Genomic DNA, 72,089 nt, shown 5'->3' with positions numbered 1-72,089 from the left:
CCATTCATCGGCCCTCGTTTTTTACTTGTGCAATGGTCTTGGCCGGTAAATGACTGTCAAAATGATGACTTTTCATTTCAAAATTAATTCTGACCAACACCAATTTGCCCTTAGCCTCCAAGTGTCTTTAATTTAGGATCAAGAGCTCAAAATTTCATAGTCACTTGGCTTTGTATACCAAAACGGTTTCCGAGCAACATTGCATGCAACTTACGACACGCTGACGAGGGGGTTATGCAGGTTTTACAAACATCTCTTGCTGACATGGTAGTATCAAAAAAAGTTTACCAAAATGTTTCTTTAATAGCACACATATTGCTGAAAGGATCAATATGCTTCAAAACTTAGAAATATGTCTAGACATTTAGAAAGCATTTCACTCCTTATCTTGACAACTGAAGAGAGAATTGGACAAGCTTTGTTTCTGAATTGGTTTAAACACATTAATGTTTTTATTTTATCAAGTAACATTTAAAAGAGATTTACATAACATACAGGAATTTCATACAATATTAAGCGGATTGTAACTAATTGTAATTCTCTCATTTCTGACTTAAATGTTCTAACTTCTATTTTATGAAGCTGATTACGGTTGACACACATTGAAAGCGTATTTTAAATGGACTCAACTGGTGTTATTTTAATATGTCGGGACTGGAAATATTTTCTTGAGATCAATGTTTCATTTGATGTAGGTATAGACCAATTTATAATACTTTTGTGCAAAATTTCAAATCATTCGCTTACTCCGTTTTTCCAGTATAATTATATTTATTGTAAAAAAAAAATACCCGAAATAGAAAACCGTTGTAATTGTTGCCTAAAATCGACTAGGAATAGCATAAAAATACGATTTTCAATATATTTCTGAATACATCTCTTAATCATCTTTTGCATATTTGTCTGTTTGAGTGCCCCAGCTGATCTATGTAAAGAATTCAAAATTTATGTTTTCTTAGGCTTTTTAATCTCAATGGAGTTCCGTTAATGCTTAAGACAGACTTCTTTTGGAAGCTGATTAATCTTAATATAAGGCAATTAATGATGTTTAGCATTTTCCCTCCACAATATGCATTAAGTCAAAAGGTTTCATCTGCCGTCTAAGATCTGTAACTCCTTTTTTATCAATAAATAGATTGATTGATACGAATATTCATTGCTTTGTCGTTCATTTTGAAGTCGTGCATATCATTGAAGTACATTACAATGCTCTTCTTTAGTCAATATAATGCTTTCATGTTGTCATTTAACGATCTAATTTTGTCAGGAAAATATAATAATGAGCATGTTGATTAAATAAAAGTGAATACTGCTTAAGCCAGTACTAGCGGACATGGACGGTAACTTGAACTTTCCGTTTCTGTCCATAAACAGGCTTAACTAAACTGAGACTGTAACAGTTTTGTCGTTTTGTGCAATCTTTAGGGATTCTTTATTTTTCTCTGTTTAAACTTCGACCTAGGTCAATCTTCCTCACTTCCAAGAGTAACTAGAGACCTACGGTTTTAGGACGGATTAAATCTAAATAATGGAAGATGTAAGATATTTAGCTTTATATTTGTAAATAATTGATTTTATATTATTTTTTGCTATTTTACTTTATACTTGATATTTTACTGCGAAATACATGTATTAAAAATGTTTTAATCGAACCCTCTGCGGTCTTATGTCAATAAACGTCCATAAACGCCATTTATAGTGCATGCGAATTGAAAGACAAATATATATGATACTGAACATTGCTATATGTGAGTTAATTATTGATATAATTTCAATTTTCAATATCTGTAGAGACAATCTCTTGAAATAATCCCCAAGTGGTTTGCATATTGATAAAAAATAATATTTTCTTTAGAATGAAAGCATCCTCAAATGCTCTTAACAAGCCGTTAATAGCATCAAAACATGAGTAGTTTCATAATACTTCTTCATAATTTCACGTTTTTATTTAAATTATTTTTCAAAATCAAGAAAGCGATGCGTTCTTATATTATATTAGAATGATTAGCTTAAGTGTGTTAAGTAACATAATGTAACATAAATGTATTCACTCATAGTAAAGGGCTTTATGTTTTATTATTGTTACTCCACTCATAAAAAAATTATTTAAAAGAATATTGAATTAATTTAGTAGGCTATAACACATGTTGAACGAATGTGCCAAATCATAGTGGTTGCCGCATCACGTTATTCGATATTATTTACTCGCAAATATTCGACAGGGTAGTAATAAATGATGTTTGCATACTTAGTATACCGCATTACTCCTAACACCGCAAGTGCTAAGAATGGAATTTTTACTCTTTTACTTAATATGCAGGTAACTGGGTTAAGGTCGCCTTTGCTAACCACTGTTTTTCACAGGGAAATCAGTCAAAACAAATCAAGTGTTTTGACTGATTTCCCATATTTGCTAGGTATATACATTTGTTCGTCTTCTACATTGAGCCGTAGCTTAGGCTCTCTTCGACGAAAAACAAGGTAATCAATGCTTAAAATAGCTTTTTACATTTCTACCTATACAGCATTTACTGACGAATCCCTAATATAGTTTGTAGGAATATACCTAATGTAGTCATCTACCATTGCGTGAAGTTTTCGAACAATGGAGATATGGCAAAGGTCACCTGTGCAAACAAAAAAAATTACACATTTGCTCAGCCTTCATTTTTTGGCTGACTTTTTTTTATTTTTAGTGGGTAAATAGTTTGAGTGGTCGTTTTAATTTGTCACTTTTATCAAGGTCAAACATGCTGGAGCTCAAAATAAATTTTTACACTGGGTGAAGTCGTGGGTCACTGTGGTCATGGTCACCTGTGCTGGAAAAAAAAACAGATGAAATATTTACACTGTTGCTTATACATTGTACAGACTTTATTTTTGACAGATGTATTTCATATTTGGCTGGGACATATAAAAAGATTTCTACATTTACTTCCATGTTTTGAATTGTAGCATATTAACTAAAGCGCAGTTTCGGGGATCATCCATCGCTCTAAGCAATATGTCTTGTACGTGTCGAATTTTGAGCTTTCTATTTTAAGCGTATGCTACATTTAAACAATCTGTTATATCGAATCTGGTTGGACTTTAAGAATATTTGAAGGCTGACTTGGCTATATAAATTTGAAAACACGTTCAGAAACCTGCCTGTCATATATTTTTGACGCCGATTATCATAATTTCGTCATATCTCGGAGATCGGTCTTCTTAACCGGCTTTCCTGGATAACTGACCTGTAATTATTGATTCATCTGGAAGTTACCGACGACTTACTTATCAAACACGATTTCAGAATGGGCGATAAGTGCAATATGACTATTAGACCCAATGTCCTAGATCAATTATCACATGTTAAATATGTCAAAAGTCGTAACAAAATTACTTACACTTTTCTCAGCTAACAGTAAAAACTGATTTACTAAGACGACCTGCTTTACAGAAGAATCCTCATGCGAATACGAGATATTTTCCTAATTGAATCTGCTTGTAAAATGCATTATTGTGTTGATGAGTTGATTAGTCCATCAACGTTCGAGAACAGTTCATAATGGAGATAGTCACGTGTTAAAAGTAGAGAATAAAGTAATGTATAAATGACTTCTACTTTGAAAGAAGGAATGTTATTACGCGATTTATATCGGAAAATTCAAGCTCCTCGCAGCGGTTACTTCCCCTGATCTGTACAGTAACCACTGCCACCACAAGTAAATTCGGTCGAATATAGCCGGATATATTTTTTTCACTTTTAATTTTGAAATAGAATACTTTATATCATATTAGTTTTCTTTCGTTACATAAATGACTCGAAAGAGAATGTAAATACTATTGAAAATTATTGTACTAACTCGAAATATTGTTAACACATGCATGTATCATCAGTCATATTTTTCATTAGACATGTAGGTAAAGTTATAATATCTTTTTTTCCCCAGTAACGTTATTAACAAAACTGTTCGTTTAAAGTGTATGAAATCTTAATTGATGGAATTTGTTTTAACTTTGCATGACTCGCTCCTTTGTGCTGAGTCGTTGATTTTCTAGAGTCTTGAGCATAGTCCCCGTTATCATGCGTGAGTAGAGGCGACTTAATGGTTCAAATTACTAGTAAAGAGTCTATGCATTTCTTGCTCCAGCAGGTGAGTTGATTTGAGGCCCTGGTGTTCATGTTACGTTTGCAGCACTGAGTTACGAACATCATCAGTTGATTTCTAGTTGGTCGGCTGGTTAATATTGTTAGAACGACGTAAACAACAGCTAATTGACCATTTTGTCGACAATATTAAGACAACTAACAATTGTTAATGAAACGATATGTTTCAGTTCAAATCAATATTTTTTTATTGTTCTTTACATGTATGTACTTGAACATTTGATGACAATTTAAATTATTTATTAACGTAACACTGATTTATTTTAAATTATGCAAAACTATTCGTTTAACAGAATGGACAGTTCTTCAAAATAGCACTAGCGGAAGTCGCTTCGTATTTTACTTTTGCATAAACGCTTTCTGAGGTGAGATGTTAGCAGGCTCAATATATTAGGAATGTTTGAATATAACATTAGTCCAAATAAACCATTCTAACATTACAATTGTCATTAATGCACAATTTTATTGCAATACACCATTATAGAAATTCACCAGAACAAGAATGATCATGAAGTTGTATGTATTACTGAATACAGAAACAGTCACACCTATCTTTTTAGAATAGTAGAAACATCATATTTTTAACAAAAATAATCATTTCTAATGTAATATGATAAAAGAAAAAATAATATTATTTTCACCTACAGTCTAATCCTTTGCATATATTTGTAAATATGTCGTTTGCTTTTACCATGGAATAAAAACTGATGAATTATCTATTAAAGTTAAATACCAACTTTGGTTACAATATCACTCTAATATGTCTTGTTGTCGACCGGAAAACACTTGCACGACAGCGACCGAATGCACGCAGTCCGTCATTTGCTAATCAAGCGTAATGAAAGGATGTTTTAAGGACCAAGGTGAGACAAATTGATTATTATTGAACTTCAAAAAATACATCTATTTTTGAATTCAAAGCATCAAGAGTTCGTATTAGTTTTAATATTATATGGAGATGAGATGAATTGTTTGTTTACAAGAACATGGTGAAATCAATACACACAGAGTCTCGTTTAATGAGCACAAATATGTATACTGTTAACATCTCGGAAATAAATGCCAATGTCACACTTAAAATCCATATACCAATGTATATAAACAAGGCAATAGAATATATATTCTCTTGAGTTTTTTCTTAATAATAATTGTATGATTGATATCTTACAGGTCAGTAAACGGTCAAGGGTATTTGTTGAAGTATCAAAAACATCCGCCATCTTAAAATCTATTATTTTTCATTTAAATCTTCATTACAAATTGTTTTAGTTATTTATTTATATAAACTCGTATATGCATTTATTAATAAAATAATGCATTAATTGATATCTAAACACTTTAAGAATAATCAAAATTGGTAATTAGAACTTTTACTTAGTTGACTTAAGTTGCCGAGTTTCAAACAAAAGCATTGCATAACCTTATGACTAAATGTCGGGATGCATGAATTAATAGAAAATATTTGTTTGTTTTTGTGCAAGGTTGAAAAAAGTAATGTCACAGTGGCGTATGCTTGATTACGAGTTTAAATCACTTTTTTTCATTATAACCATAGTAATAATACCGGATTAGGAACTGAAAATCATATAATTTAGAAACTTAAAATTGCAAACTAAGCTTTACTTGAGAAACTGCAATGTATTTGTTTATTGTTATTTTAACGTGATCTCTATTTCCCCGGGAAATATATAGAGGATATTCAAGTTTTTTCTATAAATACATTATTTATTTTCATCGAGTGGTATGAAAATAAATATTTCATGAGTGGCGGTAGCCACGAGTGAAATATGGTAATTTTCATGCCACAAGATGAAAATAAATCACGTATTTATAGAAAAAACTTGAATTTTCTGTTTATTATATACATTTTTCTCTTTTTTGACATTAAAGTTTAATAGACTTTCCCTTAAATTTTGTGTACTGGCAGAATTTAAAAGAAAGTAGTCCGGCAAGACACCAGTGAAAATACGGAAAATATGTTTCACTGCAGTGAAAAATAAATTTTTACAGTGAAAATACGGAAAATGAAAATACACATTTTATTTCATCAATATTTCTCAATATTTCATTTATAAGTATATAATAAATGTTTTTATCACATAAACCGCGGCGCAGGAGTGTAATAAAGCCATTTAATAAAAACGATATTACACTAGTGTAATAACACTTTGACGTGACGTCATTTGCGCTATATATAAACATAGCGTTAAAGCGCGCTAATGTTAGTGTTACACTATAGGCGCGTCATTGAAAAATTACTCCTTTTAACAGTTTACTGTTCTTATTTTATATATGTGATAAATAGAATATTATATTCGTGTAGATTCAATACTAAATTTATTGAACTCGTTGAATAAAACAATATTATGCTCGCCAGAGGCTCGCATAATATGATTTTATTCAACTCGTTCAATAAATTTAGTATTAAACTACACTCATTTAATATCCTCTATATATCATAAATATAATGCTCAAAAGTCATATTTTTCAATGAGAAATGAATGCATATATTTTAATGATTACATATAATGTGGACAAATATTTGCAGTACATATTTTACATATTCTTCGGTGTTTAAAAATTGTTTTAGAAGCATAATTGTATACATATATAAATTTCACTTAAGTGTGATAACAACCTTAATTACAACATACAGGATCTTTAAGATTCTTAAATGATACGCGCAGAAGTATCAGGCAATATGAAAATGATTATCAATTTAGAATAAATTTAATCTTCTATGATATTTTCTAATCCTTAAATATGTATCTATACGAGAGTGGATTAAAAATAGAAAGACTGCCTTTATTTATAACCTAAAATTTAGTTAAATACTTACTACTGGACGTAAATCAATCAAATTTTGCACACGTATTAAAGCAGCACTCCTCCAGATCCATGCTAATTTTCATGAAAAATTTAAAGATGTATTTAAAAGTAAAATATTGAAAAGTAAACAAAGAAAATAATTTGCGTATTGTAAACAGCACACGCACTCCATATAAATTACCAAAAAGAGGATTAAATAAGCAAAAATAACCCTTACTGCGTTAGTAACGCAGTAGAAATATGGTAATAAATACTGCAAAATCAGTTCTTAATCACACATAACATGTAAATTATTCCTTGAATCTTAAGTCCTTTTATATTTCTTAGAATCTTATAATAGTTGTCTCATATTTAATGTTCTTGAAATATTTTAGCTCATCTGGAGGCATGTAGATTTGAAACAATTAAATGTTTCAGTCATACGGTTTACATAACATTGATGTGCCTTATTTGTGTTTCTTTTTTTTAACAAATAAAGTTTTTATAGTCCTTGGTAGGTACCCTCATCGCAAACCTATTTTTGGACAGCGCTGCGTAGTGCTAATATCTCTGTCGGCTCCCTAAATTGGCGCCAAACGTCGTCTGCTTATGTGTTGACGTCATGTAACATCGTTGCTTTAAACGCCATCCGTAAGGAACTTTAGAATATACTTTACAGCTATAAAAAAAAACCCATTTCAACCTTATTATTGACTTTAAATAAAAATGAAAAACATGCCTAGTGATATTGACTCCAGGGTTATGATGACATTAATTAAGATAAGTTTACTGTTATATTTAATATTTGGGGGAAAAAAAAAACGAAATAAAGCGTAGAACCACCTACGCGGCAATCATACAATATACCGGCTGCACTGTCGAAAGATAATAAAGTTTGTGTGGACCTAGGGGAAACACATACAGAGTGAATAAAATGATGAAGGATGCTAATCGATCTTCAAATGTAAGCAGATCTCTTATTTAGATGGAAGTTAATGCTTGAAAAAAGTACTAATAACTTTCTGTATCTTCACTAAAACTACTCCATCTGTCTTTTAAATGTATACATCAAAGAACTTATTAGCATTGCGAATCTCCAATTTCAGATTATCTTAGATCTGGCAATTGCCACGTACTATACAATTTATCAATTTATGTTCTTTTTAATTCAATATAGATATTTTATATTATGATATTCAAATGCCGATAGGGTCTTTACTCAATTAGTATTGTATTGATATTGCGTTCACACTTATCAGTATTGCTTTTATAAATTTATTACGTGGATTCTGAGAATAATAGTTTTTGCTTTTTATATTATATGTATCCATTGCTTATAAAGACTTGATATGTGTCCTTGTATAAATCATTGTTTGTTTATATAATTTTCTAATTATATTCGTTTAAATAACTTTTTTTCATAATCAATAATATATCTCCTAAAAGATATACTATGCTCAAATTTGATATTTGAAATTATTGATATCTAATTGCTACACAGGCATTTTGTAAATATAGACAAAATAAGACCACCGGCAAACAAAAACAGTGTAAGGCATCGAGAGAAGATAGTATTTCTGCAAAGACATCTGCACATATAGCGCCATAGATAGCAATAGAAATGCCAATTAACATAGAAGTAAATTTCAATTCGGTCGATTTTATTTTAATTCTATCAAAGTCAGTAGTGAATATATATATGATATCTTAACAAAATTATGGAAGCTGTAGAAAGCTGTAGGAAATTTCGCTGGAAGGATATTTAATAAGACGATGACTCTTCGCGGCTGTCAAATTAATGGCGATCAAAAGTTCACCAAATGTATAATTTGAATGCTTTTGTTGAAAATCAGAGTATTTAAGGATATTGACCTTTGGAAATATACAAGACATTTTGTTCGTTCGTGATAAGCGAGATAAACACATGTTTATATCTATGATTAACTTTATGAAATATTTTTAACATTTTAAAACATACTTAATTTTCTTCTAATTCAGATATATGCATCGCTATGTTGGTAGATGTGAAAATAGACACTTTTATTGAAAAAATGAGAACAAAGATCAAAAAATGCAAATACGACGTTCACAGAACGCAGCCCCTGACACAACAGCAGGGCACCAAGAAGGCACCGAACCATTCCCAAATGCAAAAAGGAAATGATAACTATGCGAGATCATGGGTAATGACACAGTTATTAGCCACTCATTTTGATGAATTATGTATGTTGTTTTTACATATTTGTTTGTTTGAAGTTAACGGCTATTACTGGTCATACTGCGCTGAAAACAATAACAAGTATGAGTGCGTCAATACAAATTTACTTTTTAAGTAATCGATCAGGATTTTGGGTGGAAATGGGGCAAAAAGTATTTAAAATGAATTGACTCAATAAAATCTATCACGAAATATGCAAGATCATGGCATTCAAGTAGGAAATTTTCGACAGTAAAACATTTATTGCAAACAATACAAACTGGAGCATCGTCTCCTGTCAAAATGTAAGGTACTTTTACATGTAGCTTGTTACAAAGCAAACAATGTCAATGTTAAAGAAAATATTGATTCACACTTTGGAAATCTTATGGGAGATACATGGCCGTAAAATGTAATATTATTGTATCCACGTCTCAATTAAAATTTATAAAATATACTTCCCGTAAGATTAGTTTAAATAAACTATAATGTTACAGCTTGTGTCAGTGTCTGTAATCATTATAGTAGAACGCAGTATCTTCCTAGAACTAGTTTAATTAAATGTTAAATTTGTCTGAAGTAAATTGTGTGTCTAGCACTTCGAAGTTATATATCATCTCTCACAGAGAATCTTCTGTCAAAGTTAACAAGACATTTGATCAATCAGAACTACATTTTACTCCCAATGCTATTGGATATCTTTCGTTTCATATGGACATATGTGTTATATTGCCCATTCTGAACCATTAGCATGAAACGTCTCTCTTCTATTAATGATTAACATCTTATCTATCACAACAGAGTGTACTTTAATAGTTCTTAATTGGTTCCTTTTAATTTGTTGAAACAAAAAGGAAAAATGATTCAAGGTCGACATTGTTGTTTTTGGTTGCAGAGATGTGGTACAAATTGTGTTTATGCTTAAATAAAGCATATATAATTTGGAAGCTCTACAAGAAACCGTATTGTTCCTAATGATCACAATGTTGTACTGTCTAATCATTTGTGGCGTCAACGTACAATGTTGATAGTAAAAATATTAAAGTATAAGTACGCAAAATCAACTAACACCATTGTTATTAATATATAACATTTTATTCTTACAACATAAAGTACTCAAAAATCAGACAAAAAAGAAGAAGGTAACATAATGTCACTAGCTAGAGACGCTAAGTTCATATCTCCCACGTTAATTAGATTTTGATAGCAGCTGTGTTCTTTTCCTAAATGACAGACCAATTCTAATTGTCTAGACCTTACCATATTTAAATTTAAAATATATTAAATGTATACAATATACCAGTCTTAATAAACGCATTTTATGTCAATCTGCCATCAATATTAACGGGAAATTTGTAATGACTTTCTGTTTCCTAGTCGTATAATAGCAATTTTGATTTGTTGAGAATTACATCAAAAGTTTGGCGAATTGAAAAATTGAGGAGATGGTTACGATTGGTTTTTATTTTGCAAAAAGATTGATAGATGACTCGTATTTTTTATACTATTGATACATGTAATGTAATGTACATATATTTTAAAGATCGATTCAAAACAAAGCATTTCGGTTTGGCTTAAAGGTTATTTTGAACAGTGTGATAAGGTGATGAAAACAAAAACTTAACTAAGATTTATTAACTTTATTTTATTTTGCTTAAACTAAACCAACACATATTATAAGTCTACTAGTAGGTTAAAATAAAAACAAATTTGCTCTGTACCCTCTATCTTAAAGAAATCTAGCTGTCAGCAAAGAATTATATTGGTCTATAAATGAAGTTGTTAGTAGATACTTAAAATAATGAAAAAGCTATAATTGTCATTTGCTATGTACTGATGCAGTTTTACAATGACTGATTAAGGATGATCAAGCTTCAAATATACGTGTATAAATGATCATATAGTGTATGTTTCCTAAACCTAGCTACAATATTTCAACTCCTCTCCGTAATTTACATATTTATTTATTTATTTATTTATTTATATTTTACTTCTTAATGCATGTATTTCTTAACAGTGGCATCTATATTTTGAAATCAACAACAAACTTGATTATTCTTATAACAATTATTATTGCCATCATCACCATTATCGTCATCACATTGTCATAACAAAAGCCATCGCCGGGCGGGGGCAACGCTCGACTTTTTTATTTTGCTAAAGGCAAACAAATACAAGGTTTATACAAATCTTAAAAAAAGAATAAAGAAAGAAATCATTAGTTATTCCTTTCTTTAACTTAAATAAGTAGGTCTAGTCACACTTGTTGTTTTGTCCAAGTATGACTCATTTCCATCATGTTATATGTTCAATTTTACATCTGAAACTGTGAACATAGTCAACGTTTTATAGTTGTACTTCAAAGGGCAAAAAAGTAGGTCACTTTATCAAAATATATGTCAGTTGCTATCAAAGTTCAATTTTACATGTAAAAATGTCTGAAACTTTTACTAAAGATGAAAATATTTATTGAAATGTCAACAGTTAGTCCTATAGTTTTTTTAATGCAGTCTTGAATGTATTCAAGCCCACAAGGGCGGAGTGACTTGGTATCAGAGCTAAATGAAAAAAATATTTGTTATTCATTAAAGCAGAACGTTGAAAAAAGCGTTTATCTGTATGTGCTCTGTGCTCTTTGTGCATTATATCAAGTGCTTTAGCTGAATCGTTATCGTCAGCCATAGCTTTAGTTTGATGGTGTGTTAGTGGGATATCGACCTCCTATATCGGTCTTTCTATTTAGTAAAGACCTTGACATGCATTTCATGAAATACCTCGAGCCCTACGTGCACTCGTTTCACATGAAATTCGTTACCAGGTTTTTTCCAAAACAGAAAAATCATATACGTGACTCGGGGCGCCATGTATAAACAGCTCATTTTAATGACGGTTACGGTACTGTAGTTTTATACTCAAAATATAGCTGTCAAATGACTTCTTACTAGCGATAAAACCCGTTCGCTTTCTTTTTACAAAATATTAAATAACAAAACGTGGAATTTCCAAACCATATGTGCGCGTACATTTCTATGCAAAAAAGCACTATTGCATTTTTGTCGTGCCTTAACATCATTCCGCAACAAGAGCTGTCACAGGAGACAGGCAAGCTCGACTAATAAAATACTAAACGCAGTAAGGAGGACAAAACTATGAAAGAAAAACCAATTATGTATAATAATGTATTAAGTTAAAGTAAAAAAATATCATTTGTTAACATAAATTCCAAGATCAAGGGGAATAATTCTAGAAAAAAAGTCATGCTAGAGTTATGAACCTTTCACACAACATGTGTGTAATGATAAGAAATATATATTTGAAGTTTGAAGTAGATACCTTAAAAAGTAAAGAAGATATAATATTTCTTAAAGAAAATCCTAAGTTCAAAGAAAGATAAATCTGTAAATATTGCTTCAAGAGTTACGAACATTGTCACATAAAATGTAATTGATGATAAGGAATAAGTATTTGAAGTTTGAAGTAGATACCTTTAAAACTAAAAAAGTCATAGTAAAAAATAACATTTTCTTGTAAAAAAATCTAAGTTTATGGGGAGATAATTCTTGCAATATTAGTGCTAGAGTTATGAACCTTGCCACATAAGATGTGGATGATGATAAGTTACATAAATTTGAAGTATGAAGTTGATCCCTTTAGAAACAAATAAGTAACAGTAAAAAATAGTATTTTTTGAGGAAAATTCTAAGTTCAAGGGGAGATAAATCTGAAAATATTTGTGCTAGAGTTATGAACCTTGTCACATAAGATGGGGATGATGATAAGGTACATATATTTGAAGTATGAGGTTGATCCCTTAAGAAATAAAGAAGTAACAGGAAAAAATAGTATTTTTTAAGGAAAATTCTAAGTTCAAGGGGAGATAAATCTGAAAATATTGGTGCTAGAGTTATGAACCTTGTCACATAAGATGTGGTTGATGATAAGGAACATATATTTGAAGATTGAAGTTGATACTTTAAGAAATGACAAAGTTATAGTGAAAAATATTTTACTGCACAAAAACTTTAATCTGAAATCTGGACGCGGACGTGGACGCCGACGCCGGGGCGAGTAGGACAGCTCTCCATATACTTCGTATAGTCGAGCTAAAAAGCCCCGGTATTTGTTAAATCTCTCATCCTGGAGGCTCGGGCTTTAAATGCGTCCTCCCGCTTCTGCAGATATTAATGCACGAAAGAAGGTGCTTTATTCCTTTGGTGAGCTATTGTTTTATTGATTTGGGCTTTCCATTTTATCAAAACATGGAATACAATGTTAGCTATTATTTATTTACCAACATGTCATGACAAACAACATACCAGTTTCATGTTTACATGGTAATAATCTCTTGTCAGTAAATAATGGATTATATTAGCTTTACAGTTCGAAGAAGAAGGCAATTTTCCTATATCAAATATAAGCCCGACATTCACGAACAATGTTAAAACTATCAAGACATGTGGTACAGAATGTAGCAAATGTTGTTTTTACAGTGAAATGTACCATTCTTGTACTATTTGATTTTAATGTTATGTTGTCACTGTTTAAAGGCACATCATGCCTCAGAAACAAATAAATATTTCTATCTGTAAAAAGGGTGAATATGAGTTTTATAATGTTTATGTAATAGTTTAAGAGCTTATTAGCTGAATATCACCTGAAGAAAGAAGTGCTGAATATGAAATTATTGGTAACCAAGGTAGCAAAATGTAAACAAAGTAGTATTTTGACTTCCATACAAAATATTAAATCACTATAACTGTACTAATTGTCAAAAATCAACAGCAGAAAAAGATGGCTCGGGTAAATGGCATATGAGTAACTTTTTGGAAGAATAACCGGACATCAAAAATAAAAAGCTTTTGAAAAATAAAAGCAGTTCTGGGGCATAATCATTATTAAACGTTTTCAGATCCGTAAGTAGAGACAATTATTCAGAACGAGAAAATAAGCACATTGTTACATTATAACTGTATGATTAAATGATTTGTGCGTTGCCTTAAATATTAGAACTTTTATGTTAAAAGCATACCATTTTAGAACAATAATTATGTGCGTTTTAAATAGCACAAATTTCCTCAAATTTTGAGCAAGGTTTTGAAATTCGAGGATATTCTATTTCATTTACTTTTATTTTTATACATAAATAATATTATCTTTTTACTTTAATATCCCATTTTAAAATATCCAACAGGAGGTAAATCACAGAATTGTCTGCTATACTAAAAACATATTTATACATGTACATATTCTTATAAGAAATAGAACTCATTAAGATTAAACGGATCGGGTGATTTCAAGCGAAGTTTATTCCAATCGAAAAAAAAGCTGAGAAGGAATAGTGCAACACCACAGCTGTGCATTGCATACCTTGAAAAGGACCGAATTAAATCTTTATTTGAAAGGAATCTGACACCACTAGTCTAATTTATATTAATAACAGTACTGACGAGCCCATAATACCTTGCATATGAATCAGGTTTATCCCGATTAAACGATATATATACCTTTATTAAGCAAAGTATTAACAATAAAGACCTAAATTTAATGATAAACATGAACTTTCAAGTTGCCGATATTTTAGAAGATTTAGCTCTCCGCCATCATCTTGGCAAATTGGTTAACAACGTCGTCACGAGATTGACCTTTAATTAGTGGTTATTAGACGCAGACGGTAGAGAATTAAACAATGTTATTTTTTATCCAATAATTTATTTAGAAATAAATGATTTCTTTTAGAGTAATAAAAGTTAAGGTGTTTTTGTTGTTGTTGTAGCATGTTTGTTGTTTTTGTTTTGTTTTGTTTTTGTTCTTCTATTTTCGATTCAAAAAGAATTGTAAAATCTAGAAGTAGCATGTTGAATTTTCTAAGCGGTTCGCGGTTTCTTGGTGTTCCGGCGAACTAAAGTACTGAAATAAATAGGAAAAATAATTAAGCATTTCATTATTTATATACTTTCAATTGTATTTATTAAAAGCAAATGCCGAATTGTTTCATTTGTCTGTTAATAAAACGATTTATTTATTTGCGAAGTAAAGCGAGGTCATGCATGTGCTTTTTTTTATTTTAGTGAAGTTTGGTAACGTGTCTGATGCCTTAAATATCATATCAACAAAATATAAAAATGGCTATAATTACGGTTTTGAAAGCCAAATCTATCCTAATCATCACAGACGAAAAATACAAAACTTGAAAAAAAGGAACTTGTTTGTAGTTTCTAAAGATAAATAAATGGATGGAAAACAAGGACAGGGCGTGAAAAAGATGCACACTTAGTACAAGCGAGGAAAATGGTTGTAAACTTGACAAAATGGTAAGTTAGTCATGGAAATTTATATTGCCTCAACGTTAGCTTCATTTCAGCGCCTGCTTAATGATGATTTGCTAAGTGTGCCTGCTTATTTTCTTTCTGGCGATCGCAAACTTCAAATTTTTCACACAAGATTACGCACTCACTGCAGTTCGCTTTCTGCCGATCTTTTTGATAATAATATAATCGAATCTCCGTTCTGCGAATGTGGTGCGAGAGAAAATGCTTATCACTATTTTTTTCAATGCCCTAAATATACTATCCTTCGACCAAAACTAATAACGACTTTTTCCTAATTTTGTACTCCTATAAATGTCATTTTTACTGGTAACACATCTTAATCTTACGATTCTAATGTGCTGTGCGCGTACCCCAAGTCTTATTTACACTTGTTACATCTAAACATATTTGAAAGTTACGAGATAATGCATCTTTGTTTACTCCTACTGCTCTATTATTGTTCATCCATTTCTTCTTTTCTTTCTCAAATATCCATTTTTCTTGTCAATATAAACGGGTACTTTTCATTTGCGAATTGCATAATTGTACTTATAAACTATCAATTAAGACTGTTTTACAATCTTTTGTTTCCGTTTAAACACAGTTGTCTTTTCGATCTTACACTCCTAGGTGAAAACTAAACGGCGACTTAACTTAAATTAATCTGTCATAAAATAATTGATTTTTTTGAACCTCCATTTTGTTTCATTTTTTCTCTTGCATTTTTTTTTCATGCGTCTTTGCCTGAAATATGTACATGCATTTTACATAAAATTACTTTTGCGACCATCTAAATGTTCACCATGAAAGTTGTTCTAAGAATTGGTGAAATACGTGAACTTCACTCGAGTATATTTTATTATAACACGGCATGTTAAATGACCTCAGTGGTTAAATGTGAACGAAATTTGAAATGACAGTGCGCCCCCATGACTGTCAGGGTAAAAGTAATCAAAAGTTCAGGAACGTGTTTTGTAAGAATTCATAAAAAGGTTTGTTGTTTACGTGAAAGTTCTTCCTACATAATTTAGCCTTATTTTTATGTTCTTACAGTGTACCAAGAAGATATGCGGATATTTTATCTGTATGCGTGTCATTTAAATGTTAATTTACCTGTATAATTTGAACATATTTCTTCATTACAAAAAAGTTTTGATGAAGCATTGAAAGTTCTATTTAATTACATGGAAGAATAACGTTTAAAACTTGAAGACTCGTTTTGATCGAGTCTCTTCATAAAAAGATAATGAAAAATGCAACATTTCTGGTGCCCCCCCCCCCCCCCCCAGCTCCGACTTAAGCAAAAGTCAATATTTATTACAGTAAAGAAGCGAAATCAAATATCCCGAAGGACTCGTAAATATGCGATATATATTGTCCGTTTAATATATTTGCATATGTACATGAGTATATACTGATTCTGAAAAAAAGTTATCAAAACATTAGCATACCATTTGATAAGCCATGAAATTTAAATACCCTTTCGCTTGCATATAGTCTCATCTAATACAATTTAAGATTTGTTCATATTCAATTTTACCTTGATGATGTTAGAAACTATAAGCTAATCTGTTCCTGAAACCAACATGTACAAAGCAATTTGCCTCGCCCATGACTGGGTTTGAACTAACACTGCCAGCAATCTTTAGATTACTAGTCCGACATGATAGCTACCGTCAAATATTAAATTTTACAAACATTATTTCTTAGTATAATTTTAGATATTGCATTTCTGTCTTTATATCAGCCAAACCTTTTATCTCATTTGTAGTATAATAGATATAGTACAGAACTATTTAATATTTTTGGAATTAAAGGAAAATGCTGGCAATAAAATAACTGTCTGTCCAGATCTCCAGACCACACCTTTTATGTATATAGAACAGAAGTGCTTGTTAATGCTCGGCAGTTTAAATTACAAAATTAAGATCAATCTTAAATAAATGTGTCCAAACTTATTTGTATACACATTCGTTTTGGTTTTGTAAAAAAACTTAACATGTCATGTCGCGCGATATACATCTTAAAGCGAGCTACAAATTCTACTGGGGTCCAAACCGGCTTAAATCAATACAAAAGTGCATTTATTGCATATATCAACTCTTAAATGGATACTCAGGCAAATTAATAATAAAAATATCAAAATTATCTTATGTACTCAAAATCACCCTAAAATGACACTTTTTAAGTCCCAACATGAATAATTGTATAAATTCTTAAATTTTGGGTGGGTTAGAAGCGTAATTATATGTCTATATTATGATGAACGAAATTTAGACGCCGGCAAAATCACAGAGTAGTTTTAAAACAAGTCATGTGACTTGAACAAACCCCGGAAGTTACCACAACAGATACTGTGAATATTGTATGATAAAAACAGGTCTGAGTCATTCATTTGACATTCTAGAGTTCGCTATGACAAATATTGTGAAATCGCAACGTTCTAACCTGACCCACGGGGGCCAAGTTAAGAGACCACCGTTTTATTCTTTATAAGGAGAAAAGTTTTGTTCCTGTGACTGCCTAGTGCTTTCATTTTGAGGATATTTTCAGAGTAATGAATGGAAATTTCAAAACGAAGAAATGAAAAATTTGCCTGTAACCTAACGATATGCAGAAGATGACAAAGAAAGAACTGTATTCGGCATTAAACTGAAAATTGTATTTGCTATTCTTAAACTTATTTGAGTGTTTAGGTTCATACGCTTTTCATTTTTATGTCATTTTTCAAACTGTTAAAAAAGTCTGGGAAAAAAACGGACAGAGCGAATGATCACAGGTTATTTCGTCTAGACCTAAATCAAATGGAAGATATTGCGAAAGGAAGGATCAGCCGAGTTTTGTATTAAATGTCTTTCTGATATGTGTTCATTACATAATGTAATAGATTTTGTTGACTCCGAGGTATATTAAATTGTTCTTTGCATTATTTGTATTCGACACATTAACAAAAATCACAACATTTTACCCGGAGAGATACAACTTTTTATACCTTTGAGATATATAGCAATAACCACAATGAAAAACTAGCAGGGTGGTCAGACATTACTTGATAGCCAGACAATTAAACATCTGTCTTTATATATTTTATCGTTCTGTTTTCTTGTATCTGTGAGCAATGTCCTATTATATATGACCATGTAACATCTGCGTAATCTGTTACGATTCTTATTAGGAACGTGCACTAGTACAAAATGTATTGATTTCGTCTATTGTTAGTTTATTGTTAGACAATTCTGTAAGTTATTGTTTTAGAGAGATGTTGATAAAGATCAGAAGCAATGAAATCATTTTGGTATATGACAACTGAATACTATTAGAAATGTTAAATTCTAGAGTAGTCATTATCATTGATGCTTTATTTTAATCGAGTGTTTACCACTTGACCCTAACCGATGTGGCTTTGAATCCCGTCAGAGACTAGATTATTGCATGTGTAGAAAGAAGCTACCCAGCTAGCTTATGTAACATCGGTTGATTTTTACTCGTGCTTCAAATAATGAACGAAGGGTGGAGATTGATTTATTTCTACACTAGTAAAGGTGAAGCTTAAAACTAAATGAACAATAAACAACTAATATAGGATTAAGTGGAAAAGTTAATAGACGTTATGGTAAAAGTGTGAATTGTTATTTAAGAACAGTTGAATAGCATTTTTTCAACGCTTGTTGTTTATTTACTGACAACTGTTTAACAGAAAGTTCTTTATTTTAGCCAGTTTGTCAAAAGGTAGCAATCGGCATTAATTTCGATATCCATGTTTTCGTTTTTGCTGTTTTGTTGTATTACACAATACATAATATTGATCAGTACTCAAATAGTACTAAAATGACACTATGTGATTAAAATATCCTTGTAATAAAGACCCGCTCATGTACACAACTTATGAATGGTAAAAAATGATATGAGTAACCTTTCAGTATCTATATAATATATATATATATATAAATAATTTGCCTCGATTTGTCCAAATATGTTATATTGGAAGAACAAAACATTAAAAGAATGAAAAACAACAAATTAATATGTTACAAGATACTATCAACTTTTATTTTACTTATGATGCAATAAAAGAAGATCTGTTACAACAGGGGAAATAACAGTCTAACAACGAGAAAATAATGTGTCTGACAATACACAGAATGCAACTAAAACGAGATTTTGATTTAAAAAGAATCAAAGGTAGACTTTCTTTCTCATTAAATATCAGTTTATGTGCGACATTGTCATATGCATGATAAAGCATCAGTTAAAAAGCATTTATAGGATTAGACGCAGACCTTAAAAAGTATTTCTTAACAAATCATCACAAAGTAATTATATCTAAGTACATAAAAATAATATAATGCACAATAATACACATTTCGAAACGGTGAGGTTAGTAATAAAGTGACCAAAAACAAACGTATTCCTTAAATTCAATCTAATAGAAATCATAATCATATGTTATATGTTGTTGTTGTTGTTCTTCTTCTTCTTCTTATTATTATTATTATTATTATTTTTATTATTATTATTATTACATGACTAATTGACGTTCAATAGACAGAGACTTTGACCTCAGCTCTTTAGTGACTTAAGCAAACTATATCATATTTATCGTAAATGGTTTTACGGGTTATAGGATACCGGCCAATCAAAGTCAACGTTAAGTTAATATAATAACATATAATTAAAAGCTTCGAACAGCGTTCTTTCTGTCAAGATTACGACAATGAAATATAAAAATGAAAATAAAGGATTGCTTTGCATTCTTAAAAACTTTACACGCACGGAAAACTTCTGCCATTTCTGGCCGCTTGCATGCGCGAAAATGGAAATTGCACAACTTAGAAAATTTAACTAATTGGTCATATGATTTAAACAGTTTTGTATGAAGATTTCGGTAAATATCCAAGTCTATGGACCTGGCTAATGTGATAATGTGATATCCACCGAGGCGGCGGCACATCATATTGTTATTAAGATAGGTGCTATGAAGATTTTGTAAAAGACATTCACAATGAACAATTTAAAAAAAATGGTTAAACTATAAAGCACAATTCATTACGACAGATCTAGCTATCCATCGAATTTCATTTTTCATAAAGTTTAAATATCAGGAAGACTGAAGCTGTAAAGTGCGTGTTAAAAATGCCAGTCCATCAGATATATTATCACTACTCGCACTTATTATGTCATTCTTTCCTTCAAACCGTATTACTTTGTTGCACAAAGAACTACTGTTGCTGTAAAAGAAGACAGAAAGGTACAGTTCATCTACCTGCGATAAAAACACATGTTTGTCAGAGGTTGATAATTAGAATTGCGATATCCTCCTTTTTTCACGGACTAACTGAAATCGTTATACTTTAAACGAATGTTGATTTGTAAAAACGTCTAATTGCTAAGTACGGTTCTATGTTAAAGATTGTGATTTATTACCCAGTATTTTTCATCTTACATAACAGAGGCCTATAAAGGTCTCTTCCAAATCAAAATTTTCTTTAAAATCACGAAGTTTTCATAAAAATAAATCTGAACTTACACAAGCTTATTTACTTTCTAACTAGTAATTTAAGCGATATCTTTTTTCCCAAATCAAGAGGCTACGGCCTGTTCCCAATAAAGTGAGGAAAACCACTGTTACCATAGCAATAATTCGAAAATGATACAAAATAGTATGGAAATTATTGTTTGGCTTTACATTATTTTTACATATCAAAATATCATTAAATAATCATTTGGGTGATGATAAAAGTGTGCATTTATATACGCAAGCGAGATTTCTAAAATGTTAATTTTTAAAAATGGGAATTAGTTTTATCAGCAATTTTTAAATAATATATTTTACAAAGTGTAGTTATACAATGCATTGATGTTAACGATAGTTCTTATTTTTATTGATTTTTTATTCATATGATTATGATATGATTAATCACACATTTGATCTTTGCTTAAAGTGATTTTCATTTAATTAAATTCATAATTCATCTATAAATGCGATACAAATTTCCCGCACGGTTTGAACATGGAAATAATTTGTTTTTAATATTGTCCTCACGTTGATTTAGTAAATGATTGATCTTTATCATTGGTTTGATTCTCTGAAGTTATTGCATGAAATTCGGTGCAGTCGCCTTACCCGAGATCCCCAAAAAGGAAACTTGATTTATTTAAATTTCTTTTTAAAATGATAAGTTAATCAGAAAATAAAATTATGGCAATAATTGTAAATAAACTTTAATATATATAATTATATTACCAAACATATACCATCTTTTATTAAGCGTTTCATTAAGATCTAATTTCTTTTCATGCTAGTCACAAAATTAATTCTGAAAAGAAAGATTAAAAGAATTTTGATATTAAATGTGTTTCTCTGCAGCACCTTAATTAAATTGATAAGTTCTTTTCATAACATGTTCATACCAAAAAAAAGTCCAAAATAATCTAAGTGATCAATCTAATAAAATCAAATTAATCTATAGTTTGATTTGTTTATTGGTGTAGTAGATACCACAAGTATGTTTTGTATGCTAAGTATAGACGAGTGGTATGATTTCAATAGTTTTGAACATACATAAATAACTACTTAACATAATTATATTAATAACTTCAACGGTTCAGTTTTTGTGTTTGTGTGTGTATGTGTGTGTGCGTGTGGGGGGGGGAGAGGGAGGGGTTATGTCGCGCACCAACACAGTGGAGGTCATATGACGACTTTTATCTGTGCTGGTGGAGGAAGACTTTAGGCGCCACTCCGTGCATTATTTCAGGCACAAGATTTATAGTGATTGAATTTATTAGTGACTATTTACTGTATATATTTTTTGAAGCATCAAATTACATAGTTATCGCGAGCATTCATTTTTTGATCCACATTTGCGAACTTTGTTTCGGATATTACGACGAAATTAAAATACTGAATAACATTTGATGAAAGAAAAGGACTCACTAATTTTAGTTTCTATATTGTCAGAGAGATACTGATTGCGTCACATCTTTGAACATTTAATTTTAAGATAATACGACAAGGTAATTTCACCATTAATCTTGACCTTTTGGATAAATATTCAACTTTTGTACAGAAAAATCATACTAATTCATAGCAAGCCCACTAAATGTATAGAGATTGCAGTTACTTTTACTACCGTAGTAAGCGCTATTAGTCTGAAAATGCCCATTACGCCTCAGAAGTGCATTTATTTTTATTGCTCAAAAGTTTTATAATGTTTGTGTACTTTTATAGTTTCCAAAAAGTTACCCATTGGCTAATTACCTGAATCATTATTTGTATCCGTTGCTTTTTGGCAATAAGAATAAGTATTTTGTATAGATGACAAAATAATACTTTGTTTACATTTTGTTACTTTTATGACAAATAATCTATCGCTACTTTCATATCTAACATTCTCTTAAACCGTTATTAAAACATTATAAAATTCATGTTTGTCCTTTCTTTAGAAGTAAAAAAATATATTTATTTCTGAGGTATAATGTGTCTTTCAGGTATTATGCAATAATGAAAGTTCTGAAAAAAAGGTATATCCCTCGAGAGCATGTATCTCTTTCTCTGTCTGCGCAAGTCTTATAGCATTTAAGACAAGAATCATTGATCCAAAAGTCGTGTACAGATTGTATCTTAAACTTACATAAGACAAGTAATAAAAATCAAAGCTATTACAGAAACAGTGATGAGCATTGATCTTGTTAAGAAGACAAGATAAGATCATTTCATCCTGAAATAAAAACGCTACCGGTGTAAGTTTAAAAGATAGACATGAAATTACTCTTGTATTGCATTAAACTCGAAACTACTATACTGAAACAAAAAAGAAACTTTCTCCAAGTTTGAATGTAGATATGTTAGTACAGTTTTTCAATCCTTTTGAAACTCGATTTTTACGTTGAATAAACATATCGGGCTTTTATACGGGGATTAGCTGACCGATTTTGCAAACAAAACGAGTTTTACAAGCTACTACATGTATATATGTGTGTACATCTAAGTGGTACCCTTGAACAACTGGCACATACTTTATGGAGGGCGTTCGTTGCCAAAATTCCAGACATGTAAAGTGTTCCTTTTTAAATGACTTTTGAAAATGCGAACTTGTATGCCTACCATTTTTTATTGTACCCGTTCATAGCACATAAAATGCCTCTTAATTCAATCTTTTAATTGAAGGTTCCCGCCTTTATATAACAAGTTTTACATATATATCGTAACAACTGACCTAACATCTAAAACGACATGAAATTTACAAGTTCGTATCTTCCATTGCATGCAATACATATGCATGTTTGCACACTTATAGATCTGAAATATACAAATGAAATATAAATCTTACATGCAGAAAATAGAGTTTAAGAAAACGTGTTACCAGTTGTAGAACTACAAGAGTACGTTAACCGATAACATGTTTAAAATGACAAAAGTAGATTTACAAAGTTAAACGATTTCAAGTCAAGCATAACGCCCCGCCCCTCTCGGAGTATTTACGAACTTCTATTGCGGACAGGTATAAAACAGCGTCTCTCCCATATTTCTAAATAAAACTGAAGGACAAAATACGGCATTTTTCATAACATATAGTTGTTACATTTGTTACAAAAGTGTTGTCTTTAACATCATCACTTTAAAATTGCTGATTTTATCATTTATGATGAAGATAACTTATGCATTAACTTATTATTTAACATCGTGTTCTTATCAGTTACAAATTATTTATCATTTTAGTGATTAGCCTGCTCTGCCTAGTGCCCTGTCCTGTGTTTTGTTTGGGGTCCGCCTGGGCCCCTTGCCACTTGTTCTTGTTGCTGGGTCATGTGGGGTTGCGTTCATTGAGCGTTGATCTTGTTTATCATATATTTCTGAGAAACATCGGCGATTAGGAAATTTTTAGGGGAAACTATGACCAACTTCAAGGGAGAAATTTTATTGATAATCTGAAAACCATCCAATATTTTTATTGGTATCATTGAAAAATGTATTGAAACAAATTTCATTTTCAACAAAAACTATGCAAGTATTTGCAAAAATAGGATTTTAAAGCGGCCACCGAGATTTCCTTTCCGAAATCAAGAAAATACTTATTCGTAGCACATATGTACAATCTTTAATAAGGTATTTTCAGTATGAATAAAAAATTTTTGCACTTGTTCATTATCCCTCATGTACAGACTCAATAAAACCGAGTCTGCAATTCTTATGTAATTTTGTTGTGATTAATGCTTCCGAGGGATCACTTTGTTTCCAGATTTTTATACTTCACAACAGCAGGTGTCAAGTGCCGTGTGGCAGCTGTAAAAGTTGTCCCGTACTTCATTTCAGTGTTGTTATATTTTTCTGGTCCTTCGGGATCATTGATGCCAGCGCTATTAAGTGTTGAGAATTGAGTACCGTTCAAGCCGGTGCTAGGGGGCGTGAGGGATGTTGCACTTGTTCATTTTCCCTCATGTACAGACTCAATAAAACCGAGTCTGCAATTCTTATGTAATTTTGTTGTGATTTATGCTTCCGAGGGATCACTTTGTTTCCAGATTTTTAATATACTTGTTCAAAGCTACGTCTTCACTGTCATACAATATTCATTTTCTTTTTTGAATAAAGTATCTTAAGGAAGCGATGTGATTTTTTTTTTTCGAATATATGAGTGTGGTTTTAAGAGTGAAAAAAAAAAACAACGATAAGTTTGAAACAAAATTTTTAATACTTCTACGTAATTAATTTTCATTTTTAAGGCATCACTAGAAAGTTCATAAAAGATTCTTTTACTTGAGTCTAAAATTATCAAAAAATATGATAAACAAGATCATCAAGGAAAGGCGGCGTTCAATGAACGCAGCCCCCACCCGACCCAGCAACAAGAGCCAGCGGCAAGGACCCCAAGAGGACCCCAAACAAAAACAGGAAAGGGCACAAGGCAGAGCACGGGCAGGCAAACCACTACCTAAGAATAAATAATTAGAAACTGATAAGGAACTAACAGAAAACAAATAAATAATTGAATATTAGGCCCATAAAAAATAATTAGGCCCCTTAAATTATCAAAACTGACCAACAAATGAAAAAAGTAAGTAGGGGCGCATGTTTCTCTTACTGAATTTCAGAGTGTGTTTTGTTTTTTTACTTGGGGACCATATGCCTTTTTTCATAGTATGGCACTTACGTGTCACATTGAAGGTTCCATGATAATCGCCATATGAACACATCTGCGGATGTTTCAAATTTCAAAGTTGTACCAGTTCATGTTGAATTTTGCTTAAGCCGGTGCTAGGGGGCATGGACGGTAACTTGCTCTTTTCATTACCGTCCATGAAGAGGCTCATTCAAACTGAGCCTGCAACATTCTCAATTTTATCGTTTTGAGCGTTCTTTAGGGATTCTTATTTAAAGTAACATGATAAACTTTTTAACGAAAAGTTAATTCATTTTGATTAAATTCATTTTTATTTTTTTAGGTATTATATTATCATATATCATAAATCGAATGAAGCACACTTTTATTTCAATTCAAAATTGATTACGAAATAAAAAAAAGGTTTGGAGGGAACGCCGTGTTTTTCTTACCAATTCTAGAGTGTTATTTTTAGAGGAAAAAATGATAAATTTTGAAACAAAAATTTCAATACATCTATTTAATTCATTTTTATTTCCGAGGCACTCATAGAAAGCGTAAGGAGTAATCTTTCATTTGATACCAAAAATATTTGACTTTTTATAGAAATAAAAAAAACAAAGTTAGAATGGACGCCGTGTTTTCCTTCACTTTATTGAGAAATTATAGGACATACCTGTCCGTACATTTCCTTAATAAAAGATCGTAAATACTCAGAGAGGGGCGGGGCGTCATGCATGACTTAAAATCGTTTAACTTTGTGAATCTACTTTTGTCATTTTAAACATGTTACTGTGTAAACGTACTGTTGTAGTTCTACGACTGCAAACACGTTTTATTAAATTATAATTTCTGTATTCGAGTTTTACATTTCATTTGTATTTTTCAGGTACAGATAGATATCTAGAAGTGTGTAAATATGCTTATATATTATATGCAATGGAAGATACGAACTTGTAAATTTGTTGTTGTTCTCCATGTTAGGTCAAATGTTAAGATTTACATGTAAACTTGTTATTTAAAAGCGGTTGCCTTCAATTAAAAGATTGGATTAAGAGGCATATCATTTTATGTGCACGAATACAATCAAAAATGCTAGTCATACATGTTCACATTTTCAAAAGTAGTTTTCAAAAGGAACACATTACGTGTCTGGAATTTTGGCAACGATCGCCCTCCATAATACTTTGCGAAAGTTTCTTTTTTGGTTCAGTATATATTGGCTTTTGTCTTAAATCTGAACAGTGTTATAGCTATTGTCTGTAACTTCAACCAAAAGTAATTAGCGCGCAAACAACAGACTGGTGGTGCGTACGGTGTTTTTACAATGATGACATTAAAGTAAGTTTGTTTTTCTGTATTAAACTTCCGAGTCTATAGAAAAAGTAATACTTCAGTAGTTTCTCATATCACATGACTCGTGTACATTTTTTCCGACGTGACGGAAATTGCCTACAATATTTTTTTTAAATTAATCATTGTTTTAAATTCTAATTCCGATTCTAAGAATATAAATTGATATAGAATACTCAATAGTTTGACTTCTTAATCGGTATTTTCGGATAAAAAAAAAACAGACGAAAAATGATAAGAAACAAATACATGTATATATATCCATTTTTTGCATGAAAACAATACCATTATATCTTATCATGTTTCGAAATGTAAGTTTTATAGAACATGATTGTGATAGTTTCTTGTATAACTTTACCAAATGTAACTGATTTAGTATTAAGGGTTTTTATCAAGAAAAAAGTTCGTAGAAGGGTCATTCAGGGATTATTCAATTGAAAAAAAGGTTTTGGATTTTTTTCTTTTTTTAAAATTCTCTTAAAAATTATAAGATCATATTGAAAAGGGCAAATTTATGTAAAAATTAGATTTCGGCGAGAATGCCAGCAAAATGTAAAACAGGGAAAAACTATAAATGAAATTTAAAAAATGAATTCAATCAAATCATTCTTGAAATGTAATTGCAAGTTATAATTGTTGTGTAAATAAGGTTGGCAGTATTTAAGAGCATTTCTAAATGCAAAATAATTTTATAACTTTCGATGTTTGCTTTTTGATTTATGTAAACAAATGTAATAACAATGTCAAGCACTAAAGTTTAAAGGAGTAGTAACATTTCGATCCAATGTTTCATCTTGTGTAATTTACATACACAGAGTGTTTCATTCTCTTCTTAAAGTCTCAAATAGGATTTTTATGCAAGAAACAAAACCATGGAATATAAAATTTTGATATCAGTTCAATGATGCGAACAAGGCGATACTTATCAAAACCCTTAATTAAAAGGTATTCATTATACTTCGAAAGTAAAGGTATTTCAACTTCGCATTAAGAGTTCGTTGTTTGAATCAGAGCACTGAAAAGGGTAAACTTCAAATTATTTTAATAATTTAGAACTGAAACATATGTAATAGATAATAAAGAGATATACTTAAAACGTTTGATTCACACACTTGAGAAAAGGAATATGATCTTAAAGGGCATGTACTTTATTCATGTGTTTAATACATTTGCAAGATATTCTTCATTTTTCTAGACACATCTTAAAATAACCCGAAACTACGAATAGGTGAAAAACATGCTGAACTTGTCTGAACTTCAAGTCATTTCTTCAGCATTAATATTAAATACAAGTGATCTGATTGATTGCTATGCGTTATGGGGAACGCCATTATTTGGACACCCAAATGCAAATAGATTTTTGCATCACATATTACAGTATAAATTAATGCAAGTACGATATACTTGGCATGAAAATGTAACACATTGCTATTTTTTATATTGTATTTTGATATTCACTTTTGTCTTTGAATGCGTAATTCAGTTTGTGTCTTATAATTAAATTATATTCTTTTTGTCACGAGAAAATTGGAAAAACAATTTGGAAATCAAAATATTTAAATGTTTAGGTCATTTAACTCAAGAGCTTTAAAAGGTGCTTTTGAAAATGAATCAAACTATCACGAAAAAAAATTCTTTGATTTTAAATATCAGCAGCGTATACATGTTTTATTCGTACTGCAAATCATACGTTGTTTTCCTTTTGTATCAGATAATAGGGTACATGTTAAGCATGACCGTGTTTTAAGACAGCAGACATTAATTCAGACACATTTTACATCACGTAAAAGGCAGAAGAAACACTAAGATAATTTTACATTGGATTTCAATATATGTTTTGAACTATCTTGTATCATTGGCCGGTCAATGTCTAGGTGCTTTACGTTCATTTCCTTCGTACACTCGGTCACCAATTGCCTACTAATTTAAACTAATAGAACCATTTAAATACCTGCTGAGTCTTAAATGGGATAATACTGACAAACGTGTATTCAGTGTATACAGTAACTTAAATGTATCACAACTAGATTTTGTGTTCTACTCAAAATAGAGGACAAGTTATACATTCATTTGCATTTGACACGCATCATATAATTTGAGCTTTACAGCTTCATTTAAGCACGATTTCGTTTTCTTTTTTCTACATGTATTCTTAAGCACTTTAAGTGTTGAAAATTGAGTACCGCTTAAGTTGGTTTTTACGAGGCGTTGCACTTTTTCATGATCACTCATGTACAGACTCAATCAAACCGAGTCTGCAATTATGTTATTTTGTTGCGATTAATTTTTCCGAGGAATCACTATTTTCCAGATTCTTAATGTTGAACTCAAAATCTTATTGTTGCCCTTCAATTTACAATAATGAATGTGAAACAATTTGAGTAAAGAAACGCTTTCTATTACGGTTACTTTATCATTATGCCAATAAATGGGTAATGAAATAAACTTTTAATCTAATAAGCTCTGTAGTTTAAGACAAGTAGATCTACCCAAAAACAAAAGCGAAATTCACAACGTTGTTATTTTTATCATTATACACGCTGGGCTAAGACTTCGAGGGGTCACATTTAAGCGAGGCCGTTTTATATCCCAGGTTTCACAGAGAACTGGTAACATAATCCAATTTACCTCCCTTGTATTATTCAATGTGTTAAAAATCATGTAATATGAATTACCTGTTGTATCATGAATGCAATAAATGCTTCATAGCAAATGTCAAAGTTGTAAGCCTTGCAGTTTACGACAATTTTTTTTCAAGAGTTCCTTCTATTTGATTGCCATGACAAGCTAAATTATGCATAGAATAGAATTTTTAACGACCTTGAATAATGATCAGGCAAGGAATGTTTCCTATGAATTTTTGATGGTGCTGACCCAGTGGTTTAATGTGTATGGACAAATGAGTGGTCACGGATAGCTCATCTTCAGCAAGTTAATCGCGGGAGCACAAATCACTGATACCGCTCGCAATATACAATCCTCCATCTATGAAAGACCGATGAGGACAGTTCAGATTCATGAATTCCAGACTCCATCTTCATGAATTCACAATTTCACAAATTCACGATTTCAACTTCATGAATTCACGTGAATTCAATATGTTGAAAACGTGAATTCATAAAGTTAAAATTGTTATTGCATGAAGATGAAATCGGGAATTCATGAAGTTGAAATGTCTCCGTCTGTGTTTCGTACCAACAGTTTTGTTTGTTTGTTTCAATTTACGCCTTTTCCCAACAGTATTTCAGTCATATAGGGGGGTAGTTTCCTAACCATAGTTCCTGGAGAGTTACACCAGTACTAGACTACCTTCCTCAAAGCTTCTCCCGGGGATCGAACCAACGCCAGAGAGGTAACTTGATTAGAAGTCATCGACTCTAACCCCTCGACCACGGAGGCGGTCGTAACACCAGAACCACCATGAAAATTCAACAGAGCCAAATTGCTCTCGCTTAAGTGATGTTGTGATCAACAATCCGAACAGACCATTGAAAAGATTGATAAAAAGACAAGTATTATTTTTTTTTATTTGAACAAACTTGTTAGACACTCACTAGAAGATGTTTCATATTAAATGTCTAAGCTCTAGCTGCTTAGGTTTTCTATAATAAGATTTTTTTGTTTTTATTATATACAATAACTCAATCTTTAAAGGTGACCACCAAAGGAAAATTCCTGTGAAGTTTGTATGAAATTGGCTAAGCGGCTAAGATGTTGTTTAAAGAAAATTTTACAGACTGCTGGACGCCGGATGAATAGTGTCACAAAAGCTCACCTCGTCACTTTGTGACAGGTGAGCTAAATATTTGCTTTCAGATAATGCCCCTTGTCTAACAACTGCACCTTGACATGATAACCAAATATTCCGAGTTTCATGTTGATAACTTTTTAAATGTTTGTAAAGTAAAGTTTTTGCTTAACCATGACAACGCTGCAGCCATCATAATAACTCTATGTAGCAGGCAACACAACAAGAGCTGTTGGTAGGACAGCATGCTCGACTATTCTAAGTGCTTGATAGTAAAAGAGCCTTGATAATGTAAAATTTTCTAAGTTAACAAAAGGGCCAAATTTTTCTTTAAATCCATGTTACAGTTATAGGCCTTGGAGAGAGTCCTATTATGCTCTCAAAGAAGTGTATAAAATTTCAACTTGTTTCAAAGCCAGATGTCAATGGAATATGAAAATATCTGAGGTGGTATGCAAACTTTAATGTAAATTCTAAGTCGAAAAAGGGGCATTATTCTGTCAAAATGCTTGATAGAGTTACCTCCTCTTGTCTACAGGTTGGGGGCATGATGGTGAACAAGTGTGCAAAGTTTCAAAGCCATATGTCAATGGACTTTGTAAATATTTGGGGTGTAAAAAAAATTTAAAGTCGAAAAAAGACCATAATTCTGTCAAAATGCTTAATAGAGTTACCTCCTCCTGTCTACAGGTTGTGGTCATAAAGGTGAATACGTGTGCAAAGTTTCAAAGCCATATATCAATGAAATTTGAAAATATTTGAGGTGTTACGAAAACTTTAACGCTAATTCTAAAATGTCGAAAAAAGGGGCAAAATTCTATCAAAATGCTTGATAGAGTTACCTCCTTGAGTCTACAGGTTGTAGTCACTATGGTGAACAAGTGTGCAAAGTTTCAAAGCCATATGTCAATGGACATGGAAAATATTTGAGGTGTTACAAAAACTTAAACTTAAATTCTTAGTCGAAGAAGGGGCATAATTCTGTCAAAATGCTTGATAGAGTTACCTCCTCCTGTCTACATGTTGTGGTCACTATGGTGAACAAGACTAGTGTGCAAAGTTTCAAAGCCATATGTCAATGGATTTGGGAAATATTTGAGGTGTTACAAAAACTTTAATGTAAACTTTAAGTCGAAAAAGGGGCAAACTACTGTCAAAATGCTTGATAGAGTTACCTCCTCCTGTCTACAGGTTGGGGTCATGATGGTAACCAGGTGTGCAAAGTTTCAAAGCCATATGTCAATGGACTTTGAAAATATTTGAGGTATTACAAAAACTTTTAACATAACTTTTAACACCGACGCTGGGGTGACTAGGATAGCTCTACCTATTCTTATCGAATAGTCGAGCTAAAAACCACTAAAATACTAAGAGGATATTTTTTCGTTTGAGTGAAATATGGAATATATTTTCACGAAAAATGATGAAATGCCTCATATTTTCACGAGCCGGGACGGCGAGTGAAAATATGTGGCATTTTATCATGTTGAGTGAAAATATATACCATATTTCACGAAAAACGAAAAAATAACCTTTTTATTTAATTTCATTATCAAAGAAAAATGGTTACGAAATCCCGTGCTTGCTACGCAACTGCAATTGTACAGCGCGCAGTAATATAATTATTTGTTTTGCATGCGATATTTAGCTCTACATTGTGACGTCACGTAAACGACTCTTTAAACGTCCGTACAGCGTTAATGACTGAATTAAAGATATTGGTGTTCGGATTTATTTTCTTAGACCATTTTTTATCATTCTAGATAGTTTTCAAAACAAAATCCAACAAAAAGGTTTTTGTATTAATCAGATTTTTCAAACAAAATGGCTAAAGAAGTCCCTTAAAATAAATATGAGTTTTGACTCCGCCCCCTTTCATATTTATATTTCATATTTATTTTTAAATTTTCAGATAAATACATGTACCATTAAAGTTGTGCGAAATCAGTCATTAACTGCACATAACATGTAAATCATTACTTGAATCTTAAATCTGTTTTAATTTTCTTCGTACATTTTTCTCAAGATTTCTTGAAATATTTTGGCATGCAGTTTTAAAATAAACAAAAGTAGGTGATGCATTTTGGTTACCGGTATTTTGAATAATCAATTAATGTAATGGATATGGGATTTTGTAAATTTGAAACAGAACAATCCATTTTTGGCTACAAAGCAAGTTTGCTTGAGTTTTCAAGGCCTACAAATAAATTGTTTGTTTCCCATCCTGCTACCTGTCCATAAAAAATCACAGCTACAAGAGAATGTAAACCTTATCCAAAAAAAAATACTAAACATCGGAGTCAATTACATCTGTCTTCTGTTTTTGAGCTGTAACTATACAAACAAGAGCTGTCACAGGAGACAGCGAAGCTCGACTAATAAAATACTGGACGCAGTAAGGAGGACAAAACTATGAAAGAAAAATCAATTATGTATAATTATGTATCAAGTTATAACTTATAGTAAAAAAAAAACATTTGTTAACATAATTTCCAAGATCAAGGGGAATAATTCTAGAAATAGTCATGCTAGAGATATGAACCTTGTCACACATGTGTGTAATGATAAGAAATATATATTTGAAGTTCAAAGTAGATACCTTCAAAAGTAAATAAGTTATAATTTTTCTTAAAGAAAATCCTAAGTTCAAAGAGAGATAAATCTGTAAATATTGATTCAAGAGTTATGAACATTGTCACATAAAATGTAATTGATGATAAGGAATAAGTATTTGAAGTTTGAGGTAGATACCTTTAAAACTAAAAGAGTTATAATAAAAAATAACATTTTTCTAGAAAAAAAAATCTAAGTTTATGGGGAGATAATTCTTGCAATGTTGGTGCTAGAGTTATGAACCTTGTCACATAAGATGTGGATGATGATAAGGTACATATATTTGAAGTATGAAGTTGATCCCTTTAGAAATAAATAAGTAACAGTAAAAAATAATATCTTTTAAGGAAAATTCTAAGTTCAAGGGGAGATAAATCTGAAAATATTGGTGCTAGAGTTATGAACCTTGTCACATAAGATGGGGATAATGATAAGGTACATATATTTGAATTATAAGGTTGATCCCTTAAGGAATAAAGAAGTAACAGTAAAAAATAGTATTTTTTAGGAAAATTCTAAGTTCAAGGGGAGATAAATCTCAAAATATTGGTGCTAGAGTTATGAACCTTGTCACAAAACATGTGGTTGATGATAAGGAATATATATTTGAAGTTTGAAAGTGATACCTTAAGAAATGACAAAGTTATAGTGAAAAATATTTTACTGACTAAAACTTTAATCTGAAATCTTGACGCGGACGCCGGGGCTAAAAAGCATATACCTGAATGATGAATGAAACTTTGCAACTTTGGCTCTAAATGTTTCATCTATGCTAAGCATTCACAATTGTTTTGAAATCCAAGTACTTTTATATATAAAAACTTAGAATTGGGTCTGGATGACATAGAAGTGTCCAAAAATATACATGTAAAAGGACACACAATAATATGAATAAAGATGTTGGTTGTTATTGCACAATATTTTTTGCAATAAAAGACCTTTGAAAGTAAAAGACAGATGTCTGTTGATATTTACAAGGCCTTAATTTTGTGGTGCATAAATCTCTCAGTTTGTTCTGTACTGGAGCAAAGAATTCAAAAGGGTTTTTACATCAGTAATAATTTTCATTGTTCAAAATTGCACTTTTTTTCAAAAAGCGGCTGAAAAAAAATCACAATTTCAAGAGAGATTTCACAAAATGTTGGGACTGTCTTCAAAATACATAATTTACCTTCCAGTGAAAACTTGATTTACGCCAATAATTGCAATAACACAGAAATAGTTTTAATCAAGTTAAATGTTTTTTGCGCATGTTAACCTGGTTAATGTACCGACTTGAAGCAGACTTTACACAGGTCAGAAATTATAATCAACAGTGTCTTGTTTCAAAATGTCCCGAAATGCCAATATGTCATTTGTTTTTCTTCGCAATTTGAAGACATATCCCGTACACAAAATGAAGAGGGCCAGGCCCCTTCACAATTTTGACAAAAATGCCCTGCTTTTGCCACCTGACTTAAAATCTCTTAACATATGAAAGTTCTATGGGCCAGACAAGATTTTTTCTCACTAATGACCTTTAACCTGTTAGTGTGACATTGACCTTTGAGCTAGGGGTCTAGGTCTTTTTTTCTCTTATCATGCTGTACATATTTGTGCCATGTTATTTCAAAATTCCATGATGGCAAACCAAAACTTTTTCTTAATTCACAAATGACCACATTTTAGTCACATTCCATGCTAGAGTTACATTTATAGACAAGTGAACTCCAATTATGATCCTGAAGACTTGTATCAGTAGCTTTTTTATTTAGTTTGTTAAAATTCAACTTGGATAGTGACTTCATTATTCATATGATGCTCTCAATTAAGTGTGTTGAAGTTTCATGCAAAAATTAAACAGAATGCAACATCCACACAGATGCCTGGGTGTCTAGACACAACTATTCTTTGAATAAATGAGCTAAAAATCAGGCTTTGCATGACCTATACTGTACATGTTTTTGACTATTGATATCCAATTAATTTGTAAATTTGTAATTTTGTATGTATTTCAAAACTTACCAAGACTTGTATCTCCAAAATCTAACGGTGTTCCACATTTACAGGGGCACTCTTCTAACTTTGAATATCCAGTATCACTTAAAAGAGCACACCTAACAGGTGCAAGTTTCTTTATTAAATGAGCAGTAAGAACGCTGGTCCATTTTACCTCGCTATTACTTTCATCAGAATATTTCACCAAAACTTCCTTGTTATGATCCAATTCTAAAAGAAGAAAGGAAAAAAGCAACTGAACATAAAGCAAATCAGTATATGAATGTTTTGGTGACATTATAAGCTATACTGCAAGTGGTTATGGACTTGATATTATAAACTTGTACAAAAACAGCAAGATTATGGAAAATTGTGTTTCACTATTGTATTAATCACTTTAATGTTTGGCACTTTCATAAGTCAGTTACATGTACTAAAATAAAGGTCAAAGATTTTTTACTTTCAGTTTCTTGTCCTAAATGCTTGACATTCTCTTAGTCAAAATATATTGACGTGCCAAAGCTAGATTCTGAGATATTTTTGTTCTACTGGCCAGAGTAGAGACGAGATATTGCCCAGACACAAAATAGCACAATTATTTCTCACCCAGCATAATTAGTTGGACTAGACATTTCCCCAACAAAAACTTTGAGTGTGACAGTGGTTAACACATCAGACTAGTGATCTAAGCCAGAAATGCTGTACATGTAGGTTCAAATCCTACCAAGGGTAAGCCATTGTTTCTGTGAGCAAGAACATTCATTGCTTAGAACTGGTTGGCTCCTGGGACAAATTTGAGAATCTTAATAAGTTAATATATAGCTTCAAACAAATGAAACTAAAATATATCTGTTCAAACAAAACTAACAAAAGCTTACACATGATCATAGTTATGATGAATAAATACATAAAAAGAGATGTTGCTATGAATCCTGCCTTTTTAACAATTAATTACCAAGTTTTCTAGCCCCTATCATTTTTCAAATAATTATATTGATGATGTTTGGTCAATTGGTATGATATCATGATGAAATTACATTATATCTGTAGATCTTTAAATGATTTAAAAGTTTTCTAAAAGTTTTAAACAGACGAAATTCTGGGATATCAACAATGTTTAATTAACTTTGTCATATTACACATAAGTCACTACCACTGGGCAGTTACTAAAGGGTAAGGGTGTAACGGTTTACCATTAAACCGATATATTTTAATATGAAAAATAAATTTCCTACTGCAATACGATTTTCGGAAAACGGTATTTTATAAAAATCATAATTTTGCTTTGTAATTTCGTACAAATTTCGCTTAAAATCTTTAACTGGCAAATTTTAATGGTGCCAACGTAAGATAAAAATATCTGACAACTAGTACCCCTAAAAGTCGATAAGTTGCTGCAAAAATTACATAAGCAGCCAAGATGTGCAAAGTCACGCATGACTAGTTTGTTTATCAAATTGTGTGACACATTCTATTTAGTTCTTACATTTTATTAAGTTTCTACCGAACAATATACACATATAATAATAGTATATAATGTCAATACTTATTACAATCTATTGCAATACACTTCTGCAAAATGGCAATATATTAAAATACGGTTTTTGCAATATTGTTAGAGCACGGATTTGTAATATAAATCCGTGGTTAGAGTAAACTTACACCCCTTGCCAATTACCAACTAGGTGAGCTAGTATGGGACGAATCATCAGTAGGATGAAACGCCTTTTTAAATGGGGCAATTTTCAATATTTAAAGTGAAGCAAATGGTAACCAATTCTAAGGAAGAATTAACCTGTTAACCTGATTAAGGAAAGTGTCAAACACTACTGTACAGTAAACAGGTAAATATACCTGCAAGCCATCTTGCCAGGATTGTTAATGACTTAAGCACTGTCGTTTTCTTCCATGGAAGTTCATCAGGCAAGACCCCGCTCTCAATAAAATGTTTTATAACTTCTATTTCAAACAACGTTTTGTAAAATACACAGGCTCCAGTCCTCGTATATTCAACGTAAGCATCTGTGAATAAGTAATTACACGTTCCATTACAATTCGAAATATTGACAGCCACCAACTGAAGTGTTTCTATTTTCTTTATAAAGTTAAGAATTTCTCTTTTATGCTTCATCAGCTCTTTAAAATCTGATTCTTCTAACATTTCATGTAGGCCTAACATTTTTATTTTGACAGCCATTTTGATTTGAGCGCGTAGTGAACATACTAATCGACGGTATCCGGTCTCTCACAGTCCGGTTTCCACTAGACTAAATCCTGGAGTTTACGTTAGATACCTGGAGGTCTCTATCTCCGTTAATGTCAAACATCGGCCTCGATAGACATGTTTGCGCGTCAAAAATCGCAAGAAAGTTAAAAAGAGTTGTTTAAAAGAGGATATAATAATATTAAAAATGTTTAAAACAGGAGCTGGAAAACTAGGGTGAGCGATGTTCGATGCAAGCTATATGGCTACAGCAGGTGGTTAAAGTGGTATACCGTCCTAGGTAAGAATAAAAATTTGTAATAGTCTGAAGTTGCTGTGAATAACCTATAACATAAGGCGTGATCGGGAGAGGGTGTCAAATATTATTCTATGGGGATAGCAACCAGACCATGGTGAATCTTATAGAAAAGGGATAACTTAGCATTTATACGTCTGAGTTCCAGTTTTCTAAGCTAAAGGGAGTGAAGCATGTCCGTGACGCTAGAGGTCTGACCATAATCTAACTTAATCCATCTGGCTGCTCTTCTTTGGACATTTTCGATTTGATCTATTTGTGTTTTGCTGTGAGGAGACCATACTTCGAACCCATATTCAAGCTGGGGCCTGACATACGTCCAGTAAGCAATGGACTTAATGGATTGGGATTTAACCTTTATATGTTTCTTCGAAGGAATCCTAAGGTTTGGTTGCTTTCTTGGATGTCCTGTCTATATGGGCATCACATGTGAGGTTTTCTGATATATCCACGCTAGGTATTAAGCTGAGGTAACCGATTCTAATTGGACTCAATAGAGGTAGTATTGTACGTGTTGGGATAGGATGTTTCCTTTTTGCGACGCGAATAACTTGACACTTAATTGGAGGGTTTAAATTCCTTATTCCACTTCAACTCCCACTTTTCTAACCGATTTAGGTCATTTTGGAGGGTGACTTATTTGTTTGCAGATGTCAGACCAATGTATATTGCAGGGTCGTCTGCAAACAAGCGGACCTCGGAATTTATGTTTTATGGGAGGTCATTTATATAGGCGAGAAACAGGAGGGGTCCTAGAACAGAGGATACTTGGATAGGGTTAGAGCAGCTGCCATTTGGCACAACAGACTGCAGTCTGTAATCTAGAAAACATTTTACCCATTTTAGAGTTTGACCTCTGATTCCATAGGACTTCATGTATTTTCAGCAGTACTTTCTTATGACTGACCTTGTCGAAAGCCTTAAGTACTGAAATCTAGAAGAATTAGATCTACTTGTTTTTTCTCATATACTGAGGTGACCAGGTCATTTACCAGCATAACAGGTTGCGTAACACTTGACCTTTTTTTCTCTGAAACCATGTTGGAGGTGGTAAAGAATGTTATGGTTTTTGAAGTGTTTAACAATGGAAGAGGAAACTATGTGTTCCATAACCTTACACAAATCACATGTTAAGGACATTGGCCTATAATTGGCAGGGACTGACCTATCGTATTTCTTGAAGATTGGGGCTACATGGGCAGATTTCCATTGGGATGGCAATGAGCCTTCATCACTTTTGGAAGATAACCTCTAGGATTGGAGAGAGCTCTTTGGAAAGTGTGTTGAGAACAATTGGTTTAATTTTATTCGGACCAAAGGCCTTATGAGGGTTTAGTTTATTGAGAAGTTTCTCAATTCCTTTTGCTCCTATTTGGATATCTGGCACAGAAGGGACGGATTGATCATGCTTAGGGTTCATTTCAAGGAGCATAGTGGAGATTTGAGGCTAAAGACTAACTGAAACTGTTTATTTAAAGCTGTAGCCTTTGAGACGTCATCATGGTGAAATTTATTTTCATACTTTAATGGGTGTGTAGCAGATGTTTCTTTTTTTTCAATATTTAATTAAGGAGTACAGCTTTCTAGTGTTTGGTTTGTGACCATTTTGGGCATCGGCGTTGCTTAAATTTAGAATGTTTTCAAAATACTGGTTATAAGCCTCTTTAACCTTTTTTCCGCACTAGATGTTTCATGTCAAGGAACTTTTTTACGATCAGAAGATGATCCTGATTTATTTACCTTTTTTAAGGCCCGATTTCTCTTTCTAGCTGATCAGTCTCTTGACATAATGGTTGACCCAGGGAAGGTGATCCCTAAATGAAGTTTTTTTTTGGATGGAATCCATTTTTCAGTAAGAGTTTTCCATTACTTGTAAGTTTTCACACATTTTATCAATTATCTCATTAACATTTATGGTACATACCCTCTTATACATAGTAACGTTAGTACGTAAACTCCAATTTTCATTGATGTGTTACTCTCAATCAATCTGACTATATAACTGGGAAAAGTTTTAGAAAAGTGTGTCAAAAGAGTTTTAAGTGCTTGGTTCAAAATATAAAAGTTTGCAGATAAAAAGAGTAAAAGGTCAAAACCATATATTGGCTGGATCTGCCCTGGTATAGGAGACGATTCCTATGTCATATATAAAGATTACCTATACTTGTTATGTGTTCTGATTTGTTTTGGATAAATCTTAAGGAGTTTTTAGGTCGGGGGGGGGGGGGGAAATCCAGTCATGGTCTACATTAAGGAATAGTTATCCCAATATACGTGACAGCTTCAGTTAATTGTAGAATATTAATACGAAGGGTGTATTCATGTAGTTCATGTAGTATTCCGGTCGAAACATCATCAAGGATGCTAAGCTGAGCTTCTTAGGCCGATTTGTAGCACAGGTGGCAGTATCAGTGTTTGGACACCCAACCCTATTTGCCCCTGAACCCTTACTACAACCTTGAAAAATAATAATTCAACACTCTAAGGCTTACTATAAGGTACCAAATACAAAACCACCGATAAAATGATATTTTTTTCCACTATCAAAATATATAGCTATAATTTTGATCGTGGAAAAATTTTGTTTTATAATTTTATCGATGGTTTTGTATTTGGTACCTGATAGTAAGCCTTAGAGTGTTGATTTTTTTTCCAAGTTGTAGTAGGGGTCCAGGGGCTTATAAGGATGGGGTGTCCAAACACTGATACTGCCACCTGTGATATTTGTAGTTCTAGCTTTTGAAGGACGTTTTATAATTTGTTCGATTTTTGTTGTTGCGTTTCTTGATTGTCAGATAAACTGTAATGGTCTCAAAAAATAAGCTTGTCTTATTTTTGATCGTTTCCGGCAAGTTATTGACAAAATGGCATAGTATATATTGGCAAAGTTCTATATCTTTAGACTGTATTTACAACCATAACGACTGACCTAAAATATGCGACTGACAGGTTAATAAAATCGGGTATATTAGATATATATATATATTATTTTGAGACTATAACTACGCATGTGAACAATTAAAACAAAAAGTGATATAATGCTTGTATGCTATTTTATTAGCTAGGTCAGTTCATCAGAAATATCAAATAAGTTGGCTGTATCCACTTTGATCATCACGGTTTTCTGCAGACAAGATTGTTGCATGGAGTTTTTCCAGAATTTAGAAACGTGTTCACATTTAGGTTCGGACACGTGCATATGCCTTCATCATTAGGGCCACATCGCTGAAAGTAGAATGAAATGTCTGTCAAATTAACTTAAAGGCCCATTTTGTCCCTAAAAAATGCTTTTATGTACATGCATATTTCTCAAAACCTTTTATGGTTGGTTTCTTGTTATTATATAGTTTCCAAAAATGTACTTATTGGTAAATTACCTGGACCATCTTTCGCTTCTGTTGTTTTATTGCAATTACTTCATGACATGTATACAAGACACTTAGGGTATCAGGTATCAGTTTCTATTCGATCGCTTATTACAAATATTTTTAACTTCTAGTAATTGGAAAGTATGGGAGTACTGGTAAAGTTATCCGAGCTTTTACGTTGATTACATTACCAGCAAACATATGACACAGGCGTTATAAATATTGTAGTATTGAATAAATTGAATTAACAATTGTTTATCATATACAATCATAAATATCTAATGTAACATACGTCCAGAGACATATGCTGCACCTGAACTGTGTTTTTTAAATAAAATATCTGAAGTATTTAATATTGTCTTGATATTTGTTAAACTTGGTAACTTGGTGCTTTATATCCAAAAATTAAAGTATGGTGGGTTTTCAACGTTGAAATGACATTGAAACTTCAACGTTGTACCTGCAACGTTGTATCAAACGTTGGAATTTCAACGTTGTTTCAACTTTCAAATCCGAATATAAATCCAACCTTATTTCAACGTTGAAATCTGACCATAATTCAACGTTGAAACAACGTTGATGTGCCTGCTGGGTACAATCATAAATATCTAATGTAACATACGTCTAAATATTCTTTGTCTTGGCAGTCCTTTGCGATTGCGTCCGTAGTTTGGATAATTGTCTGAAGATAAGAAAGTAACTGTGAGTTTACACTAAGATAGAGAACAACCACCAAAATGTATTATTTCAGATAAAATATGATGATATATTCGAGTAAGGCTAAAATAACAGATACATTATAATCATTTTTCAGTCAAAATTATTAAAAAAACTTTAAAAATGTTTCTTTAGTGTTACATTTCATTTTTAATTCTTTTACAAAACTTTTAAAATTACTCCCAGTTTCAGTTTGGGAATATTTATTGAAAAAATGGCGTTTTTTGGACTTTGTGAAAACGTGTTGGACTTTTAATGTTTGACGTGATTTTTAAAACATGCTAAATGAAAAAAACCCCCAAATTTGAAATAGGGGTTTTTTTAATTTTTAAAAAACACATAAGAAATAGATGAACCTAGATGAACGTTCATACCAAGGTCAACAGAACAACTAAACAGAGAAGTCGAGCCATTTTCGTGGTACGTATGACAACAATCAGAGTACTTTTGTTCACAACTACTGGAAAAAAGGAGAATTTATTGTCTTACAAATTGCAATTTATATATGCCAGAACACTGTGCATTTTATAAAAGCTTGCTTTTTGCAACATATCCAAATACATGTATATCTCAGTATTACATCGCATTTGTATATAAGACTGAAAACTGCATTAATTATGTAATAATATAAAGTTAGTCATTTCGTCTTAGACTGTTTCTAATATTGTAAGCACGTTAAAATATTTCAAACACTATTAGGATATTGATGGTCCATAGGGATTATATCGATTTGTTTACTATTCTTATTTACTAGTATGCTAAGTCCTTGTACATAATATATCAAAAACGCTATCGATGCCATCATCGAAAAAGTCCGGTTTTGCACAATAGGTAAGCGTTGGATTATAGTACAATATATTTAGACAAAAGAGTAACAATTCACGTTTATTTAATTCAAGCTATATGTTCCTGTATATCCTGTCAGCAACGTCTATAACTAATAATATTTCACTTTTCGTGCAATTCATGGAGTATATACAGACCCATGCCTCTATATCACGCTATTATCACAATGATATTTCTTAGAATATCATGACGTAACAACTGTACAAGTGTGTTATTGTGATTAAGTTCATAAGGCTGAAACGTAATTAACAATAGAATCTATCTCAACATTTTAGCTTCATATATTTCTATAAAACAATTCAAATCTTAATTATGAATTTACGTAGCGATAATCTATCAATTTAACAACGCAATGAGGAGGTCTGTAGCATTGCCACAAGCCGTTGATATAAAAATTACGAAATCTTGTTAAAACGCTATGCATTGTTTGCCTTTTTCAAAATGTCAATACGATTAATTTTCTTCTGCCTTCTGTAAAAAGAAGTTGAAATCATGCCAATGAAATAAGTTAAAATAAATACAAATCATTTGCTATAATTTCTAAATTATGAAACATATGAATACTGTTATAGCTAAAACCTAAATACTAATAAACAATAATAAATTAAAGCCTTACCTTGAGCTTTGATGATGATTTTATTTAGATCAAGACGAATAACACAGGATTGCGCAGCCCGTTATATATACAAGTTCCGGCGACATTCTGTTGTATGATCGTGCTGCCAAGCTGCACGTAACCCTTATAAATCAATGAAAATATCATCATATTTACGTTAAATAAAGTACACTTAAAAATCTGCCCAAGTTTTATGTCTTGTGATGTAGTTAATAGACCTCTGCTGAATTTTCATATCAATCATTAAAGGGATGTCAATATCAAAATATAAAATGTTTTATACTATTATCAAATATGCAAATATACAATAAAGAACCTAGTCAAGATCCGTACAGGTTGGTCGGCTCTATACTGGTGGCAATGGCTAATCACCATGGTTCCAGCACATGAATGTTGAAAGAAAAGAAAAAAAAATAAGCGTGCTGTTAGTGTGCTGCCTTTACCACAAAGGCCTTTAAACCAATAAAAATTACAATGCCAATACTCATATATACTATTTATATCTCCCTCGAATTCCATCTAACCTCGGCAACTTCAGGGAAATAATAATACTGTAGTGTCAAGGCTACTGAGCGTATAAATCATTATTGTATGATAGTTTGGAGACAATTGCTATAGAAACGTATCAGAGTTCAATCGTATACGAGCTACGTCCCCTCGTACAAATCAAACAGCCTCGCGCTTTCATGCTCTTTCTATTACTTGATATACATTTTTGTATAATTAAACCTTAAATTTTTATGTAAACAATAAATTCTAAGAAGCAACATCAGGCGTACTTATACACAAACTTTTTTTAAATGCATATGTTGATATTTTCAACAATGTTTACCGACAATAACTCTTTCTATTGTAAAAAAAAATACCAGACGTAAATAAATAAAAGACGTGAATTTTGACATTGTAAGTGAGTTTACTGCGGTAACAATGTAACAATTACTCAAATTTTGCCAATTTCCCTCTGGTAATCTTCTGAAGCTTCTTTAGTTAACTAATTTCAGTGTAGACATGCTACAAACAAAGACAAATAACAATATGACCAAAGGATATGTCGCATAACGAAAGAAGCGTAAAGTTATACTATGCTCAAAATTGATTGCTACACAGATTTTTTATGAATATAAAATAAACATGTTTTTACTTCATACAAAATATGTTATGTTTTTAAACCCTACACACTATATGTTGTCACAATGTGAAAACTGGCAGTCATTTGTGTGTGTTTTTTGTTTGTTTTGTTTTTTTTTTGTTTTTTTTTTTATATAAAAAAGCCCAAACTTTACCTAAACCCGGGGAATAGTTTTCCCATAAAGTTTATTTTTTTTCTTTTTATATTGATAAAAAATTTCATACTTTAAAAAAAATTTCTGTTTTTAAAAAAGTTTACTAAAGTTGGGCATAGTAATTTTTAAATGAAATTTCATAAAAAACACAGAATATCTATATGTTGTAAAATGTCGAAGTTTAGATATATTTGAAAACTTTTGCGTTTTACAAGCGTACACGAATGATTCATATAATGACAGATAAAACAAGGATATTAATTATTATTGTTTTATTGTGCGTCAAGTAAAATCGATGTCACACAATGAAACGCAGAGAGAAAACAAATCATAAAATTATGACATTATATGACAATGAATATAAAAAGAACATTTACGTATTTACATTTTCATATTATTATGATATAATACCTGAAAGTACATATGTACGCTTTTAAATTATGACACAATACCTAAAGTACATATTTACGTGTTCATATAATTCCAGTGAGAACGTAATTGTCCAATGTAGCTTTTGTACTTTTAACGATATGCTTGCAAAATTTGTTACACACTTTTACCGCATACTTTCATAAAATATTGCCGCATACTTTCATCAAATATTGCCGCATAGAAAAATTTCTGCAAGCATTACGGCAAAATATATAATGGCTACAATTTGAACTTATGAACAATTGGAATCGTCAAATATTTGCCATAAACATGGTATACATGTTATTATTCAAATAATTAATTTCATGATATAACGAAAATTGATCAAAAACGTTTTTATGTCATGTGCTTGACCATAAGCGAGGACCCAATCAATAATTGTCAATTAAGGGGAGCGGTGGCCTAGTGGTTATGGTGACTGCCTCTCAACCCAGTGATCATGGGTTCGAGTCCAAATCGGGTCACGGCCATGTTTATTCATATGTCATCAGTACTGATTGGTTCCAGGAAATGGACTTAAAAGTTATTAATATAAGTCGCAAGAACTTGTTTCGTAATCGAGTTTCAATAAATATGTTTAATCCAAGTAAGTGATACGTGATGACCCACCATGTGTTACGATACTTTTTAAAATGGTGTTATTCTTACCTAAAGCATAATTTGCACTTTTACATACTGTCCTCATAATTGCTACCAGTCAGAGTCCTCATTTATTGTTCAAATTCTTCCGAAAAGCAGCCAGAAAACTGATTAAAAGGTTCCCAAAATACAAGGAAAAGCACTTTTCTAATATTGTTAATGGAGATAAGGCGTGTTAACCTTTTTTGGTTTGCAATCCTTGCTGCGGAAATCAACAACAAATTATTTAGAAAAAACCTCCCGCCGGATTTCAAACACGATTGACGATAAAAAGAATATTTTCCTGTTGAAATGCCCCTTGCTTCTTTTCATTTCCTGTGCTTGTGATTGTCGGGTTTGTTTTTCTTCATGGATTTGAATTTTATAAACGAATTATCAGGTTGAACCAGTAAAATGAATTCAAGACTGAGAAAACGCTTTATAATCAAGAACCACTTTACTTGCAATATATATCAGTTTTAGAAATTTAAAGGGGGTGAATAATTTTTTAAAATGCTTTGGCTTAAAATTTTTACTTTTTAAAATATAAACAGGGTAGAATCGGGTGAATCCTTTCCAGAAGTTTCACCAAACCTTTTTTATTATTTTTCCTTTAAAAAAAAAAAAAATCATGTATTTACAGTTTCTGTAAATTATCATTAATTAATGATGTATGATTTTTGATATGATATTTAAAATTATTTCATATGAGCCCGCGTCACGACAAAACCAACATAGTCGTTTTCGACCGCAAAGGGGTTCAACCAGGGCCCGCGGGATCCGCGAGTCTAATCAGGGGTCCATGCTTTTTGGGGTTATCAAATTCGAATTTTTATCAGGGGGGTCGCAAACCCCCCCTTATGTTTGGGTTTTTCATGACCGGGGTCATATTATATTTTATTTTATTTATATTTTTATTATATTAAATTATTATTTTTTAAATATTTTTATATTATACCTTAAACCATTAAACCAAACCATTACCCATACCATACCATACCCATAAACCATTACCATTATCATATCCCCTTAAATTTATGCCTTTTCAGTTTTATTACCCCGATTCTATTACGTGAATTTTTGAAAGCATTTTTTTCGACAATTTAGCGGCATTGTGCTATTTATTTAGAAGGCGTTGCGACATCTACGGGCGTCCAGTCGGTTTTGAATTTATGGCAAAAAAATTGGAAAAGAGACTTAAGTCAAATTTTTTAGCCCCATTATTTTTAAAAATATGAAAATCCCCAAATAGACGAATTTGGGCTTTTAAGATTTGCTTTGGGTTCAAGCCCATACTTGAGTAATTTTGGAGAACAAATCACGAAATTTTAAAGGCTTTTTTGCCCAGATAACAAAAATCAAAATTTAAAACTCGGTTCCGCCGAAATTTCCCTTTCCCTTTGCTCCCCAAATTAACCGCCCTGTCCCGGTAAAATTTTATAAAAATTATTTCCATGTCAATTGTTTTTACCTCGATTTGGTTGGAAAAAACCGTATTTAAACAAATTTTGGGGGTTTTTGCAAATTTTAACCCCCCTTAAAACATTTGCACTCCCCCAAAAAAATTAGGAAAAAGTTAATTTTGGTTTTAAAATTTCGCAAAAAACCTAGTAAATTTACCCCAACAAAACATTTCAGGAAACATAAATTTTGCCCAAAAACCCAAATAATTTTCACCGAGGGACTAAAAACAACCCCGTGGGCCGCTTTTGTGGGGAAAAATGTCCCCGCCCAGGATTGATGGTTTTAAGCCCTTACTTTGGATTTGGGGTTGGGGATTTTAAACTTGAATATAATTTTTTGAAGGCTTGCATGTCAATGTAGCAGCAATGTATCACAAATGAAGATTGTGGCAAACGTTCATACCTCCACCAAAGTGTCAGGATAAAGTAGTTGTTTACATTTGCGCAAAATCCTAGTACGTCTGTAGCCTCACACACATTGCAGGAATCGGTTTGATGAGATTTTGCAAACTGATTGTCACAGCAGGACTTGTAAGCTATAACCAGGACCCGGTATTGTGTGGAAGGTTAGGCATGGTTTCAAATGACTGTTGTAATTATCATGATCTTTACCAGCATCCCTGCATTCTTATCCATACGAAAATTACTGGGTGTAATTCAAACTTTTTATAGTTAGAACATATGACACACCATTTATGATTTAGAAAACATAATTGAGCCGCGTCATGACAAAACAAACATAATGGGTTTGCGACCAGCATGGATCCAGACCAGCCTGCGCATCCGTGCAATCTGATCAGGATCCATGCTGTTCGCTTAAAAGCCCTATCACAAGTAGAGAAACTGATAGCGAACAGCATGGATCCTGATCAGACTGCGGCGGATGCTGGTCGCAAACGGCAAATTATGTTGGTTTTTGTCGTTGGGACGCGGGCTCATATTCATTTGATATGAAGGCAATGAAAATAATAACGATTTTTAAAAACAATTACTATATCTAAGCTATTGAATGTATTACCTTGAAGGAATATATCTATCCCCTTTTGATTTTTCTCGAAAATATGAAAACTAGAAACTTGAAGTTTAAATGAAGATTTTTTTCGGCATGGTTATCTTTCGGCATCTGGGGTAGGATAGAGGCGGGATGGGAGGAAAAGGAGGAAGGGTTTCATTTCTAACCGGACGGATATTCAGGTTTTGGCAAAATCTAATTTTAGATTTAAAAACCTCAAAAATGTAATTGTTTTAATAATAAAATCCCTTGAGTAGTGCTGAAAACAATCGAAACTTTTTTATTTAGTTTGCCATCACTGTCCACGTGACTTAATTTAAGCCAATTTTAACAGAGCCACCTAAAATCTATCCCTTTAGATAGTTTAGATACTCAATGTATGTAACACAATTCATCATATATTCGAATGATATTTGACTAGACTAAAACAAAACAAACATACAAATAATAATTATTATGCACGTACATTAATGCTGATCTTTTAAAGATCTGACATCATTAAATAAAATATAATCTATATTTAGTACATGCTTTAGCCGAACATTCACCGGAACATCTTCATATCCGGCCAAAATACAATGTATATGTATTTATTTATTTATTTCTCTTACGTACAACTGATTCAATGAATACATTTAATATTCTCCAAAGATTTGATTTTGTATTTAACTTTTTATCGTTTGTTTTCCTGTTACTTTAACCACACTATTTTGTGTATCTATGCTGCAATTAGTTATTTTGATGAACCCAAATATAGATACTTTATAATCTGTGTCTGATCCTCTAAGTTTTTCAATCTCCTTTTTTATAATAAATATTGCAATGTCTCTAAATATATGTTATTTAATGAGAAAGATAATCAAAATTTGATCCCTTTCAAATCTAAATCTCGTTTTCCTTGCACTGTGTGTATATTGCCAGACACATTATTTCCTCGTTTTTAGGAATTGCTATTTCCCTGTTGTATATGTTTTCTTGAATTACATAATACATTATATCTTTCTATAGAATTTCATTATATTATTTATTTCACTTGTTTTCGGTTATTTTAATATTTTTCTGACAATCAAATCAGCTTAGATTTTAAGAGAATGTAAAAGGATAGTTAAAATTGAGTAAAGTGGAATCTCTAACGAAGGTCCAAAACGGTAAAATTTGCAGGCTTGATTTGAAGCTTATTCATGGACGGTACTGGAAAGTGCAATCTATGTCCACGCCCCCTAGCACCGGCTTAAGCAGAATTCAACATTTAAACATGGAAATGGTCAGATTTTGAATCTTCCCCAGATGTGTTTCTACGACGAAAAACAGTACCGGGAAGTGTCAAATGGTATCCTTAATCTCCATATATGACATTTGAACCTATCCAATGAAATTGGAAAAGAACTGTAATAAATGCTGTTACAAGTTGTCTATAAATATTCTGTAATTTTTTATTCATAAAGTTACTCATGCCACTTGGGGATACATTCGTTCACCTGGGTCACAATGTACACATTTTTTCTGAGATATTTTGTTTAACATGAAAATGCCGCCTACAACATCGTTGTTTGTTTACAAAGGAATCATCTTATGTCTTAGATAATAATTCTGGTAAACATTATCACTTATGTGTATTTGATTTCTAGATATCATAATTAATTTATAGGATCTGATCTTAATCAATAAATCTTGTCAACATTACAAAATAAGACAATGATTTTCAGGATTGTCTAACAACAGACGAAATCAATACACATTGTACTAGTTACGTTCCACAGAATAAAAAAAAACATATCGCGCAGATGTTAAATCTATATTACAGCTGATCATAATTGGACTGGGAAGTAAGAAAACAATACGATAAGTATTAGACGGCAGATGTTTCATTATATTTACTACATTATGAAAGAAATGCAATTGAAATGTTGTGACACTAATGTCAAACCACCCGGCACGTACTTTAATGACGTAATGACTAGATATGCATGTACCTGGAGCAATAAAAAACCTCTTAGACAGTTCAAACATTTTACGATCATTTTATGAGTTGATTAATAAGCTTTTATTCTGAAAAATTGAATAATGAACAACGTTTGTTTCAAAATGAAATAAAACATACGTTTCTCTAAAGTATACATAGACCGAGGATATTTGTGCCGAGTGATATTGTATTTAAATATATATTTTTCTACAATCTGCCGCTCTGTGATTTTCGTTAACAAACAGGTATAGGCCTTATAATTATAATGCCCAACAATAGATGCAGAATTTGGCGATTTTGCTCAATTTCACGAATACATTCTGCAGTAAAAATATTGTTAGAATAATCAAATACATAAACCGAAATAATTGTTCTATGCTAAAGATTTATACCAATTTTCATAGCGTTTTGTTTGTAAACAGTCACAGGCCAAGTTTTAAAAAGCACGTCCTATATAAACCGTGAACCTGTTTACGCCCGTGTGATTATTACTTGGAATAACGCCCCAGTAAAATTACAAACAAATTTAATGTACATCATCTGTTTTCTTATTCTGATTTTCAGATACATGTACAAAGGATTTGCACTTTTTGACAACAGACTAAGGACGCAGATGTTCTTGGGATAAATGGTGTTTATAAATCTTATAAACCTACAATGTAATTCACATTGTGGAAAATACAGTTTTCTCCCTCTAATTATAATTTTCAACATTCATTATATTATTTTCTCTATGGTGTAAATGTCGTATCATATTCAATTATTATAAAAGTAAAAAAAATAATAAGATATACCTGATACTAAACTCTGCTAATTGCGCTTACAGTTATCTTATCATTGGTATCAGCAACACAAGGGTTTTATTTATTTATTATATTATACAAAAATAATTTTGTCAAAGCAAATCTAATCTTTGGTTTAAACATATTTATTCAACAAAACATTTAACAAGTGAACAATTTTTACAAAGTACATTTTGGGATTGGGCAGAAAGCTATAAAGCTTATAAATGTCCTCTCCCTTTGATATATGGTTGGTAGGATATTTGTTTGTCATGTACAAAACCTGGAAAAACACTATTTGAAGTTGACTGGTATGTAGGAGTATTCAACACTGTGTCCGTTTTCAATTAATACTCTATTTTTAAAAATGGTGGTGTGGAATTAAGAAGTTACGTACGATACCGAATTTTATTGAACGAATATACAGCTGTACGTTATTTTACTTACATTTTATATTTAATTATCAGTCTTGTACTCAACACTGCATAACGATCTCTTTATTTTACATTACCAATCATTTTGACAGAACTTTGATTTTTCGATTACAATAAAATTAAGAATTTGGTGTAGAAATGTTGGACATGAAAAATGAAACGAGACTAAAAGTACAATATGGCTTTGAAGTTGTTTTCTGTTGTTGTTTGTTTTTTTTAACTCGGGGGAAAAAATAAAAAAGGCTGGCGTTGGGGACTTAAAAATAAAATACAAGGTTTTCATTTCAAAGAATTTTTTTAAACCCAACCCAGGGTCAGGGGAAAAAACCCCTTTTTTTAAAAAAAAAACTTTAAAGTTAATTGGTTAAAATAAAAAATGTGAAAATAAACATTTAATTTGTTGGGGTCCACGGGAACAGGGGGTGTTGTATAATTTTTGGGTTTTTTTTTGGTAAAAAATCAAATATTTTTGCTAACCCCTTTGAAGGAATATCTCTATGAGAAATTGATGGGGTTCAAATTTAAATGTCAAAAAAAGATAAAAATTTTGTTAAAAAATAAAAAGGGTTTAACCCCCTTTAGGGACGGACTTTGGGGCCAAGAATTAAGAAATATTATTCTTAATTACTTCTGTAATTTGTAACAAATATGCTTAGGTGAAAATATTCGATATTTGTATGTCCACTAATTCTTTAAGAGCCAAAAGAAAATTTCTTATAGAAAAAAAAACAGGAGTGACAGTTGACCGATGCATCCAAGTGCATCATTATTACAGTTGTAAAATTTATAATTACTGAGGCCCTAATTTTTTCATTATATTGGAATATGCACTTTTTGCGCCTTAACATCTGCTGAAGCATTGGCACATAATTCGAATGATTGATCGAAACAGACGTAGGACAAGGGATTTAATAAGTACAAGGGCTTTTGCAGATATTGATGCACGTAAAAGGTGCGTTAGCGCTACTCTTGTATGAAAAGTATACGTCTGTTTCGATCATGCGAGTTCCGTTAATTTTTCTTTCGTACAAAGAAACCGTTTTGCAATGCTTTTCATGTGCTACATGCAGTACGATATTATTTTAAATTAGACCGCACAATGTATTCCTATATGGCACCTTGAGTCATCCATGTTAAAAACATGCATAAATATTGCATGCTCACGTGACTGTATCTTCACCTCCGTAACAAGCTTGCATTGTTTTTTATGCAATACTATGTAGATAATAACCATCAGTTTTCAAGAATTAAAAGGTGGTCGAATGTTAACATAAGCTATATATGATTTATTATATTTTAATGATGAAGAGCACAAAAATGTTACAGTTGCTTTACTTTCTATGATAAAATAAAAGATAAATGAAAATAAAAGATAAATGAACATCTTAATTTGTTTGAACTCTGCATATCTCTTTAAAATAAGTACAAAAAGATGAATATATAAGACCATATATAGTTTAGATTTTAAACAATCACTTATATGTCAATAGCTTCTTAGTAGAACTTATTTACTGCCATTATCTTCGCTCTCATCCCCGCCGCATGGGGAGACAGTCATTTCAAATTCCATTCACAATTAACCGTTGCTCTCATTTAGAAACATGCCTTAAATTAATTGTTATATAAGTACTAAATATGAAATATATGTTTTAATATGGAGAAAGTTCATGTTATCACATTATATAGGAGTGGCATGCAAAAAAAGTTTACTTGTCCAAATAAAGTTTATTTCAAGAAGAGTGGCCTAGTAAACCTTTGCGAAAGAAATGTTGTTTTGAATCAAATCAATTTAAAAAGGAGGAAAAGATTTTCCCCCAAGAAACATTAAAATGCAGGACGTTGTTTCCTTAAACTCTCCTAATAATTAAATAAACTTTGAATTGGATTTTTAAAATCAATGTTGTACATTTTCTTGGACTGACTGTCCTCATTAAAGCTTCAATTGAAATGCAATAAATTAAATAAACATTGAATAAGATGTTCTTTTAAAAGAAAATTCAAAATGAAACATTTTTATATATCTGAATAGAATTTTGATAGATTATACATGCATTACGTTTCTATAAATATGCTGCTGAATAACTTACTCAGAATTCGCCGTATCTTAAAACTATGCCTGTAATATGGTAATGTAAATGAATTTTGTGTCATACTGTACTGTAGACCATTTGCAAATAAATTTAAAATAAATTGTCTCCATATATTGTTCACGTTATTCTCTTTTTTTTTTCTCTCTCCGGGATTTGAATGACTCCTGTTTAAAGGGACTCCACTGAGGTTTTTTGAAGAAAAGGGACTGGAAATATTTTTCCAAGATTTTTGTATAACTAGATGTATGTTTAGACCAATAACTCATGTACAAAATTTCAGATCATTCGCTCACTCCGTTTTCAAGAAATAATCAATTTTATTGTGCAAATTGGCCCAATAAATGAAAACCGTTTAAACGCCTTTCACTCAAATCGGTCAAAAATCGCATAAAAATTTAATGCCGTGTATATGTATGTATCATCTCTTGCTTGGTTTCAAATTTTAATGTACCTGTTGATTTTAGAAAGAATTTCAAAATTTATTATTTTAGGCTATTGGACCTCAATGGAGTTCCTTTAATAATTTCTTTTCAGATGCCCTAATTTTGTACTGGTCAATTGCCTTTCACGTAGTAAACTGATCTAAAAAATCGAATTTTAATCTAAATTAAACTCTGAACTTAATTTTGGTGTTTCTGCCAGATATGATATTGTTATATGATGTCACAAAACTAACAAATTAAATAGGTGCAGTTTCATGAAAATTAATGTTAATATTGAAATTACATGTGTATGATTTAGTGTCATTTAATTTACTAAGAATTATATATTTATTCAGATTTATTTTCCAATGCTCATTGGATGGAACTATTTTATCAATAACCTTTAATCTGTTAAAACATCACAAACACAGGACTTCATGACTTAAAACATTCGTCAATTACATTTTTCTCATTTACCCCTACATTCAATTTAAAATTATATATATAACTTCACTAAAAAAAATTGTTTTAATACCGGAGACCGTCGAAATCCGGACACCGGAAACTGTTGATTAGTAAGTCATTTTCGGACTATCATATATTTTCGCGACAATGGATGCTGAAGAAAACAAAACAGAATATTTTAAAGATTTTCTGGAAGAAGAAGGAAACGAAAAATTGAAAATTCGCATAGAAAATGCTTTGCAAGCGTTTGCCAGTGGAAATGACTATATGTTTTTAAGATGTCTTAGGGTGGTAGCAGTCGATGCAAGAACTGATGTTGCTTTCAATAATGCAACTTGCAAGGTTGAAACGATGGGCATAGAAACTAAAGAAAGCAAATATATGGCTCCAATTGGTTGTTTCTTTTTGACTGGCTACAAAATTCTTCAAGACTTTTTGGCTGATAGGGCAAGTACACCAAGAGTACCAGCTGATAAATTTCAACGGAGAGCTTTACAAAGATTGCTGCAATTTCTGTCTAGTAGTGGTACTGTTCAACTTGTCTATTTTTGTTAGTTTTCCCATAAAAGTCAGACACCATTTATGGTATTTTGAGTTCAGTCAACTTGTCCCTTATTGAAGTTATTCAGTTTGTTCAACTTGTCATATTTGGACTTATGAAACCCACATTTTTCACGTGGTTGCCTCAAACTCAGTCTCAGTATTATGTTAGGAATTTTCCCTGCAAACAGCAAAACCATGCCAAAAGTACCTATATACTGTGATCTATCACCGTGAGATGTGGCGATGCCTTCACAGGTTAATTCATTCACTAATATGAAATTAGGCAAAGCCTATGAACGGGGAAGTCCGTAAAAATCCTTTCATTTTTCCATTTTAAAGGTGTCATTTGGTATTAAATGTACCCGCTTCCGTTTTCACTCGGAACACTCGACAATTTTTATTAATCTGAAAAGTTGAGATTTCTTCCATTATTGGAATACACCGCCTTTTATCATTGAGTTACTTTGTAAATGGCGGCGCCTAACTAGAACTGACACTCAAAATTTCATTGATAGGTATAGAATTCTATATTTTTTTTAATTGTTTTTTTATTTGATTTTTTTTAAAATATACACATGTAGTCTATAGCTGGGCAAGCCAAAGTCTTTGACTTCCCTGTATTATGTTTACATGCTTTATTTTAAGGGGACTGGGGAGCAGTGACCTAGTGGTTATAATTAAGGTGTCTGCCTGAGACTCAACCTACTAGATCATGGGTTCGAGCCCTACGCTGGTCACGACACCAGTACTGGTTGGTTCCAGGAAGCAGACTCGAAAGTGATTAATATAAGTTGCAAGAACTTGTTTTGCAATCGAGCTTAAATAAATATGTTTAAACCAAACACGCTTTATATTGAAAATAATTCTAAATTTAATCATTTAAATTTACTGGAATGTTTTGCTTTTATGGGACAACCTTGGCAATATGAAAAATTATGATTTTGTCACCCCAGATATATTGTAAAAAAAGTTCACCTGTTAGTAAGAATTAAGATAAGAAATGTTATAAGTGGGTAACTAGTAAAAAACTAAACTTGACACCCAACTGAGATACATAGACATCAATGCTTTATATAATTTATAACTTCATTTATATGATAATTTGAGTTTATTAATTTTGTCTAATATTAGAATTACTATAATAATAATTGGCCTTTTCACAAAGTAGCCAAAAAAGCAATTGGTTTTAATTTGGAAAAATTAGGCAGCATTTTTGTAGATTTTAAAAAATTCTTAAATCTTGATATACAACCAAGGTTTTTATGGATGGCTTTCAAGTTTATTCATTTATTGTGATAATATAACATGTCATGTCTTTGAAAAAAAAATCTAAACAGTTCAATCCTTCTCAAATTTTCAAAAATTTTGATTTATTTAGCAGCAGTTGTGAATATTTTATTTGGAATTGGGGAAAAGAGAGTTTATGTTAAATGGGGTCTTATTTTTACCACTGGTGTAGGGTGAAAATGCCCAGATTATTATTGCATGGTAAGTTGCTGTACAATAATAAAATCCACACAAAAGAGATATCCTAAGAACAATGTTACTTTGGCTCTGATATGTACCATCAAGATCCCCAATTTGGCACCAAATGTCAGTGTGAGGAAAATTGTGCAGCCTGATTAGGACTCAAATGCCATTCTTTTGAAATTCACTTTGCACTGTGTGCCACAGAACTGAGCATAGAAAAAAATCTGTGACACTAATTTAATTTCATTACCCTATTGGAACAATAAATTGTATTTGTACATTGTTTTTAGTTATCATTTTATAAATAATTATTCTCAATGACTGGAACAGAGAAATCACAAGTACAAATGCTTAAGGTTATGTGAGTAGCTCATCTTCTTGATTCACACTTGTTGCATCATGGTTAAATTTATTCTGCAACTGAACGTCAAAATATTTTTACATGTTATTACATACTAGTCGCATGACTTGACCATAAAATTGTTTTCTACTACATGTTGTATTTTGAAAACTCACTTAAATATCATAATTGAATTGTAGGTAAAAAAAGACTTTTAAAACCTTATGAAATATTGTTTAAACTTGGTCACATGTAAGACACTAAACCATACTAATATAAGCAAAATATTAAGACTAGTTCTTGTACAAAATGTTGGTTTTAGTTTTTAATAAGGTGAATAAGAGTGGTGTCTTCAATCCAAATTACTGTATAGAATGAAAATTGTGACTCGATAACCATTGTCAGTTACCCAATGTATAATATATTCCCTGTATATTCCGTACATGCTACAATTTTTGTATAATGCAGCTATTTTTCTGCAACATTTTTTCAGCTTTGTCATTTTGGGGTGTTCTTTGAAAGTTTTAGTTTTTAAGTTTTTATATTTTAATATTTGTAGATCATTCTGTACTGGCAGAAAGAGGAGAGGAAGGATGTGAAGCTACCGTTGCCAGGCGATATGCGGAACATTTACTGATGCCCCTTGTTGATGAGAAGACATATATGATTGATTCATACCCAGGAATACAGTATGTAAAATGTTGTGATGTGGATCACTCTTATTCTGGCAAATGTGGAGATACTTCATTTGGTAAGATATGGGAAATGAGTATGATTTTTAGCTTGACTATACAAAATTTATGGAGAGCTGTCCTTGCCCAAAGCGTCCGCATCCAGGTTTGAGATTAAAGTTTTGGTGCAGTGAAATACTTTTATTACAACTTTTTCATTTCTTAAGGTATCAACTTTAAACTTCAAATATATCATGAACTACATCTTATGTGACAAGGTTCATAACTCTAGGAGCAATATTTTCAGAATTATATCTCCTTGAATTTAGAATTTTCCTTAATAATTATTCTTTTTATATCAATAGTACATGTAACTGAACTGTCCATCTATCCATCCATCTGCACTACAGAATAGGGTTAGAGGCCCATCTAACTGTAAACAGAACAAACATGGTTTTTAGCTCACCTGATGGTGAGCTTTTGTGATTGCTTGTTGTCGGGCGTCCGTACGTCGTCCGTCTGTAAACTTTTTCTTTAACCCATTACTTCATGAGCATTTTGTGAAAAATGGCTGTTTTCATTGAAAAGTCTCCCTTTACATGTTCAAATTGCTATAATACTATAAAAACTGCTTCAACACTAATCAAACTTGGCACAAATGTTGACTGGACCATTGCCCTTGCAACAACATGCTCAGGCTTAAATTTTCTGTTACCATCGCAACGAGGGGACATCTCAAAATTGCCAAAACTCACTATTTTGCGTTGAATTTTTCCATCAAAATTGATTTCAAAGTGCTGCAACTTCTCAATGGATTGAGATAGAGTCAGATGCTTTTCAGCGTTGGATACACGTTACCTTATGATCAATCTGGGGTCATTTAGCCTCTCACAAGTCCAAAATTTTCTTGGCGATGAGGGGGGCTCCGCCCCCCTTCAAACCCCCCAAACAGTAGGCGGCACTTCCCTCTTCTGGCAACCCCCTGATGTATCTTTTGGTTGGGGGGCCGCGCCAAAAAAGTGGCCACTTTCTTTAACAACATTTCTCAAACAAAGACAAGTGTTGGGGGCCTAAATAAGGCATTTTTTCACCATTTGAGACAACAAAAAGGGGGGGGGGGTGAAAAGGGCGTTAAAAGGCATGTATATCGCGTAATGGGTTCAACCACATCTCCTCCTAAACCACTTGGCCAATGTCATTCAAACTTCACAGGAATGTTCCTGTGGTAGTCAACTTTAAAAATTGTTTAATTTTATGCAGAACTTTGGTTGCCATGGCAACCGAAAAGAAAAACTTCTTATAGAAACCAAAAGACCTTAGGAGCTTAAATATGTGGCATAAAACATCATGTTGTCAGTGTCTACCAAGTTTATTCAAATGAATGCCTTGGGGCCCTAAAGCCCTTGGGTTAAAATTGGCTTGCCCTGGAGTCCTATATACAGGTGAGCTATTTCAGGGCTATCATGGCCCTCTTGTAAACATGTGCCAATATTTGAAGAATTATCTCCCAATGGACTAAGATTTTAAGTAGAATACTCAAGCTAATGCAGTAACCAATTTGTCAGAGCCGGTGTAGGCCGCGGCGGCGTCTCTGTGGTTAAGTTTTTACGTGGAAGCTAGTATCTCAATAACTAAAAGAATGGATTAAAACTTCTTGTTCTCTGTGATTATCTACCATGACTGGCACAAGTCTCATATCTCTGATTTGCTTTTTTGCATATTAATGCCCCTTTTTAGACTTATTCTTGGTTGTTTTTGCGTGTAAGCTGGTATCTCCATAACTACTGAAGGGAATGGATTGAAACTTCACATGCTTCTTCTCTGTGATAATCTAACATTATTGGCGTAAGTTCAATAACTCTTGTTTCCTTTTTTGCATATTTATGCCTCTTTTTCAACTTAGAAATTGGATAAAACATCTTTTTAACAAGCCTTAGCTTTGTACCTTTATTGGACAAATTTTATGTATTCATATAGGTAAGCGTCATTTTCTAAGGTATCTACTTCAACATTCAAGTATATAATCATTATCTTTACCCACATGATGTGTGACAAGATTCATAAAGATATTATTTTAAAAAATGTTATTTTTGCTGTACAGTATGCACTTCAACCTTCAAATATTTGTTACTTATAATCACCCACATCATGTGTGACAAGATTCATAACTCTAGCATTAATATTTTAAGAAATATTCCTTGAATTTGGAAAAATTATTTTATAGAAATTGTTATCTGCTTTAGTTTTCAAAGGATATAATTTTTTAAATTTAAATTTAAGTTTCATATCAACTCCCATAAAATACAAGTATAATGTATGAAAGGTTCATAACTCTAGTATCAATATTTCAAATTACAGTATTTCCCTGACAAACAAAATTTTCCTTACTTTTTCTGTAATTCAGACTTAAAAAAAAAAAGTTTGTTAGTCATATAATTATATGTGATAAGATTTATAACTCTGGCTCCTGTATTTCCAAAATTATCTCCATTAATTTTTAGCTCACCTGTCACAAAGTGACAGGGTGAGCTTTTGTGATCGCTTTTCGTCCGGCGTCCGTCCGTCGTCCGTCCGTCGTCCGTCCGTAAACTTTTGCTTTAAATGACATCTCCTCATAAACCACTGAGCCAATTTCATCCAAACTTCACAGGAATGTTCCTTTGGTGGTCACCTTTAAAAATTGTTCAAAGAATTTAATTCCATACAGAACTCTGGTTGCCATGGCAACCGAAAGAAAAATCTTTAAATATCTTCTTTTAAACAACCCTAAGAGCTAGAGCTTAGATATTTGGCATGAAACATCTTCTAATGAGTGTCTACCAAGTTTGTTCAAATAAAAGCCCTGGGGTCAAAATTGGCCCCGCCCCGGGGGGTCATTGATTTTCCCTATATGCATATAGTAAAAACTTAAAAAATCTTCTTTTAAAGAACTGTATGAGCTAGAGCTAAGATATTTGGCATGGAACATCTTCTAGTGAGTGTCTACCAAGTTTGTTCAAATAAAAGCCCTGGGGTCAAAATTAGCCCCGCCCCGGGGGGTCATTGATTTTCCCTATATGCATATAGTAAACACTTAAAAAATCTTCCTTTAAAGAACTGTAAGAGCTAGAGCTTAGATATTTGGCATGAAACATCTTCTAGTGAATGTCTACCAAGTTTGTTCAAATAAAAGCCCTGGGATCAAAATTGGCCCCACCCCAGGGCGTCATTGATTTTCCCTATATGCATAAAGTAAAAACTTAAAAAAATCTTCTTTTAAAGAACCCAAAGAGCTAGAGCTTAGATATTTGGCATGAAACATCTTCTAGTGAATGTCTACCAAGTTTGTTCAAATAAAAGCCCTGGGGACAAAATTGGCCCCGCCCTGGGGGGTAATTGATTTTCCCTATATGCATATAGTAAAAACTTAAAAAATCTTCTTTTAAAGAATCGTAAGAGCTAGAACTTAGATGTTTGGCATGAAACATCTTCTAGTGAATGTCTACCAAGTTTGTTCAAATAAAAGCCCTGGGGTCAAAATTGGCCCCTCCCCAGGGGGTCATTGATTTTCCTTATATGCATATAGTAAAAACTTATAAAATCTTCTTTTAAAGAACCCAAAGAGCTAGAGCTAAGATATTTAGCATGAGACATGTTCTAATGGGTGTCTACCAAGTATGTTCAAATAAAAGCCCTGGGGTCAAAACTGGCCCCGCCCCGGGGGTCATTGATTTTCCTTATATACATAGCAAAAACTTAAAAATCTTCTTTGAAAAAACCCAAATAACTAGAGTTTAGATATTAAGCATGAAACATCTTTAAGTAAATATCTACAAAGTTTGTTCAAATAAAAGCCCAGGGGTCAAAACTGGCCCTGCCCGAGGGGTGTCATTGTTTTTAACTATATGTGTATAGTAAAAACTTAAAAAATCTTCTTTTAAAAAACCCAATGAGCTAGAACTTAGATGTTTTGCATGAAACATCTTCTTATGGGTGTCTACCAAGTCTGTTCAAATAAACAAATAAAAGCCCTTGGGTAAAAATTGGGCCGGGGGGGGGGGCTATATACAGGTGAGCGACCTCAGGGCCATCATGGCCCTCTTGTTAAACTTGGAATTTATTTGAAACTTATTTATTATATTTTTTCATGTATTATTTTTATAGGGATCACTTCTCTGTCATCTATTTGTCCATCAGTCACAAAATTACTCCTCAAAAGCTACTGGTGAAATTTCATCCAAACAAATGATCAGTATGAAGTCTAGTTAGTTGTGCATATTGCAGCCTTTTCCAGTTCAGTGATTTTTGTCAGAGTTATGGCCCTTTAATGATTTTTATTTTTGCCCGGACTACTTCTCTTATACCATTAAATCAAAGAGTATATTTCTGGTCAAACTGACTCTAGTTCAGATCTACTTTTTTCTTTCATGTAGATCTGATGATGACCAAATATGTTTCGCCTTCTTTATATTTCGGATTTCCTGAAAAAGCTATTTTTAGCCATGCAAACAAACCGGTTTTTACAGATAGGCATTAGAAGAAGTATCAAAATACTGTTATCTGTAGAAGTTAAACAAATTGTTGATTTTTGGTAGAAATTTTTTTTTCAAGTAATTTTTAACGAATTAACTTGAAATAATGTCAATTTTTAATGGGCTAGATTGTTTCCCCAGCTTACATGTACCTATCAGCTATATGGACATTGCCATGTTTGTTCTCAAAATTTTGAAAATTAGCTACTCAGTATTGGTTTCCTAGACACCGCATCGCTTTCAAAGTAATGAAAGCTCGCCGATGATTGACTGTGTGAAAGATCACCTGAAATTTCTTTGTATTTGGTCATGATCAGATCTAAAAGCAGAGCTTTATTTAGAGCTAATTTTTATCAGATTGTCTGGTCTGTATCTTTTATATTGGTGGAAGGAAATTGAAAGTACTAGTACTTGGCAGAAATGTTAACCATAATAAGGTAATTTGCAGACAATAGGTGTGACCTTTCTCAGGTCAAGGTCACAGTCATTTTGTATCAATTTCAAAATTTTGAAGCAATAAATAGAAACAACTAAAAAATTTTGGAAGAAATATTTCTTATAATGAGATTGTGTGCAGAACACAGATTTGGGTTTCCTGTGTGAAGCTACAATGTCTACAGATTAGATTTTTAGCATGTGGCATTGTCTTATTGACCTTAACAAAACTGGTATTAATTTAATAAATCTTGGATCAATATTGGCCAAGTGCTTGGGGTCATTTGATTTGTTGACTATAAATATATGAAAAACACATCATTATAATTTATACTGATACTTGTGTGCCCAAAGCTTACATTGATTTGACTGTACTATCTCTATATGGACCATAAAATAACTTGTATTTATCATGCCCCTTAGGTCCCCCTGCCCTTGTGGGGGGGGGTCACTTAATTAATATATTTTTGTGCTGGAAAACACATTTAAGTCTTACATTGGTGAAACTACTCTTCCTAAAGTTTAGATATTTGACATGAAGCATTGCCTTATTGGAAGTGAAATTAAAAATTGGTATTAATAATGGTCCTTGGGTCAATGTTGGCCACACCCCTGTGACCACTTAGTTGATATAGTCTTGTATGAGAAAACACATTAAATTTTCAGTCTTAATTTTGTGAAATTACAATGCAAAGAGCTAAGATATTTAGCATGTAACATTACCATGTGAATGTCTGCAAATTAGAATGAAATATGCCCCTGGGGCCAAAAGTTGCTTGCTCCTTGGTCACTATTAGTATTTTGTTGTTTATTTTGCTTTAATATCTAGCTGGCTAACGGAAGGTCGGTGGTTCTACCCGGTTGCCCCCTCGTGAATGAAATAATGCACGGAGGGGCACCTGGGGTCTTCCTCCACCAATATAAGCTGGAAAAAAATCGACGAAAAAATCTCGGCGGGACGCTCTAGGATGGCCCAACTTGAGTGTACAGTCACCCATATGGGCTTTCCGGCAGCGACCTTAAATAAACCCATTTTTAAAAAAAAAAATTGCTTTAACTGTTTTTGTTATCATATTCTAAGATTCTGGCACACTTTATCACTATCTTAGACATATAACCAAGTCATGTGATTATTTATAATGTGTGCAGAGGCTTAATAGGAATCACTTTGTCCAATTCTATCCCATCTCAGGAACCGATATAACCAGAACTTGATTATCAAGTGAGATAAATATAGCAATTATATGCACCATGTGTTTATGCCCTTACTACTTAGGTAGTCCCATTGTCCTCTGTCATTTTGTGAATGAAGATAAGTTGATTACCACACTAGGTAAACTTTGAGTCAATTAACCTTTTACTGCATGAGCATATTGTGAAAAATGGCTGTTTTCATTGAAAAGCCTCTTGTTACAAGATAAACTGCTATGAAACTATAAAAAATGCTTTAATGCTGATCAAACTTGGCACAAATTTTTGACTGGACCAAAGCCTTTGTAACAGCATGCTCAATCTTAAATTCTTCACTATTTGAGGCCTCAAAAAGGGGAGGGGGGATGAAAAGCTGTCAAGACATGTCTTTATGAAGTTAAAGGTTAAGACTGTTGAATTTCTCGTTTCAGGTTTGGAGGATGGGTGGCATGGAAATGTTGACCTACTTATCATGAACAATACTGACGTAGAATTGCCTGTCTCATTTGGACAGTCATCTGAAGATGATGTTTCAGTGTCAGAATCAGGTGACAAGGTTTTGGATAATGAATATTCTCAGATGGTTGTAAAAACATTTGTCTTTTCATATTTACAAGGTAGACAAAATTCTGGAAAAATGCAAAATAATTTGATTCCTAGTATAGGGATAAAGAATGAAAAGCTAATTGTGTTTATGTATGACTGTGAGAATGATGTACTCCTTGGAAGTCATTTATTGGACTTGTTTGATGAAGGAGATATTGACGTCAGGATTGTGATTTTTCTCTGGTTTATTTTGAATTACAAATTGTTTTGCACAGGGCTTATTGATGACTATAAATTTGATAATTATCAAGCAGATTTCCATACATTACTTGACGAAGATTGCCTACAACGATACAGAAATGGAGTTACAATGCCTTGTCATTCAAAAACATCTCATAAAAGATGTTTTGATCCAAATAAATCTGATGTGCCTCCAGTGCTGGAAAAGAGAGTGAAAATTAGCAACTTACCTGAAATTTTACAGTGGGATATTTTTGATGACAGGTGTTGATAAAAAGTGACAGTGGAAAACTACAGTCTTTGCCTTCCAAAGGTTTATTTCTAAAATCAGATTTGGAAATTGGACAAAAAAAGGAGTCACCATATGTCTGTCTACAAAAGTTAAATAGATGATGCCCTTGATTCAAAATTGATGATTAAATAACTTGATTTCTGAAAAATTTGGTTTCCAAATTTGCACCCACATTTTTGTTTAGACACAGTCAAACTTTGATGTTTCATAACCTAGAATGTGGATATGCAGTGTAGCTCAAAAGGGGAAAGCATAACATATGTAATCCAGGGATGGCTTGATTGATTCTTGGATGAGTCAGAATTGAGACAAATTATCTCACAGTGATATGTCACTTGTCTTTTACAGTATATTTAAAAATCATGTGGGATTAGTAGTCATCACTTGTCGAAAATAGGTAATTACTAGTTAGTTATCTTGGAAATTGACCGCCCGCTGAAAATGTATTGAAATTCACACAAAAACTAGACAAGCAAACAAACTTAGATTGTGACCTAACGGTCTACTTTAGTCTGCATTGTATACGTTATGACCTTTTCTAGCAATTGATGTCATGCAAACGATATAGATTTATCTCTTGCTTTTCTATGTACTGTTAAGCTTTAAGCTGATTTACAAAAATGTACATTGTAAAAATGTTACTAGTTTGCATTTATATGGTTAGATTCATAGGTGAGGCATCCTAATTTACTTTCTTGTGTAATATCTTTGTGCAGTATGATAAGTTTATAAAATGTATTAATCGTGTATGAGGGCATGACAATTGAAAATCTAAGGGGTATGATTTGATCTTGAATAATGTATCAAAGGATGATTTTTGAAAATTTTCATATAAAAAGCCAAGTTCTACCCGTACCAATGGCTTCTTGATTTATACACATCCGATACAAAGTACATGAGTTTGGCAGGTTATATAACTGTGATTTCTATTTCCCCCCAACTTATTTCCCTTCATAACACTCAGAAATTTTTTACCTATTCCGGCGAGTTGGATATTGATATATCTTTAGTTTTATATCTTTTGTTTTTTGTAACAAGGCTGTATTACCTTGTATGGTTAAACTTAAAAAAGTGGGATATATGTTTTATTTCTCCTTGTTACTCCATTTATTAACTGATACCTTTGATATCTAGTAAGTAAATTATTGCATGGTCCTCTAACTTTGGGTAGAGTATGTGGTCACAATTTGGTTTCTGGAGCATTACTTAAGTTACATTTGGCCCACAATATTCAAACTTCATAGGATGATTGTCCATATTGTGTAGAAGACCTCTATTGATTAGTGGTCACAAGGTCAAAGGTCAAGGTCACTGTAACCTTAAAACTGAAAACAGTTTCCGGGGCATAACTTAAGTTCCATATGGCCCACAATATTCAAACTTCATAGGATGATTGTCCATATTAGGTAGAAAACCTCTATTGATTTAGGGGTCACAAGGTGAAAGGTCAAGGTCAATCACTATTTCCTAAAACTGAAAACAGTTTCTGCTCAATAACTTAAGTATTAATCAACCTACAGCTGTAAAATTTTATAGTCCAATACATTATCCCTATTGATTTTAGGGTCATAAGGTCAAAGGTCAGGGTCACAATGTGAAAATTGTGGTTTCTTGAGCATAACTTTAGTTCCATTTGGCTCACAGTGTTCAAACTTTATAGGATGATTGTCAATATTGGGTAGAAGACCTCTATTGATTTTGGGGTCACAAGGTCAAAGGTCAAGGTCACTATTACCTTAAAACTGAAAACAGTTTTTGCTCAATAACTTAAGTATTAATCAACCTACAGCTGTAAAATTTTATAGGATGAACAGCCATGTCCAATACATGACCCCTATTGATTTTAGGGTCATAAGATCAAAGGTCAGGGTCACAATGACCTTAACACTGAAAATTGTGCTTTCTGGAGCATAACACAAGTTCCATTTGGCTTACAGTGTTCAAACTTCATAGGATGATTGCCTATATTGAATAAAAGATCCATATCTATATTGGGGTCACAAGGTCAAAGGTCAATATCAAATGACCTTAATATTGTTAACAGTTTTACAACTGTCAAACTTCATAGGATGATCACTTATATTGAGTACATTAATTATATGCCCTAAAAAATTTGCTTATATTATGTTATACTTATTTAATACCCCTGGTGTCTCACCGTCCATCCATCATAGCATTTTTACTAACAATCAACAACTTGATGGTGGTGCTTTAGAAACAGCAACTGTATATATATGAAGGTTCTTCAGCTATAAAGGAGGATTGCTTTTTGAAGGAGGTAATACTTTATTTAATTCCCATGTCTTACAAATGCTTCATCCTAACTAAAAATAAACACTTTCGATGCATATAATGCTCCACCTAGCGGTGCAAATAGCAATGACGTGCCAATTTAGATTTTTTTCTGATAGAAAAAAACATTAAGTTACAACTTAAGTTTGTATAATTTAACTGTGTTAAATATTTTTCTTAAGCAGTCATCCATTTCATTAAGAATCTGGGTCGGGGGCATTTTGTTTTTGTTATTATTACAATTGATATTTTTTTTGAAATTGATATGATTGAGATCGTTTCCTTTAGTATGTACAATGACTTATATGTACTTGTATTAAAATTAATGTTTTTATACACTCTTGTTTGACAAAATAAGTCAGAAATTTAATTTTAATGAGAAAAAGTATGTATTATAAGATATGTTTGAAATCATACTAAAATCATTTGAATTATTGTTTCATGCATTATGTATATTTATATGTTCAATGTTGGAAATCAAACAAAAACAATTGCAAAAAAATTAAAAGTTATTTAAATAACAGGCTTCATTATATTCTAAGGCACACATGTCTTACAATATTTATGTACTAGTTTATATATAAACACGATTTAAACAGCTGAAAAAAGGGACACAAGACAGATTATTGCTGTTTAAAACATGTTATTGTTACTAGCAACTGACTTACTTTTCATAGATGTCACTGGTGTGCGTAGAGTTTATCAATTGCTATTGAGGACAGTTTAAAGATATACTATGCTGAAATTTGATGTTAGAAAATATTGGTAATTGCTTCACAGTTTCTTTGTAAATATAAAATAAACATGTTTTTGACTTCATACAAAGTATATTTCTTATGTTTAAAATTCTACACACTATAGGTGGTCAAAATATGAATATATAGTGTCAATAAAAAGAAAATACCAACTTTACTTGACCTGTAATAGGGAATGCAGCTTATCATACATAGTTTAATCATTATTTTATTCCAATTAGACATATTTAGTAAGAAGTTCATAGTTTTCAATAAATTCTGTGATTAAGATATTTTACTCAAGGATGAGCATAGTTTATCTAGAGTATGTAACTGGATTAACGGAACTCTGCTTTTGTACATAAAATAACTGAACGTGTTTGGTGAATGACAGTAACTGCTTAGAACTGTGCGAGTCTTGTACCGCCGTGCACGTTGTTCTTCACCCAATGTCAAAAAAAAAGAAATACTTTGATTTTATTTGAAAATAGATCAGAAGTTAAAATCTTTGTATCCAGAAGGGTATTGCTGTTTAGAGGTTTCACTGTACTTCACTGCTGATTCCATGTTTCAATGATAATTACCTTGAAATGGTACTGTAAAATAATATTTATTGCTTGTTAAGTTTAAGACTAAATGTTGTGATATGTCGAAATGTGCAGACTCGTTAGTGCGGATATGTGGCACTTGTCAGATGTAATGGACTAATGATCGCAACATTTCCATAGACATAACTTTGACTTTGAACAATATCATTTCTTAGGTTATAATATTTTACACTAAACTCAGAATCATTTCTATGAATTATTATTGTAGGCTTATACTAACAACCTGACGTACGACATACATGTACAAATGCAAAAGTTATTCTCGGCTGTTTTTTTCGTATATAGAAACCATGTTAGAATAAGACCTGTTTTTGTGTCGCCTCTACGGAGTAGTGGCGACATATAGGGATCACTTCTCCGTCGTCTGTCTGTCCGTCTGTCTGCCTGTCCGTCTGTCCGTCCGTCCGTCACAAAACTTGTCCGGACTACTCCTCATAAACTACTGGTGCAATTTCATCCAAACTTTACAGGAATGATCAGTACCAAGTCTAGTTGTGCATATTATCAGGATTTTTCGGTTCAATGATTTTTGTCAGAGTTATGGCCCTTTAATAATTTTTAATTTTAAAGTTTGTCCGGACTACTTCTCTTATACCACTAATGCAATTTCAATGAAACTTTACAGGATTGATCTGTAGCTCAAGTCCTTGCGCATATTGCACGGGTTTTCCAGTTGAATGATTTTTGGCCAAGTTATGGCCCTTTGATAAAAAGGTTTCTTTTTCTGTGTGTTGCCAGATACGCAAAAGCTTGTCCAAACTACTCCTCATAAACTACTGGTGCAATTTCATCCAAACTTTACAGGAATGATCAGTACCAAGTCTAGTTGTGCATATTGTCAGCATTTTCCGGTTCAGTGATTTTTGTTTGAGTTATAGCCCTTTAATAATTTTTATTTTTAAAGTTTGTCCAGACTACTTCTCTTATACCACTTATGCAATTTCAATGAAACTTTACAGGATTGATCTGTAGCTCAAGTCCTTGCGCATATTGCACGGGTTTTCCGGTTGAATGATTTTTGGCCGAGTTATGGCCCTTTGATAAAAAGGTGTTTTTTTCTGTGTGTTGCCAGATACGCAAAAGCTTGTCCGGACTACTCCTCATAAACTACTGGTGCAATTTTATCCAAATTTTACAGGAATGATCAGTACAAAGTGGTTAGTCTAGTTGTGCACTGTCCGTCTGTCTGTCCGTCTGTCACAAAATTTGTCCCAACATGATATTGGCCATCATGAGGCGACACATGTGATTACTGATCGCTCTTGTTACCTGTTTGTTCTGCATTTAGATGATTATGACATGCTGTTTTTAACTAAGAGGTAGTGTAATATTCATCTCTGTGCAAAGTAATAAACAGCATTGATTTGACTATAAAATTTATTCAGTTAAATGTTTATAAAAAAAATAAAACTAAATTTGTTATTTCGATAAACTAGCAATGCCACGTGGAATTTGTGTTTATTTGAGAATATAAAAAATGTGTATAGATGAGTGGAGGAGAAATCTCTGAATGTACTTTTAGAATTGAATTAAACCTAACCATGTAACTAGAATCACCATTTTGTTTGAACAATCCTGATCCAATTCATGAATCGGCAATTCATTTACTTGTTTCTGTTTTATTTCACACTTTTGATTATCAAGATTCCAAGACAAAATGTGAAAGCTGCACTGTTTTACGTTTTTAAAATTCCAAAAATACGCTCGCAGTATTTCACATTTTTAATTTTAATTTATTTATACTTCAACGAAGGAACATGAAAAGAGATTTAACTGACAAGTTCAATATCGTTAAATACCTCTTTTTAAAGCATACGTCTTATAATTATTGTTTATAAATGTAAAATGGAAACCTCGTTAGATAGGCACAAGAAAATCTTTATACAAACAGTTATATATAACTTGTTTTTATGTTATTTTGGTACACCGCGGACGATGCTGGATATTTATTCCGATCATCATTTCTAGACGATGAGCAGAACACTTCTACAAACGCACGTCGAAATTCCTGACTCATAGTACAATACAGTACAAAGTTTATACTATTGTTAAGTAATGTAAAAATATCCATTACGTCGCCGAGAGGAATGTAGGTTCTTTCAAAGAAATTCTTTATAAATATACAACATAAGATAAGAATCCCTTGAGGCAGTTCTGTAAATATGAAGAGGACAAACACAATCAGTAACATGGTTGTCGTTCTAGAAGGGTTGTTACTTCTCTTTGAGTTTAAACACGACGTCGCTGCTAGTTGTTGTTGATGTTGAATCGTTTTATGTAACGTCCTTAGAAGAAGTCCGCCATATATTATGATCATCACACATGGGAGCAGCTTTGCCAATGAACTGTACATTACCAACGCTATCACCCGTATTGTGTCGACTTGTGCCGAACCAAGACGCCATTCTTCAAAAACATATAACGTTGAATTATCACGACTCTGGTGGAGTTTTAATTTGTGACACAAATAATTCGGTATTAATATCACGATAGAAAATATAACAATGGTTCCTGTTATCACTCGAGCACGTATAATTCTACGCATGTGCGTTATGCTGCCGTGTGCCGGGGAATGTATCTGGTGATAGCGAATTATTGCCAGTGCAACGGCAAGCCAAATTGAAATTGTATGAGCAGTGGCCGTTACATTTAGATGTACCAACAGAAAATTCATCCATTGCAAACTGTTCTTTTCAGGTAAAATTGAATTAGCAGAATACTGACAATAAAAGTGGACAGCAAAGGGTACGTAAGACAACATTGTTGTCATGTCGCATATCGCGATACACGTGAGGATAAAGTTAATGGCAGTGCGCATTTTACTTCTTGTAAGAACAATAATGTTTAAAATATTGAGTGGTATCCCAAGAGCACAAATAAGCAAGCTTATGTAACCATGCCATTTACTATATCGCATGCTGAAAATGTCCAAATCACTTACGTCACTTGCATTCATGTTTGGTTTGAAAACGCTTTTAGTTAATAATGTTCCTGAAAAATTCTTTGAAACTAGTAATTTATGGCTAAGAAACACTTGTTACATAACAGACAATTTTCACCTCTCCGCTATTCAATTTGTTCGAACGGTTGATAAAATTTAATGATAAAATTATCCATTTAAGTTAGATCTCCGTAGGACTGTCATAATTTTCTTGCTACATCATGTTTATATGTCTGGAATACCTGAAAATGTTGAATTAGATTTTTATCACATTTGAATTAAATGAATCTTAAAACAGCTGAGCAATGTTGGAAATAATGCGTAGTGCGAAAGGCTAATTAAACTTTTGTAGTTAAATAACTAAAGCATACAATGAGAAAAGAAAATTTTCCAGCGTTGTATTTAATTGAACTAAGAGGAAAAGTAAAAAATGTAACATACAAATGAACATATTTAACAAAATAAGCATTAACCTTAACGAAATATAATTGAAAATTGCTACATCAAAACTTTTTTCAGCATAATAAAGTATTAAACAAATATTCATTTATTACTAATTAAAGCATGCACTATGAATTCCGAAGAAAGCAAAAAAAGAAGAAATAACGAAAGTTTCAACTAAGTAAATTATTTTCAATGCAAATATTGCTAAAGGTTACGGAAGAAATATCCGTTAACGAGGATAAAATAAAATAAGGATAAAATTTATATCTATTTACAGAAACTGAACTTAATATTAAACAGTTTGAATTTTTTCATTTTTGGAATAGCGTAAGTGAAATTTCAGATAATTATAAATCTAATTAATTACATTTCTTGCCTATGTCATTGTGTAAAATTGTACATTCGTTGTATTTCATATAAACCAATAAAAGAAAAGAAAACTTACTTTTAAAATTTTTATTTGTGTCGTGTCCCAAACGATGCTTTGTGCCCAATGAAGGAACTCTCAATGTACAACCAACCTATTGTAAAACAATAACCG

General features: G+C 32.1%; 3 protein-coding genes and 1 long non-coding RNA gene across 7 annotated transcripts; 1 reads left to right on the top strand and 3 right to left on the bottom strand.

The window, feature by feature from the left end:
• Window positions 1-35,287: 35,287 nt before the first annotated feature.
• On the bottom strand, window positions 35,288-37,457 carry LOC132724425 (uncharacterized; the record flags this gene model as incomplete). The annotated part of the gene is made up of 2 exons (XM_060709285.1): window positions 37,115-37,457; window positions 35,288-35,491 (listed from the first exon to the last, which is right to left on the bottom strand). Coding segments are annotated over exons 1-2 (547 nt in total), but the record flags the coding sequence as incomplete, so codon positions are not given.
• Window positions 37,458-40,815: 3,358 nt separating this feature from the next.
• LOC132724431 (uncharacterized) lies at window positions 40,816-43,372 on the bottom strand. Of its 4 annotated transcripts, none has more exons than XR_009624906.1 (4): window positions 43,327-43,372; window positions 42,239-42,324; window positions 41,770-41,829; window positions 40,816-41,004 (listed from the first exon to the last, which is right to left on the bottom strand). It is a non-coding gene; the product is annotated as an uncharacterized LOC132724431 (long non-coding RNA). The 4 variants fall into 4 exon arrangements; XR_009624907.1 differs by having other exon boundaries at window positions 42,239-42,321; window positions 43,327-43,351; XR_009624909.1 differs by lacking the exon at window positions 43,327-43,372 and adding an exon at window positions 42,748-42,770 and having other exon boundaries at window positions 42,239-42,321.
• Window positions 43,373-54,403: 11,031 nt separating this feature from the next.
• Window positions 54,404-67,602, top strand: LOC132724429 (uncharacterized). Its single transcript, XM_060709287.1, has 3 exons — window positions 54,404-54,816; window positions 57,203-57,394; window positions 63,883-67,602. Exons 1-3 carry the CDS (start codon window positions 54,438-54,440, stop codon window positions 64,506-64,508), a joined length of 1,197 nt encoding a protein of 398 aa, XP_060565270.1. The 5' UTR covers window positions 54,404-54,437; the 3' UTR covers window positions 64,509-67,602.
• Window positions 67,603-70,054: 2,452 nt separating this feature from the next.
• Window positions 70,055-71,323, bottom strand: LOC132724422 (G-protein coupled receptor dmsr-1-like). Its single transcript, XM_060709282.1, has one exon. The coding sequence runs from the start codon at window positions 71,117-71,119 to the stop codon at window positions 70,055-70,057; it is 1,065 nt and encodes a 354-aa protein (XP_060565265.1). The 5' UTR covers window positions 71,120-71,323.
• Between the last annotated feature and the right edge of the window lie 766 nt (window positions 71,324-72,089).

The sequence above is a fragment of the Ruditapes philippinarum genome, unplaced genomic scaffold (assembly GCF_026571515.1).
Source record: "Ruditapes philippinarum isolate M1 unplaced genomic scaffold, ASM2657151v2 ctg1654_1_1_1_1, whole genome shotgun sequence".
In the NCBI taxonomy this organism is placed as follows: domain Eukaryota; kingdom Metazoa; phylum Mollusca; class Bivalvia; order Venerida; family Veneridae; genus Ruditapes; species Ruditapes philippinarum.
The sequence above is the reverse complement of the archived record's forward strand: the minus strand, read 5'-3'. Positions and strand labels throughout refer to the sequence as shown.

Coding starts and splice junctions, on each gene's coding strand:
- LOC132724429 (XM_060709287.1), top strand. CDS start 54,438: ATGGATGCTGAAGAAAACAAAACAGAATATTTTAAAGATTTTCTGGAA. Junction 54,817..57,202: donor GCAATTTCTGTCTAGTAGTG/GTACTGTTCAAC, acceptor TAATATTTGTAG/ATCATTCTGTACTGGCAGAA. Junction 57,395..63,882: donor ATGTGGAGATACTTCATTTG/GTAAGATATGGG, acceptor TTCTCGTTTCAG/GTTTGGAGGATGGGTGGCAT.
- LOC132724422 (XM_060709282.1), bottom strand. CDS start 71,119: ATGAATGCAAGTGACGTAAGTGATTTGGACATTTTCAGCATGCGATAT.